The sequence below is a fragment of the Grammomys surdaster genome, unplaced genomic scaffold (assembly GCF_004785775.1).
Source record: "Grammomys surdaster isolate TR1022 unplaced genomic scaffold, NIH_TR_1.0 125977, whole genome shotgun sequence".
In the NCBI taxonomy this organism is placed as follows: domain Eukaryota; kingdom Metazoa; phylum Chordata; class Mammalia; order Rodentia; family Muridae; genus Grammomys; species Grammomys surdaster.
The window spans coordinates 1,948,666-2,018,739 of NW_021620793.1; the positions used below are offsets into that span (position 1 = coordinate 1,948,666).

Consider the following 70,074-nt stretch of genomic DNA (forward strand, 5'->3'; position numbering starts at 1 on the left):
TGGGGTGGGCTCGGGGTGGGAACTCCGTTTCAAGGTGGGACTCATGTTTTCATGTATAAAATGGGAGACGGCTTCTCTCGGGTTTTGGATGATGTCACAGGTTTTGAATGATGCCACAGGTTTTGAATGACGTCACAGGTTTTGGATGACGCAGGCTGGCACAATGCTCCCCTGGTACACAGCTGAGTCGTAATCTCACCTGAGCTCCCCTTTTGCCTTGACGTCTCATTATGAATCTGAGTCTGGGCTTGAACTCGTGAACTTGCAGCCCTGAGCAGCCATACCTGGCTTTGCTTTACTGTTAAAAATACTCCGTTGTAGGCCCGACACTCTGAGCCTTGAGCAAGGCCTGGGGTGGACCGGAAAGTAAGGGATCTCTGATCCAAGCCCAGCTGGAGGGCCAGGAGGATGTGGACAGATGGGAGTGGAAAGGCCCAGCTGAATGAGGGGCAGGGGCTGGAGGAGGGGGGCCGAGAAACCAGACTGGAGGTGAGCGGAAGGCACCCCAGTGACCCTGGGGAATTGAGCGGAGGCCCCGCCCCTCCCGGAGGCCCCGCCCCGGGCCCTGCAGGCAGGATTTTCGAAAAACCCACTTCAAAGGGTCCCAGGAAGCGCTTGCAAGCCCCAGAGGAAGCGGTGCAGCCTCTAATCCAGCTCTGGGGGGGGGGGGTAGGGGAAGTCCCGCAATTACACAAGGGTTTCGTCTTGTGCCACCCCCTTAAAATCTAAGAGCCCACACGCGAGTCTCCGATCCGCACCTCAAACAGCCTTGTTCCTGGTGTGTGTGTTGGGGTTGGGGGGAGAGGCGGGAAGCGGTGCTCAGCAAAGCTGTTCCGTAGATCATCCCAAAGCCTCACGCGAAAAGCTGATCAACCAATTTCATTTTTCCCCCTGGGCTTGGAAAGTGCGATCTTTTGAAAAGGAGGCTCTAGTCAAAGCCTGCATGCGGGCCACAAATATTTGCTGAACACCTACTGTATGCCAGGCACCACTGGGGCCAGAAAGAGGGAGTGAATTAGGCCCCTGCCCCTCAAGGATCTCCCTGCCTAAGGGAGAGAGTGGTATAGTCCACCTGGCCTTGAATTTGTCCTCCAGGGACAGTTAGTTGGCCCGTCAGCCTTCAGAAGAGACCGGATCATAGAGGGAGGAGCAGCTGAGATTGAAGGGTGATTGTAGACCCATTCAAGCTCCCGAGGGCACTCAGTGATCTCATGGAATGCTAGCCGCTGCCCTGCAGGAAGGATACAGACCCTTTATTTTCCTATTTTTACAAACCACACAGCTAAGTCACATACATCCTACGAAGCAGGAAGCAGACCTGCTGAACCACCGTCGTTCCATCTTAGCATCCATTTATCTACCCACCCACCCCTCCCGGAATTCCTCCATGCACTCACCTAACATCCATCCCTCTCTATCCACCCATCCAGTCAACAAACTACATCTGTCTTGGGTCCTCTCTGCCCTTCAGGTCTCCCGTCTCTGGTGTTTCGTTAAGATAGGGCCTGCTGAATAGGCACACCTTGGTCAGTGTGCAGGCAGGCATGTCCTTGGGTGTGTTGACTAACTCCTGTAGCCATCACAAAAATCAAGAGCTAAAGGCTTGCCTGGGGGACTTAGCGAGACACTGTCTTCAAAAGTAAAGAAAGACGCTGGGTAGCGGTGGTTGGGCACCGTCTGTAATCCCAGAACTCAGAAGGCAGAGGCAGGGACCTCTCAGAGTTGGAGGTCAGCCTGGTCTATAGAGAGAGTTCCAGGACATCCTGGGCTACACAGAGATACCTTGTCTTAAAACAAAACCAAGCCATGAGCGTTTATGAAGTGACTCCTGTATACAGGTCACTTTTCCCTTGGATTCAGGGATGCAGATGTGTCATATTTAATTCCTGCCTCAGGGAGGAGTTGGGCTGGCTAGGGAGACCGTTAGAGGTTCAGGAATCTGAGAAAGAGTTCCTTTGGCCCAGTTGAAGATCTTCATTGTTTCAGGAGGACTCAGAGGCTTAGGAAAGGACCTGTTCCCTGAAGCCACTTAGAGTACAGTCATGACAGAGACCTGGACAAGTCCTGGTTTGCAGACTGGAGGTCTGTGGGAGTCAGAGACAGGAGAAGGGTATATACTGGGTCCGAACTGGCTGAGATCCAGTCTCCAACTTCTCTGAGCTCCTTCCTTCTCCCTGCACTCATAAGGTGGACATCAGCGTGACAAAATACTTAGAACTGAGCCTAGCCCGTAGTAAGTAAGCCCTTCAGCCCCAGGTAGTGCCAGTTGGCATCCTTTTTGGTTGCATCTGGCTCTTGACCAAGGGCAGATGCAGATCAAAGCTGGGTAGGGAAACGGAGGCCTCAACATTCTTGTGGGTGGTCTGCTTGTGCCCAGCTGGAAACAGAGCCTAGCAAAGGTGGGGCACCTGAGCCGGCAGGTGAGCTAGCAGGCTCTCTCTCTGGTTCCACCTGCCAGTCCTGGGAAGCCTGGCCCGCTGTAGTAGCACTTAGGCCCCCAGGGCTCCTTGGGGCCTTTACTGGGTAATTCCATCTGCATTACAGCCGATTACACCGCAATAAATACCACATTCCCTGGCCAATTTATGAGACTCGCTAGAGAACTTTCCCCCTTAGCATCAGTCACCAAGAGCCAGTCAGGAGAGGGGAAGGGTGTGCCAGCGAGTGGGTGACTAAAGCGACCGTCTCCTGCCTGCCACCGCACACATCTCTTCTCCACACCAGCTTCAGCTCATGGTCCATGCTGGAGATGGATGAGAACACAGCCTGTGCTCTGCCCAGACTCCAGCACACGTCTCTCAGCATATGGCCCTAACATGGAGGCCTGACGCCATGATGCCTGGCCCACAGTATGTTTTCTAGTACTCAGATACTCAAAATGTCACATGTATATAAGGTCTTACAGACAACAGAGAGAGGCAGGGGGAGGAGGATCAGGAATTAAGGGCTAGCCTCGGCTACATAGTAAGTTCCACATCAGCTTGGGCTCCATGAGACCTTGTCTCAACAGTCAGATCCAGGGGCTGGAGAAAGAGCTCCATGGCTAAGAACATTTCCTGTTCTTCGGAGAACTTGAGTTCAGATCTAAGCACTTACATCCGGTGGCTCACAACTGCCTGTAACTCCAACTCCAGGGCATCCCGTGCAGTCCTCTGGCCTCAGAGGCACCCAAAAAACACACACATACCAAGAAAAAAAATCAAAACAAAACAAAAGGAACTGACAGGAAATCTTAACACAAACCACAGGGTCCCTGGCCTAGCGTGTCCAACAGAACACTTACCCATACCATGTGTACAGTACACACATGTTCATCTCACTCGATACACGTGCACGTGCCTGTCCACAGGACCTTGGCACGCCACAGTCCCTGCCTCCCCAGATGTGATTTCCTCTTGCTGAACCACATGTAACCGTAATAACAGCTGAGATTTGACTCGAGGGTCTGCGTCCCAGTTTGTGCGGTTTCCATGCGTGACCTTATTTGATCTTCTCGGTGACTTCTTCCAAGTAGGTTCCCGGTGTCCCCAGGGAGCACAGGGAGGCTCAGAGGAGCAAAATGACTTGTCCAGACTTTTGACTGCTGCCTCCTCCACTGGGAAGTGTGTGCCACACTCAGGTACACACAGGTCCTCTCACACCCGAGCACACACTTCCATACACTTTGACACTTGCATTGACACACGTGCACGCTCAGTATTATACACAAGGGACTCACAGATTCCCACACACTAACCCTTATGACCAGGCTCCAGTACTTGATTCAAACACGTTCACACACAGGTTCACTCACTCTCATTCTCAGAAGAAATAGCCTCCTCTCCCATCATCCCTGATCAAAGACTTTAATTAACCCCAACACTTGTAATTAACCCTTTCTCTCCCCCTCCAGGGGAAATGTCTGGACCCGTTTCTCAGAAACAGGCGCCAAGGCCAAGCTGGTAGGTAGGACCCCAGGAGGATCTGGTACCAGAGTAGTATAGTGTGGGCCAGGATGACCAGAGACAGGGGAGTTACAGAGAGGAAGGCCAGGGACTAAAAGGTAGGCAGAAAGGTCCGTGGAGAACCACTCCTGTTACAGCCGCTGTTCCTTTTTCACTGGCCAGATGGTAACAGGGCAACAGGCAGTTGTGGGCGGCTGGACTAGCTGCTTAGTTTACTTCACGTCAGTTTGTTTCACTGACTCCAGACGCCAAGCGAAAAGATGAACTCAGATTTGAGGAGCCTTGGCAGAGAAAGGGTGGGTAGGAGGCAAACGTCTCCAGGGTATCAAAATGTAATCTCATTCTGTCATCCAGGGATCAGGGGACAAGGGTGTTCTGTTGGAATTCAGAGGCAGAGGTCAAGAGTTACCCGTGAGGGTGTGTGCTGGGTCCCCAAATGGAACAGTGGTTAAAACAGATCGGGGCCCAGCTTCAAGTCCTGCCACTATCACTATGACTGGGGAGGTGTGCCGCCTTTGGGCATCCTGTGATACCTTGCAACCTTATCTTAACCCCCCCACTCTAAAGTGAAGACATCTGCAAGTCTGACTTGTTCCCAGAGGCACTTGGTACACAGCTTAGAGGAGCTTCCTGGGTGTAGCATATCTTCTGGAGGTCTCAGGAACGAGTGTGTTTGTTTGTGTGTGTGTGTGTGTGTGTGTGTGTGTGTGTGTGTGTGTTATAAGGATTTCTTCTCCAGGCCCTTTGGAAAGGAGGCTTCTACTTCTCAGATTTACAATACATGTCCTGAAGCCCAAGGGCAAAAGGGGAGAGTCGGCGCAGATTCATTCCACACATTTGGGGACTAACCCTTGGTGGCGCTTTGAAGTGAGCAAACTCGTCAAAGTTTGCACAGGCTATGCACAGGCACACGCCGACCCATACACAGGCCCCCACAATCCTCCCCAAATTCCTGCCTTCCCCCCACCCCCACCTTCCCTCCGACTTCCCCGCCCTCTAGTCAGGGTGTCAGTCCGGCCCCTTTAAAGACATTCCTGAGGGCGTGGTTTCGGTGACGTCAGCGCAGGGCATGAATGAACAGGAGCGGGTTCTCACCCAACTTCCATTAAGGACTTGGGGCAGGACCGTAGAAGTTGTGTGCGGCGGCGGGCGGGCAGGAGCGGGACATCGAGACCAGCGTGAGGACAGCAGCGATCGCGGGGAGCGAGGGGGGCGGCATGGAGCTCCGGGCAGCCGGTTTCTGCCTGGCGCTGCTGTGGGGTTGCGCGCTGGCGGCCGCGGCGGCACAGGGAAAAGAAGGTGAGTGTCTACGCGGTGGCCGCAGCTAGCAGGGACTCCGGGACACGGGACCCCGGGCACCCCAGCCTCCTTCTGGGGCGCACTTTGGAAACTGACTTATGGCTGGTGGGTCTCGGCGCTCAGGGTTAGGCAGAGCGCACGGGCTGCGGTCGGGGACGATCTTGGGGACCCTTTCTCTGAGATCCCAGGTTCTCTGGAACTAAGGGATCTCGGCTGGGGCGCGCAGGGCTCGGAGGCCTCGGAAAGGGGGACGCAGCGCCCTCCACGCGGTTGCAGCCCTGTGGCGGCTTCTGGAACGCGACCCCCGCAAGGCGCGCGGGGTCCCTCAGAGAAAAGGAGGCGTCTAAGTCGGATTTTCCGGGCGATCAGCCTCTTAGTAACCCGAGTTCTCTTAACTCATCTGCCCCGATTTCGCGCGGAAGGCATTTGGATGCAGGCCCTGCTTTTTGGGGAGGGGTCTTCTCGGTGCCCTGTATCAGCCAAAAGGGTCTCTCTGCTCCCTATCCGCTTTTTCACTGGGAGTCCTCTGGGCCAGCATTGGGAGCGCCTGGGTTAGCCCCAGCCACTCATACATTCCCTCCTTCCCAAGCCGACCTCCCAGGTTCGGGAGACAGGTTAAGAGCTGGGAGCGAGGACAGGAAGTCCCAAAGTCAAGTGTTCTGAGCAAGGGGTGACTCAGAAGGAGGAAATGCGGCAGGTGGGGTTGCGGCTTCCCGCGGTGTGGAGCCGTCATCTCGGGGCCACGGGGAGACCAGGCACCTGGAGGGGTGTGTGTGTGGGGGTGAATCACCTGCCCCCGCCCCAGCGTCTTGGAACCACGCAAGGTGAGGGGCCTCAGAGGTTGCCTGTGCCCAAGGCGCAGCCGGTGGTGTGTTTAGGGGTGTTATCCCTCAGCTAGGGTCTCCGAGAGGGTGGGGATTCCTTCCCTGCCCTTGGCCGAGGATCTTCCTGTCCACCCTGCCGGAGCTGGCTTCCGTTTCCCACAGCGAAAACTTTTCCCTGCTTTTGGGCATAGGGAGTCTCCTGCCGACTCCCGCTGGGGGTCGGGGGAAGCGTGGAGGGACCCCTTGTGGGTGAGAAGTTTCTTTATTCTTTTCGCCTTCCACGTTGGGAGGGTAAAAGGCCAGGCTGGAGCTCTCGGAGGGTGGAGAGTTAGGGGTAAATGGGGTGTTTGTTTGATCCTGGCCCTATCCCGAGGACAGATAAAGAACTCTCCCCCCAGTTACTTTTGTCAAGGTGTGAACCGGGCGGGATTCTGAGACCCTCACTCCCCTCTCCCTGATTCAACTGGCTCTCTCTTCCTTGGGAACTGGTTGGGGAGAAGGGAAAGACAGCTGGTTTTGCTAGAGGCCTTCCTAGGCTGCCACGGAGTTGAGGATTAGACGCCTGCTTTGCTGTGCGCGGGGCTCCTGACCCCCAGTCCCCAGCAGGGAAGCCTCAAACAATCTTGTACTTGTGCCTCTGGGTGCATCTGTCCTCCTCGCTCCAGCCTTTGTGATTAATCCCGTTCTGCATGGGACGGAGGAGAAAGAGGGTGCATATTGCCCGTGGTTGTGGAAAATTCTAAGCTCCGGACTCCCTAGGAACAGTATGTCTTGGGGTGGGGGGTGGTTGGGAGTGGGGTCATGAGCCAGCTGGTCGCACTTCCCTTGGGGGGAAGTTGAGGGCAGGTATGCTCTGTCTGCTCTCTAGCCTTGGCACAGCTGTGCACACTCCTCCTTTCTGCTGGGTTTAGAAAACCAGGGGAATCGGTTAGGTCCTTGACAGCTGCTGAATCTACCTCCTACAGTGACCTTTAACTTTTTTCTTACACTTGTGTGTGTGTGGTGTGTGTGTGTGTGTGTGTGTGTGTACAAGTGTGGAGCTCAAGAACTTGCAGGAGGAATTGGTTCTCTCTCCCTTCCACCATGTGAGTTCTGGGATGGAACTCGGGTGACAGACAAGTGTTTTTTTACCTTCTGAGCCACCTCACTGCCTGGAATTGGTTCTCTCTCCCTTCCACCATGTGAGTTCTGGGATGGAACTCGGGTGACAGACAAGTGTTTTTTTACCTTCTGAGCCACCTCACTGCCTGGTCCTCCCTTACAGAGAGTGAGGGAGGCCCAATATTGGTCGGCCATGGCCCTCTGCACAGAGGGTCTGCCCACACACCTAGCTGTTTCCTCCAGCCAGAACTTCTTGCCACTGACTCTAGAGCCGCTGGGATGGGTGGTGGTTGGAGCTACAGGAGAAGGCTGGGTTTCTTAGTTCAGCAAGGACCTCATCCACCTCCCAGTCCCTTGCCTGTTGGTATCCGGAGTCTCTGGTCTCTCCCCTACCCCCTTTTTTAGGTGTAAGCTGATCTTGGATAAAGAGGGATGAGGTTAGCAGGGAGGTGACAAGGGGGACATTGCATTCTGGGGAAGCTTGTAAAATGATATAGCCCACAAGGGAGGGTGACATTATGGTAGCAAGATTCCCCGCCCCCAGTGTCTCTTAGGGGACAGAAGACTTAAGGGGTACCCTCATCTAGGTCAGCCTTATGGTGAATTCCTGAGAGGGTCATGAAGAGAGACTCTCAAATCTCCTTGCTTTCAGCAAGGCAGAACCTTTGATTAGCAGAGCCCAGGGCCTCCGTCACAGCAGGGGGATGGCTGGGCTCTCCCCGTTCCTGATGGTTGGTTCTAGGGAATTTCCACGGGAGGGGGCTGTGGTTGGCAAGCCTTGGGGTGCGTGAAGCCGTCTTTTCTCAGATAGTTCTAGATCCAGGCTTGGACTGGCCCTCCTGTCAGGTTTAACCCTTCAAAGCCCCTTCCCCAAGGGGCTTAGCTTGAACTTTGCATACTGCTTGTGTATATGCTCGCTCTCTCTCTCTCTCTCTCTCTCTCCTCTCTCTCTCTCTCTCTCTCTCTCTCTCTCTCTCTCTCTCTCTCTCTCTCTCGTGTGTGTGTGTGTGTGTGTGTGTGTGTGTGTGTCTGTTGTATCTTTCTACCCAGCTGGAGTCAGGAACCCCCAGAACCATTCCTGTAAGGATGGTGAGTTTCTCAGACTCAGGCCCTGGGCATGTCTGAACAAATCCCTGCTGTTGCCCACCGCACCTTCCACTACCTCAAAGGACAGCCTCTGCCATGGCTGTGGTGCAGTGAGTGTCTGAGCCACTTCAGACTTCCTCTTCCTTGTCTGGGCCGCCAGACCCTTGCTAGAGGTGCAACTGAGGCCAGGAACAGGGTGACAGTGCTTCTCACCGGTCTTCAGGGCTTCCTAGGACAGAGACAGTCTAACTTCTTCTTCTTTTTTTTTTTTTTTAAGATTTATTTATTTATTTTATTATGAGTACACTGTAGCTGTCTTTGGACACACCAGAATAGGGTATCCGATCTCATTATGGATGGTTGTGAGCCACCATGTGGTTGCTGGGATTTGAACTCAGGACCTCTGGAAGAGCAGTCAGTGCGCTTAACCGCTGAGCCATCTCACCAGCCCAAAAATGAAGGACAGCTTTTTTTTTTTTTTTTTTTGAGACAGGGTTTCTCTGTGTACTCCTGGCTGTCCTGGAACTCACTCTGTAGACCAGGCTAGCCTCGAACTCAGAAATCCACCTGCCTCTGCCTCCCAAGTGCTGGGATTAAAGGCGTGCACCACCACTGCCCAAGACACAGAGTCTCATTGTGTGGCTCTAGCTAACTTGGAACTTGCTTTTTAAGAACAGGCTGTCCTCGGGGTTGGGGATTTAGCTCAGTGGTAGAGCGCTTGCCTAGCAAGCGCAAGGCCCTGGGTTCGGTCCTCAGCTCTGAAAAAAAAAAAAAGACAAAATAAGAACAGGCTGTCCTCAAACTCACAGAGATCTGCCTGCTTCTGCCTTTGGAGTGCTGGGATGAAGGGCGTGCGTCACCACATCTGGTTTGTGTGGTGCTGGTGTAGAGCTCTGTCCATATTGGGCAAGCACTCGGTTAACTTTATTTTTTGTGGTGTTGGTGGTCCAGGGATTTCCCTCCTAAGCATGTACTCATTGGTTGAGCTACACTGTCCTCAGGGCCATTACCCAAGCCCTGCAGTCTCCTCTTATATCTGGAACCCTAGCCCTGCCTCAGTTGCCCACAGAGACACAGTCTTCTAGCTCTTGGTGTGGAGGAGTGTTGCTTCTGGGGCCACGTCTTCAACCTGGCTTTGATCAAAGTAATTACATTGCGGTTTCTTCTTCAACCATAGGCCTTGGTTTCTGAACCTGGGAACCTTATGTGGGTCCAAAGCCTCAGTTTCCCCAATACTTAACTCTCTGGGCAGGGTGATAGGACTCAGCCTTTACCTGGGAATAGAGGAGAAACAAAATCTTGAGTCTTGGCTGCTGCACCTGGCAGAGAAGTAGGAGTGGCTGGAGGAAGGAGCCCGAGGGCCAGGCCAGGCCCTGGCAGATCCAGATTGATTGATTGGTTAATATTGATTGGTTGATTGATTTATTTTCATGAGCATAGGTGTTTTGCCTGCACTGTCTGTGTGAGGGCATCAGATCTCCTGGAACTGGAGTTACAGGTAGTTATGAGCCACCATGTGGTTGCTGGGAATCGAACCCTGGACCTTTGAAAGAACAGCCAGGGCTCTTAACTGCTGAGCCATCTCTCTAGCACCCTCCAGATGCCTCTTGAGAGGAAATAGTGTGGCCGTGGCACCTGATCCCTCTGATCCCTCTGGGCTGGAAAAGTTCCCTATGAGGGTTTCCTTCTATCATTTTCCACAGGTTCTTCTGCCAGGCTTAAGAATGACTTTCCGGCCGGGCGGTGGTAGGGCATGCCTTTAATCCCAGCACTTGGGAGGCAGAGGCAGGTGGATTTCTGAGTTCGAGGCCAACCTGGTCTACAGAGTGAGTTCCAGGACAGCCAGGGCTATACAGAGAAACCCTGTCTCGAAAAACCAAAAAAAAAAAAAGGCTTTCCCAGGGAGACCTGGCCAGTGATGGCTTTGGGCCCCTCCTAGAGACCTTTATGTCTTCAAAGCTAAGGATCTTCTAATCAGTGACTTTGTTGTGGGAAGATCCCCCAGATCTGTCCCTTCTTGTCAACTGCCCGTTCTTTCTCTTTTATTTTTCTGGGGGCGGGGTGGGGTAAAGAGTCAGCCTGGAACTGACTATATAGACCAGGGTAGGCTTGAACTCCTAGAGATCCACTTGCCTCTGCCTCTCTAGTGCTGGGGTTAACGCTGTGTGCTGCTGCCAGGCCTGGCCAACAACCCATTCTTATGGAGCACGGCAACACCTATGTACCCTCTGCTACTGTGTGTGCTGGGTGGCCTGGTTTGGGTCAGGGTGTTCTATGCCAGGGAGATGAGGGAGAAGCAGACAGTCCCGTCCTCTGTGACCCAGTGAAGAGTTCCCTTGTTCAAGGAAACAGATGGGGCAGTAGGCTATCATTCTATCCTATTCACCCCAGCACACTACCCAGCTGCCGATCTCCCGCTGTGCCCTGCCCCGACCCAGCTGGGGGCTGAGGGAACAGCATAGCTGAAAGCCTGGTGACAGGCAGCTATGTGGGACAGAGTTCCACTTCTTCCCAGGTCAACCCATGTGTAGATCCTGGGGTTGGGGTTGGCGGGGTGTGGGGTGCATATACATCACCCCACGCTGGTTCTGCTGTGTGTCCCCTGGTAAAGCCCCGGCTCACTGGTCCTTCCCCCATCTTTCCCACAGTCGTTTTGTTGGACTTTGCAGCGATGAAGGGGGAGCTCGGCTGGCTCACACACCCCTATGGCAAAGGGGTGAGTAAACCTTCTGGGCTGAGGGTGGGTGGGAAGGAGGGCTGAGAGATGGAGGATGGGAGGCTGGATCCGACTCTGGATCAACCAAGCTTCAAACTGTTTACTGCACTGAGTTAGCGACCCAGACTGGAGCTGGGCGGAAGGAAGGGGCTGTTAAAGGTGGGCCTACCTGGGGAGACAGCTCAGGACCCCAGCAGGGTGGGACGCTCCAGCAGCTCTGTCTGCCTCTGTGTGTGTGTGGGGGGGGGCAGTGTTAAAGGCTGCGCAGGGTGAAGAATGAGAGATACAGGACAGTGCGTCCTGCCTTTGGCCCCTTTCCCTTCCCTACTCTGCCTTACCGCCCCACCCCCCAACTGGGGAATCTCCCTTTCGTCCATGCTTTCTTTTGTTGTTGTGGTTGTTTTTTTGTTTGTTTGTTTGAGACAGGGTTTCTCTGTGTAGTCTTGGCTGTACTGGAACTCACCCTGTAGACCAGGCTGGCCTCGAACTCAGAAATCCGCCTGCCTCTGCCTCCCAAGTGCTGGGATTAAAGGCGTGCGCCACCACTGCCTGGCTCTGCTATGCTTTCTATGGTCCCGCCCTGACCTCAGATTCCTAGTTCTTGGGGTTATGGACTTTGGGGAAGACATTAATTACTGTGCTTTGGGCCTCAGTTTTCCCTGGGTACAATGTACCATGATAAGTTGGTCCTGGGACTCTGAGACAGGGATAGGGGTATGTCTCTAGGGAGCTGTTGGGACAGCTCCTATTGCTGGCCAGATCTGAGTGACATGTATCTCATGTATCTATCCTGAAAAGACTTCTAGGCTCCTGGAATATCCAGCTAGAGGCTGGAGGCAGATAGCCTTATCCAACCCAGCCATTATATACAGTGAAACTGAGCCCCAGGCACGTGGGTCTTGCCTACTGTCACATGGGACAAGTCAGGCCTCAATCTTTGTTTATTTATTTACTTTTTTTTTTTTAAAGATTTATTTATGCCTGGCAGTGGTGGCGCACGCCTTTAATCCTAGCACTTGGGGGGCAAAGGCAGGCGGATTTCTGAGTTCGAGGCCAGCCTGGTCTACAGACTGAGTTCCAGGACAGCCAGGGCTACAGAGAAACCCTGTCTCCAAAACAAAACAAAACAAAAAAAATTATTTATTTTATGTATGTGAGTACACTGTTGCTGTATTCAGACACACCAGAAGAGGGCATCGAATCCTGTTACAAATGGTTGTGAGCCACCGTGTGGTTGCTGGGAACTGAACTGAGGTCCTCTGGAAGAGCAGTCAGTGCTCTTACTCACTGAGCCATCTCTCCAGTCCCTACTTGTTGACTTTTATTCTTTCCTTTATTTACTCTTTCCTTTATTCACACATTTCTTTCATCCGAGACCACCCTCTTTGCCAAAGAGGCCCTGGGGACTCAGAGCTGAGTCACTTGTTGAAGAGTTCAGAACACAGCCCTGAGAGCCAGGCTTGTGTCACCATATGCCAAGTTCTCCGATGATGATAAAGGGGATGTGAAGCTCAGAGGGGCACACGGCCCCACCCGGGCACCCTGGAGGAGCCTGAACTATATTGTCAACACGATCTCCTCCAGGGGCTGGGAGGATCCTCCATTGTCCTCGCTTACCGTATCTGTCAACACCCATGACACACAGCAATGACCCTACACAGTGACACGGTGCTAGCTGCTTCGTGTGGTTGTAGCCCTGAGTGCCCGTGTTCTGTGCTCGGTTTTTTGTCATGTATGCTCACAGCAGTCCCGCTCTGGTTGTAGACATGGGGACGCTGGGTTTAGAGGGCTGACATGATATGCAGGTGCCCCAGACTCTAGCCCAGGCACACAGATGGGGAGATTCAGTCAGTACCCACATTAGGGCCAGAAAGACCCAGTCATCCAGTCTTGGCCTCGGCTGTTTTCTGGTTACCTTCCTCTAGGCCCTAGTTTTCTTCCCTGTAGAATGAAGGCACTAAGAACGGAGAGTCGGGTGTGGTGGTTCATACGTGTCATTTTAACACTTCAAAAAGTAGAGGCTGGAGGATTAGATATTTGGGGTCATCCCCTCATGACACAGTGTTTGAGGCCAGCTTGGGAACGACATGTTATTCTCAACAGAACAACGACAATACCAGAAAGGGAAAAATCTATGAAGCTATGTCTGTGGGATCCAGTCCCTGCCCTCCCCCACTAACCGTTACCTGTTACGCACACACAGTGGGACCTGATGCAGAATATCATGAACGACATGCCTATCTACATGTACTCCGTGTGCAACGTAGTGTCCGGTGACCAGGACAATTGGCTCCGTACCAACTGGGTGTACCGGGAGGAGGCCGAACGCATCTTTATTGAGCTCAAGTTCACCGTGCGAGACTGCAACAGCTTCCCGGGTGGCGCCAGCTCCTGCAAAGAGACCTTCAACCTCTACTATGCAGAGTCAGACGTGGACTATGGCACCAACTTCCAGAAGCGCCAGTTCACCAAGATCGACACCATCGCCCCTGACGAGATCACAGTCAGCAGTGACTTCGAGGCTCGCAACGTCAAGCTGAACGTGGAGGAGCGCATGGTGGGGCCCCTGACCCGGAAGGGCTTCTACCTGGCCTTCCAGGACATTGGCGCCTGCGTGGCGCTGCTCTCCGTTCGGGTCTACTACAAGAAGTGTCCCGAGATGCTGCAGAGCTTGGCTCGCTTCCCCGAGACCATTGCTGTCGCCGTCTCCGATGCACAACCCCTGGCCACGGTGGCCGGTACCTGCGTGGACCATGCCGTGGTGCCTTATGGGGGCGAGGGGCCTCTCATGCACTGCACGGTGGACGGCGAGTGGCTGGTGCCCATCGGACAGTGCCTGTGCCAGGAAGGCTACGAGAAGGTCGAGGACGCCTGCCGAGGTGAGCAGGAGTGGGGGGTTCCTGGGGTGGCAGGGAAGCCCGGCTGGGGTGGGAGGTCACGGGCGCTGGGATTGGAGCATCTTAGTACATTGGGGATGTCTCTGCTCTCGGGTGGTGGTCCCGTGACCGGAAGATGCCTGGGAACAGGATGATGTGGGGGGACTGTGAGCCAGCCAGGGTTAGGGTTCTAGGATGACCAAGCTTGTCTTCCAGTTCCCAGCGCTTCTAGTTTCGCCCATTTCCTTCACTCCCTGACCTGAGTTGCATCATCTGCAAAGTAGGGGGGGGGTGTCATAGTATCTGTCTTGGGGGGAAGTTGTGATAATCACATGACCTCATGCTCGTAAAGTGCTTACGTCAGCGCCTGACACATTAAATACCGGTGAGCGGTTGTTATTTTTTGATTCACCCCGTGAATAGTTGCTGCTCAGCTGAGGTTCTGAAGTCTATTCCCAGGAGCTGCTTCTGATTCTCTTGCTGTGTGGCCTCAAACAGATTGCCCAACTTCTCTGGGCTTCAGTTGATGGTTTCATGAAGTTTAGTTGTGTGCTGATTCAGACCCAGGGTATGCTCGAATCACCTGGTGTGGATTGGGGGAGCTGTTACGTGGGGTGCAGTCAGCTTTCAGTAGAACCACGGACCCAGAGATCCTCTGTTGGGGTTTATGTGGAAACTGCAAAGGGCCCCATTTGGATGACTCTGTGAGAACAGGTCTGGGCATTCGTAAGCTCACACACAGGAAGCTGCGGGAACAGCTAAGGCCTGTGGCAGCAGAAATGAACAACGGGCTTGTAGTGGATATCTCTGGAAGCCACTGGGACAGAGCGCGTGCTCGAGGAATGCTGCTGACCTTGGAAAGGCCCTGGGGATCTGTCTCCCAGTGATAACTGGATATTGAGAAATTGAGGGGTAGGGGCTTCCGTGCCTAGCTGGCTGGATGACCCTAGGCTGAGGGGTTCCCCCCTCACCTCTGCCTTCAGCTTCCCGTTGAGCAAAATGGGATTATTTTTTTTTAAATCACCTACACCTGCAGATCTAGTTTTTCATGAAGGAGGTTGGGAGACCCTGAGGCCTTTCTAATAGGTGGTCTGTGTGCTTCCCGGGGCAGTCCTCAGAACCTTGCTTAACACAGAACATAAGCCCCCTGGGTGAGGGGTTTCCTTTGAGCTTTTCTGCCAACGTGACTGCCCATCACCTCACCCCTCCCAGCTGCCCTCTGCTGAGTGAGACCCCTTCCCTAGGTGGCCCCCTGCTTAGGTGACCTCAGATGCACACTCACAGCTTCAGACAATGACCATGGAAGGGGGGGTACAGGACAGGACAACGAGTGGGCCCAGGAGCTCCTCCCCCATGACATCCTAACACAAGAATGCAGGGGTGGAGGAGGGGCGGTTGAAAACTTTCCACCCTGGTGATTCAGACCCTGCAGAGATAAGTGGGGGTTAAGGGGGGGGGTCTTCATGCAGCGGGCTAACTCCTTTCTCTTGTGGGGAATCAGGGTTCTTGGCAAGCTTTGTTTATAAAGAGCTTATAAAAAGTCAGCCCCCCTTGGGAGGAATCAGGCCAGCTCAGCCTGAGGACCGATCCCCGGGAGGGACACTTGACTTAGCTGGTACAACTCTCTGAGTTCCAGCCACCTACAGCCCTGGCTCTACCTCCCAGCAGCCCCTCCCAGCAGGTAAAGGATCTTGCCGTGCAAGACTGGCAAACTTGAGTTCAGTTCTCAGAGAACCAGCTTCACAGAGTTGACTGGCATGCACGAATGTGAGTGCCCGAGAGTGCATGGGCACGAAATCGTGATAAATACAGTTAATTTCAAAATTCCTGCTTCTCCGTGCTACTCAGCAGGCTGGGATAGTGGTACTGGGGGGGGGGGCGGGTGAACAGCGGTATGCTGTGGAGTTTGTCTGGTCCTTTCTGTGAGTCTGAGACTCTTGGTCGTCCCATTGACTAGATGAATAAACTGAGGCTCCGTTTGCCTGGAATCACACAGCTATGTCAGGGTTTATTAATTCACGGTGCACAACAGTGCCCAGGCTGCCGTGGGTCAGGAAGTGGGACAGGAAATGACCAGATCCTGTGGAATCCCTGACTCAGCTCTTGGCAGTGAGATGGGCTCTCTGGGCAGTTCTGGGATGGCAGGTCTTGGCATCGGAACTGGGGCTTCATCAGAGGGAGGGGCGGGGTGATTTGAGGGCCGTTGCCGGTGAGCAGGGGAGCACAAGAGCTATTTGCTTGCCTCTCCAGCCTGGAGCCTCAGGTGCTTCAGTTACAGCTTTTACTGATGACAGGGGGGCGTGGCACCCTGAGGTCATCCTGCACCCAGTCAAGGTCATTTCCAGAGTCATCAGGTTGTGGATCTGTTTTTCCTGGAGGTTTTCTCCTTGGGAAGAAGAAGACTGGAGCCAGTCAGGAAAGGGTTAAGTGGTCAGCGGGAAGGACATGCCTTCCAGGTGGACAGGTGGGCATGCTGCCCTGCCACACGCTACCCAGAGCGAGCTATGTCAGGAATGAGCCAGCCCACCCCCAGCTCTGTCCAGGGAACTGTGGAGCCACTCAGGCTGGCTGCCTTCTCTCCCTGGGGGCTGCTTTGTTTCTGCTTCCTGCCTGCCTCTGCAGCCCCCCTACCCCCACCCCTCAACTGGCACCTCGCCTCAGCCCAGGGAGACAGAGGCCAGGTGAGCAGGTGGCCAGCAGCCTAGGCCAGAGCCTCAGCCCAGCAGCTGGAAGGCCAGCCTCTGGAGGATGTCCCTGCCTGGCTCTGGTTTCATGGCTACCCTTCACATACAGGGACACTTCATGCCAGGTACCAGAGTAAACATTTCGCAGGTAAGATCTATAGTCTGCAGTGCACTCAGAGAGGGTGAGGACTCTCCCATTTTACAAATGAGGAGATCAAAGCTCAGAGAGGAGATGGCTGTCCACCATCCCCACCTGTCTGTGGAGCCGTGTAACTATGGTAACGCCCCTTTGGGCTTTATTCTTACTGTCTGTCCATGGCTCCGAGGGACCTGGCCACCTTATGATCAGCTCTGTCTGAGCTATTACATGTGATATACTACATGTGATTTACATGGGATATTACATATGATAGTGAGAAGGGACTCCCTGCCCAGGGCCCACAGATCTTGCCCGACAGTAGGACTGGGGGCTCTAAGAGCTGTTGATAGTAGCTCTCAGGCCTCCCTGTCCCGTATAGTCATTCCAGATCTTATTTCTGTGGACTTCAGGGGTAAGGGTCGTGGTGGCAATCCCCCAGCCTCACCCCTGTGCTCTCTGTGCCCTAACAGTCCCGCCAAGCAGGCTCAGCCCCTCCCTAGTTACTGGAGGTAAGTGGGTCCCCTGAGCGGAAGGAAGGAGGCCAACAGAGAAAGCAAATAAGATAAAGGCTGGAGGTGGGGGAGTCGGGTGGGTGGAGGGGAGAGCTTAGCTTATCTTCTAGGTGACGGATGTTCCCACAGATATGCCTGGGGCATATGGGAGAGGAGACGGAGCCTGAGAACTGGGAATGGGGTTCCCCTTTCCTGTACACACCACAGGGCCTGTTGGGGGCACCTTCTACTCCCTGGGTCAGTAACTCTCTGTTGATGTTCACTGTCAGGATACAAAGTTCAGGCTCCACGTGCAAGGCTGAGCTACCGAGGTGATGTTCTGGTTGCCAGCTGCTCCTGGCTTGGGGAGGCCCATTGCCTCCAGGACTGACCTATTGACCTCACGACCTTACCACCTAAAGCCTGGGAGGCAGCTGGACCTGGGGAGGGGCTCCACAAGGAGCTGGATTAGCACCACACAGAGGGCGTCTGTCCCTGAGTCACCCTGCACTGCCACCTGAGGGGCGGGCATAGGGAACTGGAAAAACCAGGGTACAGCCCTAGCTGCAGCGCCTGTGCCCCAGTTCTGCTTGGAGTGGCCCAGGCCTGCCAGGCAATTGGAGCCAGAGATGCACTCCACAGGTGCCCCAGGTGTGCCCAAGCCAGGCTCATGCCAGCCGGGTGGGTGTCCAAGTGGATCGTGTCCCGGGGAGGCGCTTCTGCAGCCTTTGGCGTGTTTCATTGTGCACGGAGAGTTTACCATTCAGTTACTCCTTCATTTCTTCATTCAATCATTTCTTCATTCATTCATTCATTCACTCCCTCCTTGCTTCCTTCACTCCTTCATTTCTTCATTCAATCATTTCCATATTCAAGACTGATTCGTTGAGACCTCCTTCACATCAAGTCCCGTGTGCTGAGACACACTCGGGGCAGATAAACCAACTCCTGCCCTCTCAGAGCTGCCAGTCTCCGGGAGGGAGGGAGGGAGAGGAGGAGGGAGGGAGGGAGGGAGAGGGGAGCAGAAAGGATCCTCATGTGCACAGATAATTTCAAATGAGGCATAAGAGCTAGGCTGTGAACTCCCCTGGAGCTGAAAAGATGCTAATCGCTCAGTCACACCACCACAGCCCAGTTCTCAGCGCTGTGCCAGACACGTAGGTTGGGCTTGTTTCTGTTTGGTAAACTTGAACCTGAGTAATAGATGCCCCATGGCTCACCAGGAGCCCTGACACTGAGCAGTTAGTAAGGTTATAGAGCAGTTGAGCGGGGTGGGCACATGGGGCGGTGAGTGTATCGCGTGAGAGAGACCATGGTTGCTTGTTTTCCCTAGATGCTGGGGAACTTTAGGAGATTCTTAGGGTCCTTGGAGGTCTTCCCGATGTGTTCTGGGACTCCTCAGACACGTGCAAACTCTGGCAGGCAGGGCCTGTGGGTTCCAGAGCTCTGTGGTTGGAGGAGGAGGGGGGCAATGTGTTTTCAGCAGGCAAGAGCATGCCCTGTGGACGCCGCCTCCCCTGCATTATCTGGCATATCCGCAGCGGAAATCTCTCCAAATTCCCTTTTTCCTGCCGTCAGGCAGGCCACCCCCAGGCTCTGGGGCCAAAGAATAGAACCCATCTCTTCCCCAACTTCCTCTCCTGGCGTGAGATGTGGGGAACAGGGGAAGGCTGGCAGGTGGCTCAGGCCTTTGTGACCCCCGTTCTTAGGCTGAGTGCTGGGGCTGGACCCTCCATCTCCCAGTCCCCTGACCTTGGTCCCCAGTGAACCAACACTTACTCTCTTGCAGGTGGGTTTAAGTGAGAGCATTAGGGGAATGAGAAGCCGGGACCGGCAGGGCCTGGTGTTCTGGCGTCTCATTTTGGTGTGAAAGTTAGGCGAAGGAGAGAGCTATTTTTGTATTGTAACAGCTATGTAATGATGTAACGGGAGTGAGGCCAGAGACACAGCTCTCTCAAACCCACCAGGAGGCTCCACAGGCTCGTAGAGCCTGGAGAAGGTGTATGGAGCTAACTCCCTAGCCCCCTGGGGTGGTCCTGGTGATGCGGTCGCTCCGCTCCAGGCTGCTTCCTGGAGTTCCTGGGAACAGGAAGGGGGCGACAGGAGAGGTGCTCAGCCTCAGGCATCCTCAGTTTACCTTTTGGCTTTGAGACCTTGAACAAATTGGCGTGTCAGAGCCTCAGCCTTCTCACCTACAGAATGGAGTAGATGTTACTAGCCACACTCACATGTAAAGGATCACCTTGGGGACTAAATAGATGTGGAGTCCAGGCCCTGCACACAGTAGGCGCTTCATCCTTAGGAACGCAAGCTTTGTGCAGGTTAACTGATTCAGGGTGGGTACCTTTGCCTTGCTATTTGCTTCTGAATAACCCCCCTTCTCACAATAGGTACCCAAGTTCACTCTGTATGTGTCTACTGGGCCAGCCTGGGCTAACTCAAGGGACCACAAAGAGTCAGGATGTTGTCTGACTGACTTCTAGCAAATGCAGGGTGTAGGCTAGCCCTTGGCGGAGCCCTGCCTTACCCTCAATCCCATCTCCCTTACACTTCTATTTCCTAAGGAGAGATAGGATCTCCAGCCTGGCTCGGTCAAAGGCTCGATGAGGGCAGGGGACTTGAAATTGGCTTCCCTGGAGGGGTTGTCCCCAGGCCATTAGGGCCAGACCTGCCTCGTATCCAGAAGCCTTTGTCCAGGGTTTTTTCCTCACAGTGCGTGTGGCTGTCATTTTCTGTTTCAGACATGGAGGGGCACCTGTTGGGCAGCCTGTGGCTCTCAGACTTCTTTGCCTGGCATTCAAGGTTTCTCTCTGCTGCATTATTTGTTGCTACGATTCCTTCTGTCCAGAAGACTGCTCATACCTTTTGTGTGACAAGCTCTTGCTTAACCCTAATTCCCTACTCTAAAGCATTTTCCCTGCTGAACTTCTACACAGCCTTTAAACCCCAGCTGAAATATCCTCTCTGGCTCCGCAGAGGCCTGGCCACCCTCTTTGCCCTCTGCTGGCTACTTTATCCGGACATGTAATATACTCGTTTCCTATCTGTACTCAAGTGTTAGCGTTCACCTCAGCGTCCATGAACCACATGGGACTAGGCCGAGGATTTGGTGCAGAAAGTTAATGGTGCCTCAGTACCCTCCCTGCAGAAAAAGCGAAAGGGGGCATTGCAGGACCTGGGGACAGCCTCTTTCAAAGCTACCCAGGGCCTGGCCAGCCCTGTGAGGTGATCCTCCTGTCTGAGCAGTTTCCTGTCTTTAGGCCAGGAAAGAGCTTGGGACAGGGAGCGGGGTAAGGTGGTAGGAGGAAGAAGCCCCCAGAGTCAGGTGCCTGACCCCCTAGCCAGCTGGCCAGGATGGACCACTAGAGGAGGAAGAGCTACTTCCTGGCGGCCCTCTGAAAGGAGAAATGACCTGGCTTTGGAAATGAGTCCAGGGAAAGAACTGGGCCTGGCCTTTCCTGATTCTTGGAGGCCAGCCCCGGAACAGGAAAGTGATGGAGTCCTAGGGTGGAGGGGCCTTGGCAGGGGGGCATCCTGACTGGGCAAGGCCAGCTGGTTCTTCAGGGGTGGGGGACACAGATAAAATCTCCACCCTCGTCAGTTAGAATCTGTACAACTTGAGATCCCGCTGGGCCAGTCTGCACAAAGCAGGTTACAGGAAGGTGTGTGTGTGTTGGAGGGTGAGCTGGGGCCCTCCAGCGCTATACTTGAAGGTGTGACATTTTCTGCGAGAGGCAGCTGGCATCTGATGTGCCGGGGTTTGGGGAACTTGGGGGCACTTGAGACAGGTTATTTAGTGTCCAGGAGACGCTGGCCACGGATGGGTGTGATTTTCTATCAGCGAGAACACGACTGGGGAACAGCATAAGGAACTGACCTGTCTCTCCTTGTGCCTCTCAGCCTGTTCTCCAGGATTCTTCAAGTCTGAAGCGTCTGAGAGCCCTTGCCTGGAGTGTCCGGAGCATACCCTGCCATCCACCGAGGGTGCCACCTCCTGCCAGTGTGAAGAAGGCTATTTCAGGGCACCTGAGGACCCACTGTCCATGCCTTGCACACGTGAGTCTTGCAGAGATCGAGGATGGGGTGGGGTGTGTGTGGCTGAGGGGGGGCAGTTCTGTTGACTTCCTCTCTTTGAACAGGTCCACCGTCAGCCCCTCACTACCTCACGGCCATCGGCATGGGCGCCAAAGTAGAACTGCGTTGGACAGCCCCTCAGGACACTGGTGGCCGCCAGGACATTGTCTACAGCGTCACTTGCAAGCAGTGCTGGCCAGAGTCTGGCGAGTGTGGACCTTGTGAGGCCAGTGTGCAGTACTCAGAACCTCCTCACGCCCTGACCCGCACAAGCGTGACAGTCAGCGACCTGGAGCCTCATATGAACTATACCTTCGCTGTTGAAGCCCGCAATGGCGTCTCAGGCCTGGTGACTAGCCGAAGCTTCCGGACTGCCAGTGTCAGCATTAACCAAACAGGTGAGCCCTAGTGACTATCCAGGATAGGTACTCGGGACTCAGCTGTGTTCAGAGAGGCAACAGGAAGTGGTTAAGACTTCCATCCTTCCTGGTCTACATAGTGAGGACCAGGCTAGCCAGAGATATATAGTTAAGACTCCTGCCAGGTGTGATAGCACATCCCAATACTCCAAAGGTGGAGGCAGGGAGGTCAGGAGTTCAAGGCCATCCCCAGCTACATAATGAGTTCAAGGCCGGTGTGAGGCAAAGGAAAAAAATGGGTCATGGCTCAGGTGTTACAGTGCTTTCTGCATAGTCTTGAGGGCTGAATTTGGATCCCTGAGACCCATAGAGGCAGAGCTAGAGAATCCCCAGCTGATACAGCCAGGTCTGGGTTCATTAACAGACTCTGCCTCACAATACAAGGTGGAGAACAGTGGAAGAAGACAACCTTTGACCTCCACATGCACGCATGTGCACACATGTGAACACACACACAGTGACGTGTATGGACGACTCACTCAGCCCTGGGACTGCAAGTTACTTCTGGAGATTTTTTTTTTTTTTTGAGACAGGGTTTCTCTGTGTAGCCCTGGCTGTCCTGGAACTCACTCTATAGACCAGGCTGGCCTCGAACTCAGAAATCCGCCTGTCTCTGCCTCCCAAGTGCTGGGATTAAAGGTGTGCGCCACCACCCCCCGGCTGGAGATTTTTTTTTTTTTAAAGTTATTTATTTTATGCATATGAGTACACTGTAGCTGTTTTCAGACACACCAGAAGAGGGCATCAGATCCCATTACAGATGGTTGTGAGCCACCATGTGGTTGCTGGGAATTGAACTCAGGACCTCTGGAAGAGCAGTCAGTGCTCTTTTTTTTTTTTTTGTTTTTTTTTTTAAAGATTTGTTTATTTATTATTTATTTTATTTATGAGTACACTGTAGCTGTCTTCAGATACACCAGAAGAGGGCATCGAATCTCGTTATGGGTGGTTGTGAGCCACCATGTGGTTGCTGGGATTTGAACTCAGGACCTCTGGAAGAGCAGTCAGTGCTCTTAACCGCTGAGCCATCTCTCCAGCCCGCAGTCAGTGCTCTTAACTGCTGAGCCATCTCTCCAGCCCGGCTGGAGATTTTTTTAAAAAAATTTTTTTTTTCGGAAGTAGAGAGATGCTCTTTTTTTTTTTTTTTTGGTTTTTCGAGACAGGGTTTCTCTGTATAGCCCTGGCTGTCCTGGAACTCACTCTGTAGACCAGGCTGGCCTCGAACTCAGAAATCCGCCTGCCTCTGCCTCCCGAGTGCTGGGATTAAAGGCGTGCGCCACCACCGCCCGGGTAGAGAGATGCTCTTAAAAATACTTTTTTTAGCAGGGAATGGAAAGATGCCTCACTCAGTACAGTGCTTGCCACACAAACATGGTGCCTGCTTGGCTCCTCAGGACTGTGGTACCCGGCAAACACCTGCATGTGGTTGTAATTTAAGCGCCGGGGTCGTGGGGACGGGCAGATCCCTGCAGCTCACTGATTACAGAGCCTGACTGAATAAGAACTCCAGGCTCAGTGAATCTCTATCTTTATCACGCATGCCTGCATACCATCATGCACTCACACAAATGGGTTCATGCACGCACCACACAGAAATAGAATATACCATATAAGGCCTTTCAAGCCTTGCTTGATCTCCACAAAAACTCAGTGGCAGTCATCTAGTGTCTGAGTTACTATTTATATGTTCACGAACTTCCCCAGAGCAACTCTGATGGGCTAGCCTCTGCAGTCAGGGCAGCATCCATAACAGGAAATCCAAGAACCCAAGGCAGGGCCTGAAGGGCATGGTACTGTCTCTATCCTTCACCCCTGCATGGCTTCTCACACCCTTCCCCTCCCTCTTCTGCCCAGAGCCCCCCAAGGTGAGGCTGGAGGACCGAAGCACCACCTCCCTTACTGTCACCTGGAGCATCCCGGTGCCACAGCAGAGCCGTGTGTGGAAGTACGAAGTCACCTACCGCAAGAAGGTAACTTGATGAGGGTTGTCACAGGCCATGGAGACATTCAGAGCACAGCAATCTGGAGGGGTTTCCTTCTGTGTCTGGGGAAACTGAGGCCTGAGGTCTCCCAAGGCGGCACTGCAGAAGCCAGGGGTGACTGTTTGGGGTTCTCAGAGCCAGTTAGAATGGGTTTCTTGGGATTAAGATGGTCCTGGGAATGTATTCCCTTTCTGGCCTCTGGTGAGGCTGTACTCCTGTACCTCAGTTTTCCTGTTCCTGAGAGTGTCTGCCTGGTTGGATAACACAGGGAAACCACCTTTCTGGGTGGGATCTTGGTTCTTAGCTTCACTGCCTTCTCCTCTCCCCACCACAGGGGGATGCCAACAGTTATAATGTGCGCCGAACGGAAGGCTTCTCTGTGACCCTCGATGACCTTACTCCTGACACGACGTACCTGGTGCAGGTGCAGGCGCTGACGCAGGAGGGCCAGGGCGCCGGCAGCAAAGAGCACGAGTTCCAGACACTATGTGAGTCAGAGGACCCTGAACTAAAGTCAGACATTGTTGAGGGAGTGGGTCCAGAAGTCTAGAAATGCCCTTCCTTTTAGCCAGGGCACGGAACAGTCAGTACTGAGACTGCCATGTAGGACCAGGGATGTGTGTTCTGGGTAGTGGTAAGAGCTGTGGGAAGCTGCGGTTCTGACATGGGTGTGCATGAGTTCAAAGCTTGCCTAGAAAGCACAAGAGTTGGGCTGGGGTATGGCTCAATTGGTCGGACACTTATCTAGCATCCTCTAGGCCTTGGGTTCAATCCCAATAGTGACTAGAATATATTCTATTAAAAAATTGACTAGAATATATTATATAAAAAAAAGTTCTGAATTTTAAAAAATTCCATGCTGAGCCTTGGGGCACACGAAAGAGGTCACTGTGAGTTCAAGGCCATCCTGATCTACAGAGTGAATTCCAGGACATCCAGGGCTACACAGAGAAGACCTGTCTCAAAAAACAAACAAACCAAATCTTAGGAAACTTGAAGGTAAAGCACCCTGCATGCCGCCGGTCCCCAGGCTTCTCGTGTCCTTTAAGAGAGGTTTGGGTGCGGCAGGGTGTGTCTGTAGCGTTTGGGGAGAACTCTCAAACAGCTGGTCTTCCCTAACAGCCACGGAAGGCTCTGCCAACATGGCGGTGATTGGCGGTGTGGCTGTTGGCGTTGTCTTGCTTCTAGTGCTGGCAGGAGTTGGCTTCTTCATCCATCGAAGGTTTGTCACACCTCCCGGGTTCCACAAGGGTCTGGGTTGGGCACAGAAAGGCAGAGAGGCTCAAGCCGGCTACGGTTAGGTAATCACATCCAATCCAAGCCCGCGGGATCCCTGTGGGAGGGTGGACAGAGTTTTAGTGACCACGGTGGCCATTGCCATTGTGTGTCCTCCTCATTAACGGAGTGTCCATGATTCCCCTGAACATGGGACAGTGTAGATGAATGGGCAGGATGAGCTACCTAGTTCTTGATGGCTTGTTATGTGGCTACTTAGGTGGCCGTTGGGGAGAGTGGACTTGCTGGCCTACTTTGCTTTCCCTCTTACCTTCTGCCCCATACGGAGGCCGAGCAGATTGCTAGGCAGTGAGGCCATAGCATGTTTGGGAGGTCCTTTTGGCCAGTACAGGCTGTATTGACTACGTGTGTCTTGTCCCCGGTTTCTTCCAGGAGGAGGAACCTGCGGGCACGCCAGTCCTCTGAAGATGTCTATTTTTCTAAGTCGGGTAAGATATACCCTACTCAGGAGCGGTCCCAGCTCTGTGGTGGACCAAGAGGCTCCCTTCAGCATCTTTCTGGCTGAACCCCCTTGATCCAAATCTTCCTGAGGTTCCTAGTCTTGTGGCTTCCCCTTCTCCAGGGCCTCACCTCCTAGGTACTCCTCCCTGACCCGGGCCTCAGCTTCCCTTTCCCCTTCCAGAACAACTAAAGCCCCTGAAGACATACGTGGACCCTCACACTTACGAAGACCCTAATCAGGCTGTTCTCAAGTTTACCACGGAGATCCACCCATCCTGTGTCTCAAGGCAGAAGGTCATTGGAGCAGGTGAGGCTGGCCCACCTACTGTGCGCCTAGAACAGATAGACTAGTTCAGATGGGGCCTGCCCAGTGCCCAGGCTTAACTAAAGACGGCTTGTCACACCTTGCTCGCCTGCAGGAGAGTTTGGAGAGGTCTATAAAGGGACACTAAAGTCATCCTCTGGGAAGAAGGAGACACCCGTGGCCATCAAGACACTGAAAGCTGGCTACACTGAGAAGCAGCGGGTGGACTTCCTGAGCGAGGCCAGCATCATGGGCCAGTTCAGCCATCACAATATCATCCGCCTGGAGGGTGTTGTCTCTAAATGTACGGCCTGGAAGGTGCTGGGGGGTTGGGTGGGCCCAGGTAGTGAGGGGAAGGGGCCGCTTCCCGGGACCTCCTGACCCTGGCTGTCCCCCCTCCCCACTTGCTCACTGGCCTCACTCAGTCCTGTGTTCGCGCCCTACAGACAAGCCCATGATGATCATCACAGAGTACATGGAGAACGGGGCACTAGACAAGTTCCTCAGGGTAAGGTCACGGTCTGTGGGGGGGAGGGCGAAGCTAGGCCCCTGGAGCCAGTCAGCACTGAGGGCCTGTCTCTGCAGGAGAAGGATGGCGAGTTCAGCGTCCTGCAGCTGGTGGGTATGCTGCGTGGCATCGCGTCTGGCATGAAGTACCTGGCCAACATGAACTACGTGCACCGAGACCTGGCCGCCCGAAACATCCTTGTCAACAGCAACCTGGTGTGCAAGGTGTCCGACTTTGGCCTGTCTCGCGTGCTGGAGGATGACCCTGAGGCCACCTACACCACTAGTGTGAGTCGGAGACCGGGAGGTCACACCTAGGGTGTGGAGGGAGGGCTCGAAGGTGACGCACCTATTACCCTGGATTCGGGGCCTGAGTAGCCAAGGATGAGTCTGGGCCCAAAGAGAAAGGCTCCTGAGTTCTGGCTGGGACAGGGGTAACTGGGCTGCGTCTCCTGCAGGGCGGCAAGATCCCTATTCGATGGACAGCCCCGGAGGCCATTTCATACCGCAAGTTCACCTCAGCCAGTGACGTGTGGAGCTATGGGATTGTCATGTGGGAAGTGATGACCTACGGCGAGAGGCCATACTGGGAGCTGTCAAACCACGAGGTAAGCCCTCTCTCTCTCTCCCAGACCGATCCACTGTCAGATCCCCTCGCTTCCCAAACCCCGGGGGCCTGGCAGGCAGGCTCTGGGATCAATCTGCGTCCAGTAGAGAGAACACAGGTACTCGTTTTTGTGGCCTGTCCTGGGGAGAACCCAGCCTCTGCTTATAGTGAATACAAAGGCAACCAAAAGGGAGGAGTGTATTACATCGTCACGTGTGGTGTGCACGTGTGTGTATATACATATGTGTGATATGAACATGTGGATATAGCTGCATGTAGGTATATGACTATGTATGTACATATTCATGTGTATGTGTGTATGCGTATATACATATATGTATGCATGTTTACATGTACCTGATGCCTTGCCTAGGCCCGGGCTTTTGCTTGTAGGGGTCACATCCCTGCAGAGACCTAAGAGACAGTAAGGCAGACAGGCTAAGACACGGGGGGAGCCCATCTGTGGGGGTAGACAGAGATAGAAGGAGGCTGAATTGTGGGGTGCATAGGGCTGACCTCTGCGGCCCCGGAGACAGCCCGTCAGCGCTTGCCCCACGGATGGCTTTAAAACTGTGTATGTTGCTGGGCGGTGGTGGCGCACGCCTTTAATCCCAGCACTTGGGAGGCAGAGGCAGGCGGATGGATTTCTGAGTTCGAGGCCAGCCTGGTCTACAGAGGGAGTTCCAGGACAGCCAGGGCTACACAGAGAAACCCTGTCTCGAAAAAACCAAAAAAAAAAGAACTAAAAAAAAAAAAGCAACAAAAACTGTGTATGTACTTAGGAAACGGTGCTTATCAGTTTCTTGGGCTCTCCTCTCTATTCCCATGTTGAGGCCTCCAAGAGAGGTCTCTGTCGCAGTTCCGTGTGGTTTCCCCGCTAAGGCCATCCCAATGCTTGTGTCCTCTAGGTCATGAAAGCCATCAACGACGGCTTCCGGCTCCCCACGCCCATGGACTGCCCGTCTGCCATCTACCAGCTCATGATGCAGTGTTGGCAGCAGGACCGCTCGCGCCGGCCCAAGTTTGCCGACATCGTTAGCATCCTGGACAAGCTCATCCGAGCCCCCGACTCCCTCAAGACCCTGGCTGACTTCGATCCCCGGTGAGTCTTGCGTCCTGGGCCTGTGGTAGCCAGTGTCCATGTTTACTGGTGCGGACTCCTTGGCCTCTTAGGCTGACTGGATAGCTAGGGGGAGTCAGGGCTGCACGGAAACCCTGGGTTTGGTCCCCAGAAACTGAAAAGGGGAGAGGACTCACCAGGCATGGCCCAGTTATCCCAGTAGGGAATCAGCTCAAATGGTGCCTGGGCAGGCACTGGGCTGAGCACTAGCCATAGTCGTAACTTGCTGAAGCATTCTGAGGCCGGCTCTATCTATACAGGTGAGGAAACTGAGACTCCAGCAGTAATGGGGGGTGTGGTGGGGCAGCTTCTAGCGATGGTAGGCATGGAGCAGCGGCCACAGTGCCGGGAACCAGGAATCTTGTGGATCCTCCCCTGTCTGGGCTTCCTCAGTGGCTCAGAGGAGGCAGCTGAGAAGCAGCCAGCTGTATGCCTTGCCCGAGATAGAAGGGTAGGTGCTTGGGGTAGTCATGTCCAGCAGGCCCTCATCTGTGGGTTTCCATCCCAGAGTGTCCATCCGGCTGCCCAGCACCAGTGGCTCAGAGGGAGTCCCCTTCCGCACGGTGTCCGAGTGGCTGGAGAGCATCAAGATGCAACAGTACACAGAACACTTCATGGTGGCTGGCTACACGGCCATCGAGAAGGTGGTGCAGATGTCCAACGAGTGAGTACACGCCTCGGTGACTTCGCCTACCGTTCACTGGGAACAGTCTCTGATCTATGTGTCACTCTCCCTCGACCATGTGTGGGTGTGGTGTGTGTGGGTGTGTGTTTGTGTAGCATATGTGTGTGTGTTTGTGGGGGGGTGTATCTGGTATGTGTGTGGGGTGTGTGTGTATAGTATGTGTATGGGTGTGTGGTGTGTGTGTTTCTGGGGGTGTGTGATTGTGTGGTGGGGGTGTGTGGGATGTGTGTGTGTGGTGTGTATATATGTGGTATGTGTGTGTAGGTGTGTGTTTGTATTTGTAGGGGAGTGTTTGTGGTGTGTGTATGGTATGTTTGTGTGTGTGGTGTGTGTGCATATACCTCTTTCTCTTTTCCTGGGTGCCCTCCCTTCCAGCCTCTCCCTCCACAATGGGAAGACACGATAAGATATAGCCAACCCAAAGCTGTCATGTATGGAGGGCTATTTGCCCACCCTGGGCTACAGTGCAGGGAACCGTTGCTTATATAGACTCAGAAGGTTACCTGTTCACCCGCTCCTACAGCCAACAGGGGCAAAGAGTCTAACCTTGACCAAGCAGGGCCCAGATCCTTGCATCCCTTTCCCAGTGCCAATCCCTCCCAGGCCACTCCCCTTGTATGGCTGACTCTTGGCCTGCCATTCGCTCCCCGCTGTCTCTGGACATCAGTCCTCAGAGCTCGCCTCCCTATCCGCCCCACCCCATCTCCATCACTGACCCTTCTCAGAACAGCCTTGGCAGGGACAGCTCTTTCTGTCCCTGGAGGGATAAAACATTGTCCTTTTAGCCTTTGTGCTTCTAAAAATAGCTGTGGATCCCAACAGCCCAGGATCCAAGCATCCAAGGCCATGGCAGAAACAGGCCCCGGGGAGGAAGGTTTTGGGAACTGCTCAAAGGAGGTGACCTGGGCCTCCCATGTTCCTGGGCTCTAGATGTTCTAGGACTTGGGCCTTTGGCTTTTGGCCTGCTGACCATGAATGTGGCCAACCCGAGAAAATGGAGGGTCATGGGAATCAGACATGGAAAATGGACCAGAGGGAGGTGTAAGAATATTGAAGGAAAACATCAGGTCCTAAGATATATATCTCTTGCTACCAGCCAGTAGCTGAGCTCACACTTGGGCTCTGCAGACAACACCTGAATTTATGTCCCATGTCTGCTGTGCAAGCGATTTGGTCAGACTTAGACCTTGGTACCCAATTCTCCATGTGGGGATCCATGAATGTGATTCACTGATGTGCCTAGGATGTCTTGATCCATATCTTCTGTATTTTGCCATTCCCAGCATCCTGTAAACCATGGTTCTATGCCCTGGTTCCTGAGTCCCTCGAATTTCCTTGGCAACCAGGGTCAGCCCCCTGGGTTCCATCAGGTCCCATATTCCCCTCCCCTGGGACAGCACAGTTTTTCTTCTGATCAGCAGCGAGGGCATGGAGCAGGTTTACAGGAAACACATGGCCGTAGACGTATCCCAAAATAGCCCGGGGCACCCCTCACAAAGTCCTTTCCCACGAGCTGGGACTGGCTCCTGGACAGACAGGCGGGCGGTGTGCATGCTCACGGGTTATTTGGAAAGTATCTGGATAAAGCCCGGAAGTCGTTCGGCAGTCCTTCCTCCTGTGGTCAGACCCACTGGCTCATGGAGCTGCCTCTGATGCCCTGAGGGGATGTGGGGTTGGATCTGAGCATTTTTTAAACCCATAGACTGTGCTGACCATGCCATGGAGCCCAACAAGAGCGGGCAACAGTAGGAATCAGCGCCCTTCCTGCTCCAGTCAGGATGCAGGCTTCAGTACCCTGCCCTCCTCTGCTCCAGCCTCCCTTTAAAAGGACCTGCGCCCCCCCCCACCCCAGCCTCTGCTGTTCTCCCCTCACGGGCCCGTCATGCTGTGTTGGAATTGGCTGGCCTTCTAGCTTGATGGGCTCAAGACGGCTTTTTAAGAACATACAGAAAACGTTTTATTGTACTGTACCTTGAACAGAACAGCAGGCCCAAAGGCCAGCCCTGCCCAATGTCAAGGCTACAGGATGTGTTCTAGCTGTAGGCACACAACTCCAGATGGATCTTAAAAAGCATAATCTAGTTGCTGGATGTGAATGATACAACTCTTGAGTCTCTGGGGATTATTATGCTACCCTGTACCACAGTAGGTGTTCATGGGCACTACTTATACACCCTCCCACACACACAATAGGTGTTCATAGGCACTTACCCCCCCACACACACAGTAGGTGTTCACAGGCACTCACTCCACACACACAGTAAGTGTTCATAGGCACTCACCACACACACACACACACACACACACACAGAGTAGGTGTTCACAGGCACTCACCCCCCCCCACACACACACACTGTAGGTGTTCACAGGCACTCACCACACACACACATACACACACACACACAAAGTGTTCATAGGCACTCACCCCCCCACACACACACACTGTAGGTGTTCACAGGCACTTACATTAATGGATTTCATGAATGTACTCAGAGGAGAGACAGGATACAGAGTGGTTTGTGTCTCTTCCTTCCTGCACAAGAGTTAATGGGATGCATGTTCGGTGTCCCTCTTGGGACAGGAACCAGCTTGGACCCTGGCTTGTCTGTGACTCCCACCCCAGCGCATTGTTCTGTCTGTTGGTCACGAAAGGGTGGACTTTAATCACAGTGCTGGGAGGGTAGGTGGAGACGAGTGGGTCTCTGAGTTGGGGGACTGTGAGTTCAAGCCAGCTAGGACTAGCCAGTGAGACCCTGCCTCAAGGGAGGGAGGTTGACTCACTGGCTGGTTGGTTGGTTGGTTGGTTGGTTGGTTGGTTGGTTGGTTGGTTGGTTGGTTGGTTGGTTGTTTGGTTGGCTGGCTGGCTGGCTGGCTGGCTGGCTGGCTGGTTGGTTGGTTGGTTGGTTGGTTGGGGGAAGGAGTTCACTGCTTAGGAATACATCACCCAAGCCTCTTGTCTTCGTAAAAAAAGGAACAGACACAGAGGCATGACCAGACTGTGAAAGGAACCTCTCCACTGGGAGAGGGCCTCAAGGTGGAGCGATGCTAAGCCCTACAGTGGTGTTCCTATACATACCCATTTACTCAGCTTGCAGGGTGGGGTCAGGCCCAGTGAGTCTGGGGTTACCCAGCACCCTGTCTTTTCTGGTTACTCAGCGTTACCCAGGCCCCCACACTGTGATCCCTTCAGGGACATGCAAAACATCCCACCCCACCAGGTGGTAGGCTCGGAGGCTCTCCCCCATATCTTCCAGCCTTCTTGCTGCAACAGGAGCAGTCTGTCCCTCCCTCCCTCCCTCCCCACCTGGGTCTGCCCATCCCTGCTCAATGCTCGGCTCTTTCCAAGCCTGTGGGAAAGCCGTGTCTCCAGCATTGCGAACTCCTGGAGCTTGTACCATATAATTAGCTCCAATTACAGCCAAGAGCTGGCCCGTAAAAACCTGGGTGTTTTCATGAGCTAGGGCTGGTGGGTGAGGGCAGTGGAAGAGAAAAACTCCTGAAGTTAGCAACAGACATTGTGCTGACAGCTCCTGACAGCTGACATGGTTCTACCTAGAATAGGGGGTGGGGTGGGGAAGCCAGGACAGTCTATCCTGGCCCTGTGGGGCCTCTGGGGACCTATCATCAGTCTGGCACTGAATCCTAACCCCTCGGTAGGACACTCTTGTCCCGCAGTTTCCCACAAGGAAAGGCAACCTTCCTGTGGTGACCTGTGCGAGCCTCATCCACTGGAGTCTAGCAGAGCCTTAGACTGGAAGGCTCATTAGCAACTGAAGATGCCTCCTGCTGCTTAGAGGGGGGGGGTTCCCCAGCAAGGGAAGGAGACAGGGCGACATTTCTTTACTGCTGGTGTAGTTAGTGACCAGTTCTGGCACCTCCCATCAGCATGGCCTCAGAATCTAAGACTCTATAACTCTCTTGAGTTTCACTTCCCTTATCTGCAAGATGGGTAAGAACAACTAAAGCGGGGCAAAGTTTAGCCATACAGTGCTTGCTTGCCAAGCGTGAGGAACTGAGTTCAAATCCCCAAAACCCCACATCAAAAAGAAGCTGGCCGCAGTGGCTGCCCTTTGGAATCCCAGTGCTGAGACAGGCAGATTCTCGGAGCTTGCCGCCGAGAGACCCTGTCTCGAAATAAAGTGGGCAGCTCCTAAGTTAAGATTGTGCTTTGGCCTCCCTGTGCATGTACACACATGTGTACAGCCATACACATGTGAATACATGCACACACACAAAGAGCACCTATCCCAGACCCCCTGTAAAGATTTTATTGAGGGAGTGTATCATGTTCTCAACTCTGGGTGGCAGACCATGTTAGAATATGAACCCTCCAGCCTCCATAACTGGAACCCCCTTACCACAGGTCTGCAAAGCCCCCTCTCTGGCCTTCCTCTCTGCCTCCCTCTCCCTGACCCTTCCTCTCTTCCTCTTCACCCACAGTGACATCAAACGGATCGGTGTGCGTCTTCCCGGCCACCAGAAGCGCATTGCCTACAGCCTGCTGGGACTCAAGGACCAGGTCAACACAGTGGGGATTCCCATCTGAGTCCGACAGGGCCCCGTGCCCACCTTGACCAACAATACTTGAAGAGCCACAGTGGTTTCCCTGCCGACCTGGTGCTGGGCCACTGGAACTTTATTTATTTCTGTCTTCCTCCTCTATGCCTCCCTGAGGACTCTGCAGGGGGGCTCTTGAATGACACCCTGCCATGAGCTAGGAAACGCCTGGATCCTGATCAAGGTTCTCTTCCCTTACAAAGGACCCAGCTAAGCACTTAGCAGTTTGCTGTGGCATTCCCAGCGTCCCAGGAGGCTAGAGTTCCGCCAAGACCATCGGTATCCACGAGGGAGATTTCCACTTCATCATCTTTTGTCCCCAAGAGGCCACCTCAGGAGCCGAGGCTAAGGACTAAGCCCAGGACCATATGACTAGGGCACTGTAAGCCCCACCCCTAGTTAGAGGGTAGGTTTTGGACTTGGCTGGGTGGGGCCACAGCAATCTCCCAGTGCCTTCTACAGACCCATGGCTCTGCCCTCCGCCCTCGAGGGCCAGTTTCTTGCTTTCCTAGGGCCGTCTCAGGATGCTTGGCTGTGTTGAGGTTTTTTTTTAAATATATATTTTATACTTGTGGAAAGAATGAGTGTGTGGCAGGGACCTTGCCAGGGCTGGGGACAGAGGAGACTCTGCAACAGACGTTCCCGGGGCTGGGGCTGGCCGGACCTGCAGGAGACTTCCCACCCAGCCACCCCGTCTCCAGCCCCTCTGGACAACTGTCGCTGTCAGTGTTACAGATTTGTTTTATTGGGTTGTTTTTGTTGTTTTTTTTTTTTTTCGAACCTTAACTTATTATTATTTTTTTATATTTATTGTTAGAAAATGACTTATTTCTGCTCTGGAATAAAGTTGCAGATGGTTCAAAGTGATTTTGGCTTTCATTCCCGGGGTCTGTTGCTGTCTTTGGAGTAAAGGGGACCTTTGGAATCCAAGTGTTTAAATAGAGCGGCTTCTACAACAAGGGAGGGTGTTGTATCACCCTTGGAGAAAGTGGGCAGGGGCCCCAGGAGCGTGCCCCCAGCCTCCACACTAGCAGGCCTGATCACCTTTGATCTCGAGGCTTCTGTAGGGTTGGGAGGCAGTAAGAGCAGCTATCAGCCTCCTCACCCCGGTGTGTGTAGCTGGCTGTTGTGGAGAGGAGGGGGACTGGCTACAAAGCCTTTCACAAGTTTTGTAACGTTGGAGTTTTAGCATTCATGAATTTCTGTGGGCATCCCCATTTTATGGACGAGGAAAACTGAGGCTGAATCCAATGACCAAACTTGCCTGAGGCCACATAGGATAAAGAGAGCAAAACTGAAAGGGGTTGGGAATGCCCCGTTTTCTCATGAAGAAACTGAAGCTCAGAGACGGTCAGTGACTTGCTCAAAGTCACACAGCAAAAGCCTTGAAGGAAGTCAGAAGCTCCGTTTCAAATCCCAAGCATTTAAACTCTCCTGGATCTCCGTGTCAGGTTGTTCATAGTGGGGACTTCAGAAGATGTTGCGCACAGGGGGAATGATCAAGTTAGTAGAGCTTCCAAAGGAAGGCTTCCCCGGAGGAGGCCCCTGGGGCTGCCTCTCGGTGCTAGGCAGAACCAGCGAGGCAGTTGGAGGGAGCAGGGCAGGCAGAGCCGGCACGGGGGCGTGAAACCACAGTTGTGCAAAGGAGCCACAGGCAATTTGATGTTATTAAGGCATGACGTGGTATGTCTGAGAGATCTCCCGGGCCTCGTAAGACGGGTCCCGCAGTGAGGACTTAAGTCGAAGGCCAGAGGGAGCCATTGAAGGTTTTAAGCAGGGTGCGGCACGATTAGAGTCAGGTAAGCTCAGAGCTCAGGCTGCCTGACTCTCAGCCTGGAGTTGTGGGGAGACAGGAGAGACTAACACGGATGAGGAAGCACCCCGCTTGCTCTGGGGTGTTGTCCTTGCTCCGTCTGGCACCTCTCTGGGTTCCAATCCACTCAACACTGGTGAGATGTGCCTGTGTCGGGTGTGGCTGGACTTGGGTCACACACCGACACTCAGGCAGCTGCGTCCCTGCCCGTTAGGGCCAGGCTAGACCACCTGAGTGTCCTAGGCACAGTGGCTGAGTCAGGCTCTCTATGCCTGACCCTTATCTGACCTCGCCAGGGTGACTAGTGTCACTTTGGAAGAGGAGCCAGGGTCCCCACTGACAGTCTAGGTTCTTGAGTTTGAAGAATCATTGAAGGTCCTGTCCCCAAGGAACTATTGATGTCCCACCATGAGCAGCCATGAGGACAGGATGTGGTTCAGCGTTAAGAGTGTCAGCCTCTTGTGCTTTCTCCCTTCCACCGGATGTACGTAAGGCTTACCTAAGGACCTGGAAGATGCTGGCACCAACTGGGGGATGCAAGATGGCCCAGGGCTCAAGAGGCCAAGGGATGGTACCGGTCGGCGGCTACCTGTACATCCCAAAGGATGCTTTAATCAGCAAAAGTTAACTCGTCATTGGATTGTATCATTATTCTTCGGTGTATAGCATGTGTGTGTGTGTGTGTGTGTGTGTGTGTACACGTGTGCACACCACAGTCCGTGTGTGAAGATCCAAGGGAAGTTTTGGTAGATTCTCCTTCAGCCTTGGGGATTCTGAGATCCGCATACGCACTTCTGCAAACTGAGCCATTTTGTCCTCCCCAAACTTCTTTAAATGAAACACCCCCGAGGGTGTTCCCTTGGCAGCCTGGGGGCAATGACATCCCCTATAGCCAGCCTTAGGAAACTCCAGGGTGAGCTGGGAGCATCTACAGAGACTGAGAAAGGACTCCAGAGAAGACAACCATGTTGACACACAGGGACAAGGTGACAAAGCCTCCAGTGGGCGGACCTAGGGCAAGGTGAGCAAATACGGTGACATCACTGCAGGGCCCAAAGTACGAAAGAAACACACATGAGATCACGCTAGCACAAATAAACAGCAGAGTTAACAAATAAGTGGGGGGAAGAGTCAAGCATGGTGATACACCTTGGAATCACAGCACCAGGGAGGCTGAAATAGGAGGAGGAGGATGAGTTTGGGGCTAGCCTGAGCTACACAGAGAGACCTTGTTTCAAAAATAGATGATGGGTGGATAGACAGATTGATCTTACAGATTTCCAAATAATTCATTTAGATTCTCTCTACCCTAGGTAGAGTTCACGTCCCCGCTCCTTTGCTAATGGACTGTTGGCTCGTCCAAAGAAAGGAAGTGTTGGCTCTGGAGAGATGGCTCAGTGGTATTGCCTTTGCAGGGAACCTGAGTTCAATTCCCAGCACCTACATGGCAGCTCACCTGTCACCTCAGCTACAGGGGGATCCAACACCCTCTTCTGGTCTCCACAGACAACTGCCCTTATGTGCACAGATACACACAACATATAATTAAGAACAAAATCTTTTTTTTTTTCCCAGCTGGGTTTCTCTGTGTAGTCTTGGCTGTCCTAAAACTCACTTCAGACTGGGCTGGCCTTGAACTCAGAGATCAGCCTGCCTCTGTCTCCTGAGTGCCGATATGAAAGGTGTGCACCACCGACCCCCAGGTTAGAAACAAACTCTTAAGGAAGTATGGAAGAATAGTAAGGCTCACGAGAGAAAGAGTAAGCTCCGGTGGGGGAAGGCTGGCTAGTGTCGATGTAACCAAGGATCAAAGTCAACATCGCCAGTTAAAAGCAAACAGATGTTGCCAGAGTGCTGTGGGTAAAAGGGAGACAGCGCACAGCAGGGAACCCCTGGCCGCCAGCCACCACCTACAACTCCGTGTACCTGCTCTGTGCCACTGCCACTGTCCAGCAACCCTTCCAGATGAGCATTGCTGATGGCCCATTTAAAATGTTTGAATGCTGAGGCCAGGGCAGTGTGGAACCTGCCAGAGCCACTCAGCTCTCTAGGGAGAAAAGTCAAGACCAACTTCCCAGGTGCCATCTTCAACCGCCGTAACAGGAAGCTGCCCGCTCTGCCAACCGTGAGCTCCATAAACAAGGTCTCAGCGGCTGGACTTGGTGACAAGCACCTATCGACTCGGCGAGAGGACCAGGTGTTTGAAGATCTCTGCTATATTGGGAGCTGGAGGCTAGCCTGGGCTACATGAGACCCTGTCTCAGATCAAGGGAAAAGGGGGGTGGGGAGACAGAGACAAAGATCTGGGGAGCTCTGGACCATTCTGGAGCACTGTCCACTCCCAGGCACCCAAATGCCTTGCTATTTGGTTCTTTCCTAAAACTGCTGTTCTGTGAGGCCAGCACAGAGACCAGGCTTGATCCAGAACCCTCTGAGGACACTTGCTGTCTCCACCAGGACCAGCAGCAGAAGTGGTGACCATGACAACGGGAGTGAGGCTTAGGAAAAGAAACCAGAGAGGGCCATCTGGCCCAGCCTGGAATGTCTAGAGACAGACCCACTATCTGAGGCTAAATAAGGTAGGAAGAGCCAGGAAGGTGAGGGGAGAAGAGTGTACTCCAGAAGAGCCCCGTGCTGCCTCGACACCCATCGTCTGTGGGTGTGGCTAACCCTTTTCCACCTGGGCTTCATTTGGCTAGGATAAGCCTCCTCCGCGCCATTACCATACTGACTCTTCGGTGACCCTGCTGTCAACAGCCCTACAACACCGCCTGCTCATTCCCACCCTAAGAAGAGCCAGTATCTCCGACCTCAGTCTTCTCGGCTGCCCTTCCTGGGCTCCAGGCTGCAGGGACGGCGGCAGCCCTTTGATGGGCTCAGCAAAGTCCAGATAGAGGCCAAGGTTGCAATTAGAGGATGCCGGGTGGGGAGCCCCTTCCCCCAAGGCTCCAGGTCTGGAAGCAAGTTAAAACAGTCTCACCAGGCACCACCCGCCTGAGATTTTCCCAGTTAATTAGTAAATCCAGGCCCAGCAGGCTCTCTGCCCCTCCTTCCTACTTCCCACCCTTCAGCTATGGCTGCGGCTTCCGCCTGGGACAAGCAGGCCTGGGGAATAGCAATGCGGCTGGAACCAAACAAGCCAAGAGAGTGGGTGCATGAAGTTCTGGGGTTTGCAGCGCCCCTCCCCCATCTCAGGCACACCCATGCTATGTGCAATGTCTGGGGTACCAGCATCCAGAACAATGCCTAGCACCCACCAGCCTCTCCATACCCATTTGCTCAGTGAGCAACAAAATGAGAGGGGAAAGAGGAGGAAGCTTGGGGACCCGGGGTTCAGTGGCATTGTATATCGTACGGAGGACAGTCTTTGAAGACGTGGATTTAGGGAGTGGGTGTAAATACTGTGTAGGTACTCCCACCTATCCAGCTCCCATTGGCTGGTTGGAGCCGTAGTCAACTATTGAGTCTTTCCGTGCCTGTCAATAGACAGAGACCCAAGCAGGGCAGTGGTGGCGCACACCTTTAAACACAGCACTTGGGAGGCAGAGGCAGGCGGATTTCTGAGTTCGAGGCCAGCCTGGTCTACAGAGTGAGTTCCAGGACAGCCAGAGCTACACAGAGAAACCCTGTCTTGAAAAAAACTAAAAAAAAAAAAAAAAAAAAAAGACAGAGACTGAGGAGACACACGCTCTCCTCTGACCAGGAACAATGCTGTCCTTATGATCTCCTTCCGTCCCCCAGATCTGAGTGCTGGATGACAGATGGCATCTCTCCCACTCTGTCCTGGTTTAGGCAGTAACGGGGATTGAACCCAGGTTTCCTGTATGTGAGACAAGTACTCTACGTATCAACTTACACCCTCCTTACACCCTCAGACCCCCTCCACCCTCAGCCCCCCTCCACCCCCTGCCTTACTGAAAGGGTTACAGTCCCCTGAGAGACACTCATTTACTCCATTTTACAGATGGAAACATCAAGGTTTGGTGAGGTTACAGAAGTCAGAGCAAAATGCCTCAGCTACAAGATGACCAATACTTCGGAATATGACAAGTTCAACCCCGTTGCTTGCTCTGACATTCGGAGCCTGTGTGGTTTCTCTTGGAATAGGGTGGAAACAACCACAGGCCGAGGATGAGCATCCCTGTAAGAGTTTCCTTGTCAGCCTCCACACCAAGGGGCCCTTGAGTCTTTGGTGTCTGTGTTGTCGCGTGAGGAAGTGCAGGGTGACCCCCCCGCCACACACATAGACTTGTATCCCTAGCCTCAGCACCCAGGCAGCAGGTCCCACTCTGGGTTCATTCTGAAACTGTTGGCCATGGGTGAGGCAGGCCCTGGTTCTGGGAAGCGGTAGGCACCCTGCTAAGGACGGGGCCCCTGCCTCCCCCTGGGCCCAGGCCCCGATTCTGCAGCCTCATCACATTCCCAGGCTGCAGCTCAGGCCAAGCCATGAAGTTTCCACATTGGTCTGGCAGAGCCTGGCAGCTCAGGACCAGGTCTCCTGCTGGATGGTCAGGCCCTTCTCCATCAGGGACGAGGTCCAGGGGCTCCTGGCCAATCCCAATGTCTGCATCAAGTTACTGCTCCTCGACTCAGGGCTCTGGCTCTCCGCTGTCCCCTGATTCACACTAATTCCCCAGGCCCACCTTCTCCCTGCAAAGCCCCACCCCCACCCCATAGGCCTGGAAACTGTCCCCATACCATAATACATCTACCCTGCTTCTCCAAGAACCCTTTGTGAAGCCTTCTATTGCCCGCCATGTTTATATGACAGCAGCTTAGTGGCCTGCAGAACTGTATGTCACCCCTTTTGGACAACTGACTTCTGAACAACTGTGTGTGCATGTGTGTGTGTGTGTGTGCGTACTGTTCTTTGTACCATCCAGCCTAGGCCTAATGCTAAGGTGCAGGTGTCCCATTCCGCCCCCATGGCCCAGTCCCCAGCCCTCTGCCCCACCCCTAGTCTGGGAAGGGCTCTTATCACAGTCCCTAACATCACAGCAGGGGGCAGTATGACGTCACAGGGCCCCCATTGTGACTATGCAGGGGGAGTCCTGCCCCACCAGAGGCCCACTGTCTACCCTGCCCAATCCTATTAAGCAGAGGTCTGGACAAAGGAAGGGACTTTGTATTATAACCATGTCTGAAGAAGGGGTGGGCACAAGAGTTATGCATTCCAAAGCCTGCTCTCCCTACCCCCAGCTGGGCCTCCAGGTCAGGACAAGGCCTAGCCACCACCACTGCGGGCTGTCATAAGCTTCCCAACACACACACACACACACACACACACACATCACCCACAAAGCTAGGCTCAATAGAAGAGGCTGCAGGCAGAGTCTAGAAGCCCAGCGCCAGCTCTCCAGTACTCTGCTTGTGGAATGAAGAGAGAAGCCCCAAGGAACCCCAGCGGTTGGGTCAAGAAAAAGGACAGTCAAGAGCCAGAGAGCGGAAGTCTTTGATAGGCCTGGGCGAGGCAGGCTTAAGACACAGAGGAGGGGAGCCGAGCAAGGGAGCATATCAGAGACCTGCTACCCAGACATCAACAAACACTTTTAGACACAGACCAAGAGCTAACTTCATAAGCATACAGGGTACTGGCCAGCACCCTTGCCAGACATGGCCATTCTGACAGTTCAGAGAAGGACAAACCTCATGTCCTGTATTCCCAGAAATCTTTATGCTCCCCGTGGCTGGAAGGAAGAGCCAGTGGGAATTCAGAGTCTCACGCTTGGCCTTATGGATTTTTTTTCTCAGTATGTAGTGTTTCTCTGAGCCTCAGTTTACCATTTGTGAACTGAGGGTAGTATGGAATTGGCCAAGGCAGGCCAGCACTCCTTACCCCACCCCTGGCTGATGCCAGGTGCCTTTATGGTTCACAATAAGAACAACTCCATCTCTCTCGGGCTCCTGGCCGGCACCTGCGCCCTGTGTTGCACTGTTCCAAAGCCTTAGATCTGAGGAGGCGCAGCTGATGGGAGATACCCAGGCTCGAGCAGACTGTGGCTCCAGCAGGGACCTCAGCTTCCCCACCGCCACAGTGTGGGCTTCTCTGTCATTGGCAGAGTGCCTGGGCATTCAAGGAGGCTGGGGGTGGCTCAATTTCAGGGAACAAAGCCCCCTTTCTCCCCAGCCTGTGGAATGCCTAACACCCCCTCCCTTCAGCCTCCATTTCAGGCCTCAGACCCCAGGGTTCGCTCCATGGGGTTTAGGCCGAGCTGCCCACCAGGCAGCCCCATAGGATGTCAACCGTCCACAGTAGCAGACCCAGCCCACTGTGACACACAGACACATCCTCCCAAGACAGCTCAGGTCAGACCCCAAACCCCATGGTAAAGACTAAGTAATTGAGGTAAAAAATGACCCCTGGCAAGTTGGGAGCTGAGCAAGTCCCATGTGCTCTGTGCTTTCCCTCGCCTCAGCTGTTCTGTGACTTGATGCTTGATAATGTATTCTGGGGTTGGGACCAGATTATGAAATTAGAAAACCTACGTCGCCGGGCACTTGGGAGGCAGAGGCAGGCGGATTTTTGAGTTCGAAGCCAGCCTGGTCTGTAGAGTGAGTTCCAGGACAGCCAGGGCTACACAGAGAAACCCTGTCTCAAAAAACGGAAAAAAAAAAAAAAGAAACCCTAAGTCTGTCCATGCCCCTCTTTGCAGTCCTGGGGATCGAACCTAGAACCTTGTGTATACTAACCTGTCTTTACAATCTTCTTTCTATAAAATTGCATTTACTTTTGTGTGTGTGTGTGTGTGTGTGTGTGTGTGTGTGTGTACACACATGTATGCTGCAATACATATGTGAAGACCAGAGGACAATCTGGGGAAGTCAGTTCTCTCCTTTCACCATGAGGGTTCTGAGATTCGAACTCAGGTCGTCAGACTTGGCAGCAAGCTTCTTTACCTGCTGGGTCATCTCGCCAGCTACTCAGCCCTCTTCTTTTCTTTTTTAAACCTTTTATTTTTGGGCAGCATCTCTATTATATTATAGCCCAGGCAGGACTTGAACTTTCAACCTTCAACCTTCCAGGTAGCTGGGATTCTAGGCCCGAGCCACTGGTCAAGCCCAGACCACTAATTCTTACCTCAGAGGTCCACAGAGGGCACGGGTTGCTGAAAGGCACAGAGCCTGGGAGGCCAAGGAAGGAAGAGGGGATGAGGGGTCGGGAGGTAAAAGCCCTGTGTATGTACTGTGAGAGAGAACACTCTTCCTGAAGACAATTGCTCCCTTCTGATGGATCTTACATGAAGGAAGCAGGAGAGCCCGTAAGGACCAGAGACATGCAGACAATCTGAGCTCCAGCTCTTGGGCCCACGAGTGGAAGAAGCTCTAGGAGATGCTGAGTCCCCAGGTCTTCCGACAGCACTGCCCCAGGCGTTGGCTGCCAGGCTTCTGCAGCAGGCCGGGCACTCAGCCCTAAGCTCCTGCCCTGCTCTTGACCCTGGGTGGGATCTGCTCCTCCCACAGTATCCCTGACCAGACTCTGCCCAGACTCCTCAGGAATGCAGACTGGGGGGTTGGGTGTGCTCAGTGAAGACAGACCCTTTAGTTTCAGAGTCTGAACCCTCCCTGCACTCCTGGGATAGATGGCTGCAGGTGTCGGGAGGAGATGCACGCATGTGCAGTGAGACCTTTGGTGTGCAGTCACCCAGCGCGGCTTCTCCGGGATGCAGAATGGTGTCCGTGCTGTAGCGCTGAGGCAGGGGTGCCTGCTGAAGCTCTGAGGTTGGGACTTGGGCTGGAGAGTGAGATGTGGGAATCAGCCTTCTATTGAGCTCCACTCTCTGCCTGCTCTGGCTTCAGGATTTGCCTTAATTACAGCGTCAGTCAGTCCGTGCTTCCTGCCATAAACCCAGGAATCTAAATTAAAAGGCAGAAGGCCGGTTACCCCTTCCCTCCGACCCCCCAAGTCTGCTGGGAAGCTCTCCTGGACACAGGCCACTAGTGGATGGCTAGCTAGAGAGGTGTCCAGGACCCAGAACTGGGGGCTTGAAGGAGGGAGTCTGCGAATCACTGCCCAGGGCTTGTAGCTTGCCAGCAACACCACCAGACTGGCACCCGGACTCTGGTTTCCAGAGGAAGAAACTGAGGCACATGCCAGAGTCTCCCTACTTTGCAGAAAGCAGAGGGCTGACTGTCAGTTCCTCGGGGGTGGGAAGATCTTGCCCTACATACTCAGGTCCCCAGCAGACGGGAGGCTACTGGAAGAGGGGTTTTGCAGAGTATGGCCAGGCTGCACCCTGAGCAGAGCTGGTTCTCTGCGAGCCCAGCTTGCCGGGCCTCTTGTGAGTTTAGTCTCTGTTCCCTCCCCTCCCCCAACCTGATGAGGTAGGCAGGCTCCTGACCGCGGTCCATGGGAGGAGCCAATGCTGCCTCAGATCTAGTAAGACACACCCAGAAGGGATGTGTATGTGTGTGTGTGTGTACTTCAGTGTGTGCATGTTTGTATGTGTGTTGTGTGTGTTCTTGTGTGTTTGTATGAACTCACTGTGAATTTGTGTGTGTGTTGTGTGTTGTGTGTGTGGTGGGAAAAGTGAGGTCATGCGGGCAGCTGGAGCTAAGGGTATCCAAACCACTGGAGCCACCAGAGGAGAGACAGACTTCAGGGGAGGGGGGCTGAGGGTAGGAGGCTGGGGAGGATGGGGTATGTCTTAGGGGAGGTCCCAGAGAGGATGGGTTAGGGATGGAGTGACCAGAGACCCCATAGCACAGCAGTGTCGTGTCTGAGGGGAGGAGCTGCACAGAAGCAGAAGATCCAGAGAAGACACTGTGGTTTCATTTTCTTCTGGTCGGTGGCTCTCACCCAGGGGCCTGCTCCAAATCCCAAAAGATGACCCAGCCCAGAAGAGAAGGCTCTATAGAGAAGACACTAGAGAGGCACTGGTCCCTGCTTCCCGTCCCGTGCAGCATGACCACCATCCATCATGACCACGGATCCTGAGAGAACAGACTCTTGGGAGACAGGCTTCAGTGAGACAGCTCATTTAATTGGGGGGGGGGACAAAGGCTATTTAAACTTTTGGGGGGTGAGAGGGGGCTATCGGGGTGAGTGTACATCACTGACCAGGGTAATGAAGCCAGCTCATTTGTATGAGGAGGAATTCCAGCTGCTGATGGACATGACCTTATAAGAGAAAGGAAATTGGCCACCTGTTACGTAACCTCCTCCTGTGTGGCAAAGTGGGGGTGCGTGCTCAGGGCTACCAGCACCAGGACACGCAGACCCAGATAAGAGGAGGTCCTGCCCTTGCCCATCTCCGGGTGAGGTTTCTGGGATTTGGTTACACCTCAGACCCACTCTAGCTCCAGGCCTGCTCCTCTGGGTCCCATGGCTCCCTGGACCCACACCCCCTTTTTTGTTTTATAAAGGGGAAAACATCAGCACAGCCATCAGCCTCTAGGTTGGGAATGGTTTGGTGTCTAACCAGAGCCTGATTGGCACTGATTCTTATAATCTTACTTATCTGTCGGTTTCAAAATTTGATGAGGCAGTGTCAGGAGGAAAGTCCCAAAGGCCAGTACAGAGACCAGGATGGGGAGGAGCCAATCCATGGGGAGGAGCCAATCCATGGGGGAGAAGCCAATCCATGGGGGTGGAGGAAAGCGGGGATCTGGGTACCACGAGGTAAGGGTGCCTCCCTGGAGTTCTCAATGCAGATCTTTGAGCTTCTGCAGAGTTTGTCCCACCAGTCCAGATTCACTGACAGAGAAGCAAAAATTAAAAGCAAAAATTAAAATTTATTTTTTCATTTAATTTAAATTAATTAAAAGCATTCCTCCCCAAGAAAACGCACGTCCCTCCCAGTTCAGCAGCCACTAAGTCCCAATGTCTCTGGTTTTGTAGAACACCCTGCCCCCCAGCCAAGCCTGAGAGGTGATCTGTTGCTCGAAAGACCGTTCTCTATGGTGGGAGCCATGGCCTGGTCAAACTTATCCCGGAAGTCTCCGGCCAGAGTATGTTCGGACAAAGGCTGCTCCAGTGGCTCCCGGAGAGACATTGAGACCCAGTCGGATGAGCAGAGGGATGAAGACCTCCCTTTTCTCTCAGCCCCTTCAGATGTGAGGTGAGTTCCTCGGACTCAGAGAGATAAACTTGGGGAACAATTAATAGGGGAGTGGAGAAACCTTGGAAAAGGATGATTAACGCGGGAACTGATAACTTTGTCATTGCACCGGACAGGAGCAGGAGGGTTAACGCTCGCTGGCTTGGGGACAGTGATGTCACAGGAACGTGTAGAATGGGACCTTGAAGAGGGCTCTACAAGACAAAGGGGGGTAGGGTAGATTTAAAAGAGGAATGTTTAGTAACTCACTAATAGGAACAGCTGTTGTCTTAGTCAGGGTTTACTGCTGTGAACAGACACCATGACCAAGGCAACTCTTATAGGACAACATTTAATTGGGGCTGACTTACAGGTTCAGAGGGTCAGTTATCATCAAGGCAGGAGCATGGGGCAGGAGGAGGTGAGACTTCTACATCTTTATTTGGAGGCTGCTAGCAGAGTACTGACTTCCAAGGTAGCTAGGACGAGGGTTTTAAAAGCCCACATTCACAGTGACACACCTACTCCAACAAGGCCACACAAACTCCAACAGGGTCACACCTTCTAATAGTGCCTGGGCCGAGATTATGCAAACGGTAACAGTTGGCAATGGAGGCTGGGAGAGGGAGGCGCAGGGAAAGTATTGAGAGGAGGGACGGTGGGCTGTTAGGGAAAGGAGATTGGCTGGATACTGGATGTGTCATAGCCAGGGAAGGGTGGCTTGAACCTCCTTTCGGTTCTTCTGTTGAAGGATGTTAACAAGTTGGTCAGTGGAGTCAGGGACGAGCTGGCGGGAGATGTGTTCATTAGCCACTGGGTATTTGGCGTTGCTGTTAGGGTAGGGCTTGCCTATAACTCCCGTTCCCTACGGGTCATCTGAGGGATGGCCAATGGAAAGCTAAAAACGAGTGAGCATTGAGGTTGGCGAGCATCGTGCCATCGTGGCTGGTGGATTCACTTCCTGAATCTCAGATGTCTGCGACCTCCATATAGGGAGGCTTCACGGAGGTCGTCAACCCTGTTGTGTTAAGGAAAGCGGAGCAAAGGCTGGGAGCGGTGGAGATCGAGTTGGGTGTAAGGCAATCTCAGTCCTGGTCTGGCATCCTTCAAGTGGGCAATCCTGGGCTCCCATGACTTCATTCTGTCCCTTGTGGGACACAGCGAGTCTCCAGTGGTGGATACTGGAATGATGAGGAAGAGGCTGGGTGGCAGCCCAGTTAAAATGAAGAGTAACAAAAACAGAATAGAGGAGAGGGAGACTGGAGGACACGTGGCCTGGGCAGTGCACTCGAGGTCATGGCGGCCCCTCCAGGAGGATCTGGTTGTCCCATGGGGCCTCCTTTGTCTTCTCAGTCCTTGAGCCGCCTGAGAGAAGCCGGCCATCTTCTTGGTCGGAGGAGTGGTATCAGACATTTCTGGTGGGACCCAAATAAGTCTGGGCTGGTCCTTCGGAAAGACACAAACAACGCCTTCTGGTCGCAAAGGAGGTGACTGGGCCCTTCAGCTGTAGGCCTGCCTGTACCTGGTTAGTCAGGTGGAATCCTAGGCAGAGCAAGGCAGGAAGGAGTCCCAAGGGGATGGAGACCTCAAACAGCATACCCAGGGAAGGGGTCTGGTCCCATCAGCTGTCGCTCCTTTTTTCCACCCTCCCCCCACCCTCCCAAACTCCCATCCCCCACCAAACTCTCACCCTCTCCCCCCATTCCCACCTCAGGCAGCCCACCTAAGGAACAGGCTTGGCTGGTCCCCTCAGCTGTCGTTCCCACCACCCCCAACATCTCTGCCCCCACCACATGCCCCTCTGTCTCCCACTTCCCCACCCGGATCAGGAAGCTGGAAGGCTGGAAGGCTACAGGGAGTGGAGACCTCAAACAGCAAGTGCGACAGGTTTAACTGAGATAGCTGGCTAATGTGGAGTTAGGGGTGGCCAAGGGCTAGTTAAAGCTTTCAGAGGTGAGTAGCATCTGTCGGGTGAGTGTACGTCATTGGCCACGGCAGGTGCTGCTGGACAGGACATTTTAAGTGGAGAGAAAGTTTAACCTGGCTACTGGTTACATGACCTCCTCCTGCGGGACAAAGGTAGGGGGCACGGGACTTTATGCAGGCTTGGGCAGGGCCGGGGACAGTGATCCTACCCCTGCCAATCTTAGGATGAGATTTCCAGAGTTTGGAGACTTCTTGACCCTACTCCTGCCTTAGTCCTGTTCCTTTCTGCACTGTGACTCCCGGCCCCCATAAGACAAGGGTTGGGGGTCGGGAGAGGTGGGGTGTGGGGTGGTGCAGGGTTGGGGGAGGGCGAGGGAGTGGAGAGCAGAAAGAGATGTCAGATGCAGCTGTAAGAAACCAAGAGGGCTGGTGAGATGGCTAAGTAGGGGGCATTGACTGCTGCCAAGCCTCAGGACCTGCCTGAGAGGGAACTCTCAAAACGTGTCCTCTGACCTCCACACGTGCCTGCATGCACGTACATCACACAGACGCGCACAAACACGGACACAAATAAAATAAATAAATGTACTTTTAAAAAAATATAAAAACAAAACACAACACGTAAATAAACAAATAAGTAAATAAATAAAGAAAGAAAGTCTCTGGAGCCAGGCTTAGCTGGTCTGACACAGGCAGAACTGGGCCAGGGACAGGCTGTCCACTACTCTTTGGCCATATCCCAGACACTGCCCCTCCCTCCCTCCCTCTGTTCCTCCTTCCCTTCTTTCTTCCTTCCTTCCTTCCTTCCTCCCTCCCTCCCTTCCTTCCTTCATTCAGACAAGGGGAATGAATCCCAGGTTTGCCTTGAACTTGCTATATAGCCCAAGATGACTTTCAGCTCCTGGAGATCTGAAGCCGCCAAAACTCAACCAGTAAAGACTAACTCAGTAAGCCAGGCAGAGGTGGTGCACACCTTTAATCAAGCAAAGGCAGAGGCAGAGGCAGGCAGATCTCTGAGTTCCAGGCCAGCCTGGTCTACAGAGCGCGTTGCAGGACAGGCAAGACTATACAGAGAAACAAGGTCTTAAAAAAACAAAAATAATTTACACAGGCACACACGCACACACACACACTATAACACACATACACAACACACATACCATAACACACACACAGATAACACACACACCAAACCACACATATATACACGGACACATACACAGCACACATACACACACCACACACACATACCACTGCAATGCTGCAGCTCAGGGAGAGGGTGTAGAACACCTGTCTAGCCCATGTGAGACCCCGAGTCTACTTTCTTTCTGTAGGATTTTTCTAGTCTAGCCTGTTCCTCCCTCCCGTGAAGGGTCTATGGTGTTTCTTTCTCCCTCAGAGGTTCTATGTGGCCAACCAGGAAGCCTAAAACCAAAGTGCCTGCTCGGAGCAGTGGCATCTGTGAGCCAGGCAGGTTCTTTGACAGGACAGGAACTCCATGATGATTGGGTACTTGGCCCCATGCGTTGTGAGACAGTGAACAAGAGAAAACACCTTGTGCCACTCTGGTGTGTTAGAGGCTCAGTGAATGGAACTTTTAACTCCAGCAAATGTGTGAAGAACTGTGGGATGGGCGGAAATGAGGCCTACAGCCTGTGACATTCACGTGCCCCGAGCTATCCAAGGCCACTCGTAGTGTCTCAGAACCTGCTTTGGTGTGCTGCTTTCAGTGTTGTTTGCTTTGGGTCCTGGGAATTGTACCTGGGGCCTAGCTCAGGCTAGACTGCAGCTACATCCCCAGCCTCCTTTTCACTTTTTGTTTAGGCAAGTGTCTTATCAAGTTGCCCAGGCTAGCCTTGAACTCTATAGCCATGGAAGGTTTGAAGTGTCAAAGTTCCAGACTCCTCAGTATCTGTGCTTAGAGACTAGTGTCACCAAGCCAGGCTGTTCTTGTTCAGTGGTTTAGTGTGTGTGTATGTGTGTGTGTGTGTGTATGTGTGTGTTTGGGTCTCTCTGTGTGTGTGTGAGTATGTGTGTGTATGTAAGTTTGGGTTTGTGTGTATGTGAGTGTGGGTCTGTCTCTGTGTGTGTGTGAGTGTGGGTCTCTGTGTGTGTTTGAGTGTGTGTGTAAGTGTGTTTGTCTCTCTGTGTAACTGTGGGTCTGTGTATGTGTGTGTTTGTCTCTGTGTGAGTGTGAGTGTGTGAGTGTGAGTCTGTGTGTGTCTGAATAAGTGATATATGTTTGTGGTGTCTGTGTGTGAGTTATGATGTGTGTGTGCCTGTGTGTGTTATATATACATGTAGTGTCTGTGTGTTATGTTATGTGTGTAAGTGTGTGTATGAGTTAGTGTTTGTATTTGTGTATGAGTGTGTATGAGTGTGTATGAGAGAGAGAGAGAGAGAGAGAGAGAGAGAGAGAAATAGTTGTATCATACATGTGGTATATGTGGGTGGAAAGCAGAGGACAGTCCTCACAGGTTGGCTCTGTGCCTCTACCAGGCAGGTTCTGGGAATCCAGCTCAGTTCCTCAGGCCTGTGCAGCAAGCCCCCTTACTCACCTGGGCCAACATCCTCGGGCCTGGATTTTGTTATTGAGACAGGGTCTCACTCCATCACCTGGAGCAGCCTAAAACTTTCTGTCCTCCTGCCTCAGCTTCCCCAGTGCTGCATCACCCTGTGACCCACCTGCAGGTGTCTAAGCTTTACCTGAACACGTTTCTATTTTCTGAGGGACTTCAGGGGGTGGAGCTGCTTGACCCTGTGGGACCACATGTCGGTTTCCAAAATGGTGGCCCATTTTCCATCCTATCCTGATAGAGAGGGCTTCTGTCCCCGCAGCCTCAGCGACTCTTGTTACTGCCTGTCGCTTTGGTTGCCGCCATTTTAATGGGTGTGAAATGGAATGTCACTGTGGTTTACCGTCCCTCGTGACTAATGACATTGTCTTCACTCAGACTGTGGTAACAAAAAATACCACAGATTGGGTGACTCAGATGGCAGAAGCAGATTTCTCACACTTAGGACAGCAAGATGGCTCTTCGGGGAAATACGTCGAATGACAAGCTAATGGCCTGAGTATGATCCCCAGGACTCACATGGAGGAAGGAGAGGAGTCCCCAAAGTTGTCATCCATCTTCCGCATGTACATAATAAACAAACAAACAGATGTGTTTTATGAATATCCTCAGACTCTGGAAAGCTGTAAATCCAAGCTGAGGTGGGATTAGAGCTAGCTCTGTGAGGGACCTCCCCCTGGTGTGCATTGAACTCTCTTCTTGCTGGATGCTCCAACCTCCAACGGTGCTGGAAGGAGGGGCTCATACACCTTCTTTTGATGTCTATATAGTTTGGAGACTTTTTCCCCCCTGTTTGGGCTTTTCGAAACAGGGTTTCTCTCTGCAGCTCTGGGTGTCCTGGACTTGCTTTGTAGATTAAGCTGGCTTTGAATTCACAGGGATCTGCCTGCCTCTGCCTCATGAGTGATGGGACTGACAGCATGTCGCACCAAGCCCGGCTTGGAAACAAATTTTCCTGTAGTTGAGAGTGACCTTGAGTTTCCAGACCTCCACCTCCCAAGTGCTAGGATTATGGACCAGAGCAGTGACACCCTGCTCTCACACGCCTGAGATATGGGTAGTAATTGTGGCCCTGAGGGCCTCGATCTCCTTGTGAGTGGTGACTAGTGTGCAAGTGTACAGTAGAGAGCTTTGTTGTTGTGTGTGTGAGGTATATCCAGTTGCCCTAGCACAATCTGTTACCCCCACCACACACACACACACACACACACACACACACACACACACACAGAATTTTCCTAATGTCTTGCTAGACAGGGTTGGAGAGCTGGCTCATAGGTTCAAAGCACTTGCTGTTCTCACAGAGAGAGAGGACTCACAGTTCCGTTCCCAGCACCCACATGGCTGTTCTCAACCTTCTGTAACTCCAGTCCCAGGGGATTCAGTAGCCTTTTCTGGCGTCCAAGGACACCAGACACACACGTGGTACACAGCATGTGGTACACAGACATCAATGCAGGCAAAGCATGAACAGTGTTTTTAAAACCTTGAGTCTTGGGCAGGCAGGAGAGCTGGCTTGGGAGTTTGGAGCCTGTATTGCTCTTTCAGAGGACCTGGGTTGGGTTCCCAGCTTCTACTTGGTAGTTCATAACTATCCACGACTTCAGTACTAGGAGATCTGATACCTTCTTCTGTCCACCATGGGTACCAGGCATGCAAGTGGTACACATATATACCTAGAGACAAGATATTCATATACGTAAAATAAAATTTAGTAAAATTTTAAAAAAATTATTCGATCTTGGGATTTAGGTTTTCCTCAGCAGCGATGTGGAGCCTAGAGACAGTTTTGTTACTCGAAATCCCTATTCAAAATGATTACCTCACACTAGTTTGTTCTTACCTTTGCCCAGGTTATGCCTCAGCCAGCATGTGGCTTCTGTATAACTACTTCTGACACCTTAGTCTCAAAACCCTTACACATGACTACGCCAACGATGGACTGAAGGCCCCTTGCTCTCGGTTCCCTGAGGAGCTCTCCGGTCTACAGTCTACAGTCTCACTCAATGTCAGGTTCTCACATGGTGCCACTGTAAACCAGGCTCCTCACAGGCACCGAGAATTCAGTGGTGAATGACGCAGGCTGCCCCTGACCCCACACACATACCAGGGAGATAAGAGACAGGAGGCTACAAGCCATCGCGCGGCCAAGGTTGAGGAATCTTGCAACCAGGATCCTATCAGGGAAAGCTTCCTGGAGGAAGCAAGTTAAGCTGAGATTGCAAGAATGAGGAACAATCACCAGGCAAACAGGGTTGTAGGAGGGAGAGGCAGTCCAGGCAAAGGAACCAGCATTTCTCAATGCACCAGAGAGAAGGTGGCTGGGTGGAGGGAAGGCGCGGGAGAGGGTCTGTACCCTGTCAAACTTTAGGACTCCTGCTTTCTTCCTCTTGACAGGGTTGGGTGGAGAATCTGGGCTCCAAGGAACTCCAGTTCCCTTGATCTCTACACTGGGCCCTTCCTTTCTGGAAAGGTCACAGTCCTTGGCACACACGTGGGCCCCATAGCTAAACTCCTTCCTTCCCTCTTGCCCAGGGCAAAGCGGAGGACGCCACATCCCCCTGCAGGATTTAGAGCTGAAAGAGCTTACAGAAAGGTTTCTTCCTTCAACACCCCCGCCACAGAGTCCTCATCCTGCAACGAGCCCCGAGGCTCTGCCTGGCTTTCCTGTGGCACCTCTGCTCCGTCCTGTTTGCCTTGGACATGGGCCCTGATCTAGGGACAAGGAGGAACATGGAGGAAGGACATAGCCCTGAACCCTGATCTCGTAGCAAAGATCTCCGCCATACTGCTTCCCCAGTCAGGAGTCTGGTGACTGAAGACATATGAGACCCACCTGAACCTTTGTCTGCTCTTCAGTTCAGCCCAGGGTCAACTTGGGCTAACCTTCTCAGGGGCATTGTCAAGAAGGGGAGGCCAGATTCCTACCTGCCTACTCCAGGGTATAAAGCAAAGACTCAAGAGGCAGAGCCAGGTGGGGAGCCAGCTAGGAATCATTTATCTCACTTAACCCCACCCTGCCCATTGTGTGGATGGAAAAACTAAGGTGCAGATTGTGAGACAAAAGAGGCAGAAGCAAAACACAGCCAGATCGCCAGACTCTGAGCCTTCTGCTCTGTCCTTTCTTCTGGCCTCTGACGTCTGCAGGGGACAGGGTCTGCCGAGGGAACCAGGGGCCCAGCAGGAGTGTCTCACCTCATATTTAGTCTTAGGTGGCCAGGGACTGGCAGGTGGTGTAGGGACAGCCCTCTTGTCTCAGATCCTGGAAATGGGCCTCCTGGCAGGGGTAGAGATTAAGGTTCCTCCCAGACTCTGTCACGCTTCACCGGAGGCTGACACTTCGCTGGCTCCCAGCTCCAAAAACATCAACGAAATGGGACCCAACAAAACAGGTCCTGTTTGGTCGTAGGACCATGTCTGTGCCTTGTTGCTTGAAACTCAGGGAACGCACACATGGAAAACTCGGGGTGTCTGAACCCCCTTTGAAAGGACTTAGACAAGCTTGGCTTGACGGGATGCTTTGTGGGGTGTAAGGAAGTGGAGATTTGCTCTGGGTCAGGGGTCATCGCAGAGCAGAGGTGACTCTGACTGGGGATCTTAGAGATCTTTTTTATCTAAAAGGAAGAGCCATAAAGTGACACTAAAACTGCTGCCGTCACCCATTCAGCCAGGAGAAGGGATGTTGGCACCTCCCGGGCGTTAGAATACATTCTTTAATTTATTTGTGTTCAGATGTGACAGGGCAGAGTCTTGGTGCATTATGGTCCTGCCGTGGCTTTGTTTGGTGTGCCAGTATGCAGCACTGCTTCTGTGTCCGGGGATGGCATCCAGGAAGGGATCTCAGGGGACCCTTCTGACATTTTCCATTCAAAAAGAAAGCCACTGGCTGCTGGCGAGGAACAGGTCCCAGCCAGGTAGACAGGCTTGCACTGTGGCTGCAAAGGAAGTTGGACCTGAATTCAAATCCTAAGGCTTTCCCTTGGATGAGGCTTGGGCCCCGACATGCCCTGCAGGTTTATTCTTTCATCAGCATCGAAGGAACACTCATTTTATGCCAAGACCCAAGTGTCAGTGCCTTAATTCTCGGTGCTCAGTTTATCTGTCTGGGAAATGGGAACACTGTTGGTACCTGAGATAGATGAGGGCCTAGTGCATTGCTCTGAATTGCTGTGGTTAAACACTGGGTGTCAAGTGTGGAACCATGCTGGTCTGTGCCATCACAGACCTTATTATAGAGAGGCAAGGAGGGGCGACTCAGGAGAACAAGTCTTGTTCCTCCTTGTCCTGGTCTAGAAACCTGAGACCCCGGTGGTTCCCCACATAGGCCTGGGCTGCATAGACCAGGACCTGGGGGTCCCAGGGTCCTGCCCTTCCCCCGGTCTATACCTCCCTTTAACTCCCCAAAGACTGTACCAGGGACAGAGCTAGGAGGGGAGGGCATATCTTGAGATTGCCCTGTAAGCAGCCAGCCCCTGACACCACTCAGGCCCAGGACTGACTAACCCAGAAGGGAGGCTGCTGTTTCTAACCTGCACCTATCTTCTGCACACCACAGGGCCCTGCAGAACTGCTGTCTTGTGGTTCTGCAGTTTCTCTAAACACAGCCCAGGGAGCTACTGGGGCCCAGAGGCAGAGAGGGCACAGGCTGTGGGGGCGGAGGAGGGCATGTGTTATCCTGCCTTCTGCATGCATAAAGGAGGGGGTGGTTACAGGGCAGCGTGAGACCGGCGTCGAAGGAAGTTTGTGTATCTGTTGGAGATGGCAGAGGCAGCGCCCAGGACAGGGGCCTGGATGATGTGGGCAGTGAGGGTAGATACTCACTGTGTCCCTGAATGGGTAGGTCTGGAAGTGTGTGTGGGTGGCACTCTGGCAGGAGGGTGGGGGCCTGTACTTAGTGCATATGTGGGGCTCCAGCCTTGGTAGCTGGGCCTGGGTTCAGAAGTTAAATTGGCCTGGGTCAGTTTTTAATTTGAGCTATTTTCTGGCTGTGTGACCTCGGCCAGTTCATTTACCCTCTCTGAGCTTTATTCATCTGCTCCAGGATTGTACCTTGACTGGGGCTAGGCAGACGTCTCAGCACCTGCTGCTATTTCAGGGGACCTAAGTTTCATTCCCAGAACCCACATCAGGAGGCTCACAACTGTCGACAACCCCTGCTTCAGGGATTCAATTGCTACTGGCCCCTGTGTACAAATGTGGCAACACACACACACACACACACACATGCACGCTTGCACACATGCGCTCACACACATATTTTAAAAAATATTTAATAAAAAACCAAAGTATTCTATTTGTTTCTGTGTGGTGGCGCACGCCTTTAATCCCAGCACTTGGGAGGCAGAGGCAGGTGGATTTCTGAGTTCGAGGCCAGCCTGGTCTACAGAGTGAGTTCCAGGACAGCCAGGGCTACACAGAGAAACCCTGTCTCAAAAAACCATAAATAAATAAATAAATAAATAAATAAATAAATGGAACTAGGAACCGGAAGGCCCTGCCCAAGGCATGCTCCAGCTCCCATAATGCCCTTGTTCTATCTGGGGATGGGACATGGAGCAAGTGGCCCAGGCTTCCAGGCTTTTGGGGGAATGGGGGCCACGCCAGCATGTCAATCGGGGGTCTAGAAGACGAAGATGATCTACCCTGCCCCACGCCATCCATGACCTCCCTACACGTCCACTGTGGGTACAGGTGTGGGATGCAAACTCCTCTAACAAGTTAGGACATCCTCTGTCCCAGGGGTGGGGCCCCAGGGAGGGGGCCGGGGAAAGGGTAGAGGAGGCAGCTGCCAGCTTCCCACTTCCCTGGTGTTTACACCCAAGCGATGAGCTGGCTCCTGGCTTCAGTGTCTTCTCACCTGGCCAGGTGTGCCAGCGCTGACTGACTGGCTTCTGCCCGGTTCCAGTTGGAATTCAAGGCCCTGTTCTGCTGAGTGTAGACACCAGAGGGGACCGGAGTGTGTCCATTGAAGACCCACTGGGTGTGGCAGGGAGCATGCTGCCGTTGCCATGCAGGGCAGGCAGGCAGAGCTGGGCACCCCTGAGGCCTAAGGCATGAGGCATGTGGAAATGCGGCTGGTAGGTTTTCATCCACATCAGTGGGGCAGACGAGTTATCACTGGACAGGAAAAACCCAGGTTAGACCCTGGAGGGTCATTGCGCCAAGGATGGTTGCTGGGGTTAAGAGAGGGGGCCTGATACCTCTTGGTGTCTGCCCCTGGTGAGGCTGTGAAGGAAAAAGATGTCAGAAGAGACAAGAGGAAAGGGCTCAAGCCACGAGGTGGCCATACCCTGTTCCCACCTACTGGCCATTCCTCTCACAGTGCCGACACTCCAGGTGTGCTGGCTAGTTTGATGTCAAGTTGACGTAAGCTAGGGTTGTCTGAAGGAGGGAACAAACCTCAAAATGCTTCCATGAGATCTGACTGTAGGGCATTGTCTTATCAGCGATTGGAGGAGAGCCCAGCCCGTTGTGGGAGGTGCCATCCCCGGGCTGGTGGTCTCTAGGAAAGCAGACTGAGCGAGCCAGTAAGCAGAGTCCATGGCCTCTGCATCAGCCCCTGACACCAGGCTCCTCCCCTGCTTGAGTTTCTGTCCAGGCTGCTTTTGATGATGCTTTTTTGGAACTGTGAGGGAAATTAACCCTCTCCTCCCCAAGTTTGCTTTTGGAAATGGTGTTTGACCACAGCAATAGTACCCCTGACTAAGACACCGGACTTGGTGCCTTAAAATCATAGGGCAATCCTAAATCCCTTTAACCCAGTGGTCCTCAGCCTTCCTAATGCTCTGACCCTTCAATAAAGTTCCTCATGTTGTGGTGACCCCCAACCATAAGATTATTTTTGTTGCTACTTCACAACTGTAGTTTTGCTACTGGTATGAATCATAATATAAATATCGGATACGCAGGATATCTGACAGGTGACCCCTGTGCAAGGGTCATTCGACCCCAAGGGGTCGCGACCCACAGATTGAGAACCACTGCCTTAACCCACCAGAGACTAATTTCCTCCTTCTGTATATGCCTCTTGGGGCTGCTCAAGGCAAGCAATATCTGCTTGCTGTCAAACATACAAAATGCCATGCCCCTGCCTCAGACTCACTAATTCCTGCCATTAGTCCCTTGAGGCACCATCAACCAACCAAGGCCTATTTTACAGACAAATAACTGGAGAGCCAGAGAGATCCAGGTAAAGCAGGATATGTTGGTGCTGGTGTCTTCCCGTGGGCACGGTAACACAGTGTGGCTGCAGATATGGGGTTGTGGCACCCTCGTCTTGGGCAGTTCTAGTAACCGGGCTGAGACTCTCTCCTGGTCACCCTTCCTGGATTTCATTTCCTCAAAACATGGATCTCCACAGCAGAGTCGGTCCCTACTGCCAAGGACATAGAAGCCCTGATGTCCTGGCTCATGCCTGGTGCCCACCATGACCAACTCCCAGGGCTGCCTCAGGCCCCTGGGCCTTCCCCAGAGTCCAGCTTCTTTGCTGGTCTTCTCATGTCCAGGAAGGCAGGCGCTTTGACATTAGCCCTGTAACTGTGCCGTGTGCCAGGTTCAGGGTGCTCCTTGCCTAGAGCAATTAGCGCTGGAGTGTTCAGGGAAGGAGGTGGGAGGTCCCTTAGGTTTTGAGCCAGTTCCTCCAGTTCCACCCTTCCCATGTCTTCATGCATAAAATGATCGGCAAGTCACCAGGGACGAAGTGTGCTTAGCAGCCACAAAGAGGAGCGATCCTTAGGGAGCCCGAAAAAGGACGCCCCCATGCCTGCACTTCAAACCTGACTTTGTCTTCCCCCAGTTCCACATAGATGCCTAAATAGGCTCTCTTTTCTTGTCTGGGTCTTTCCCGCTGCATCGGGCTTCTGGCCTCTAGTCTGTGCCCTTTCCCCAAGCCTCACCTGTCACCTCCCCCTGGGTTGTACCATCCATGGCTTCCCTTTGCCCCCTGGTAGTTTTGGCAATCTATCTCCTCTCTGCGGTTCCTGGCTTCCTTGGGCCTGCGGGCCCTTTTCACGGCCGGTTTTCCAGCTCTGAGTCAGGCCCCGGTGATAGCAGTGAGGCCCTAGGGGGCTTCCACATGGCTCTGAGTTCCAGGGCAAGGAAATCCCAGCCCCTGTGCCTTGAGCCTCTGTAGCCAAAGTCACCAAGGTACCCAGCAGCCCTCAGGCAGAGCTGAGACTTCCCCCCACAAACCAGGGCCTAAGAAAGCCAGGATGCTACATAGGTCATGCCAGGGTTATGTGTGCCCACTGGCTTCATTGCTCACCCACGTTCCCCACAGCTCCCCAAAGCCCTGCAGCTTGGGCCTACAGTGAGCCTTCCAGCCACCCCCACACAGGCAGGGAACAAGCCCTGAGCCTCCCAGCCTTGTCTGGGGAAAAGCAGCCCTCAGCCGCTCCTTTCTCCACCCAAGCCCCACTACAGGTTGTTTTCCAGGCTCAGGCCTGGTTCAGCCTCTAGGGCCTGCCAGTCACGTAGCCAAACTCGTTCCTCCTCTCTGCTGCCCAGGGTGCTGAGCACAGCAGTTTCCTGCTTAAGAGTGCACAATGGAGGCTGCCCCACGGGACCCACCCTGGGGTGGCGCCAGCCCAGAAGTCTCTGGCAGGAGGCCACTGCTGTGTGACCTCGGACAGGGCCACACCTTCTCTGGGCTTGGTTGTCCCTCATGAGAAGTGAGGGGGTGAGAATTGGTCCGATCAATAACAGCACCTGCAAACTTTCCCTGAGTGCTAAGGATGTGTCAGATCCTTCAGGAGCAGAGACAGGAGGACAGGAGGGCACCTGGCTGCCACCAACCTCTCTCTTAGTCAATTGTCATCATGAATATGATGGGGGGGCACAAGCTGCAGCATAGGTGTGGGGAGCAGAGGACCACTTGGTGGGGTCTGTTCTCTTCTAACCCCTTTGTCCCAGTACCTTTTCCCACTAAGCCATTCCAGCTGTCTGTCTGTCTGTCTGTCTGTCTGCCTATCTATCTATCTATCTATCTATCCATCTATCCATTCATCTATCATCTATCGCTCTGTCTGTCTGTCTCTCTATCTGCTTTTTATCCTTTGATATGTATGCTTCATTGGAGACTATTCACATTCTGTGTCAAAGCTGAGATAGACTTCGAGCCTCGTCCCCAGACTAAGCAGATATGAGATATGTTTATCACCTACAACGTTACGAAAGAGATTCCAGTTCAAGCTGACAGAACGTAAGCTAGATTTAAAGCACTGCATTAAAAATACCACAAATAACCCATCTGGGTAACTACGATGGACGCTGTAGTTGGAAGACTTAACACTACAGAGAACGGAGAATGTACGACGCTTACACTCTCATCGTTCTATTTGCTGCTTTCCATTCGAAGATAGTCTTCGTCATAGGACGGCAGCTGTATCTTTGTGACTAAGCCCAACTCTTAGGCTAATTAAAGGGATACAGAGTTTTGTTTAAAATATTTTAGACACCTGTAATAAACTACAGAATTTGCCAAGAATAGAGGTACTCTGGTTAGCAAGCCAAAGGGTTTAAATAGGAACACAATCCATAAGAACAGTAGCAACAACAAAAATAGAATATTTTTTTCTCAATAAAAATAGGCCAGTTGTTGCCGGGCGGTGGTGGCGCACGCCTTTAATCCCAGCACTTGGGAGGCAGAGGCAGGCGGATTTCTGAGTTCAAGAGTTCGAGGCCAGCCTGGTCTACCGAGTGAGTTCCAGGACAGCCAGGGCTACACAGAGAAATCCTGTCTCGAAAAACCAAAAAAAAAAAAAAAAAAAGCCTAGAAAAAAAATAGGCCAGTTGCTAGAAGATATCATTCAGTGAAGACATTATTCTGAAGCCCTAGTCAAAGGAGCCTGTGAAATTTGCCACTAGGTTTCTATTTTGTGCCTGGAGAACCTTAGGAAAAGCAGTCCTGACAGAACAGAATGACATTTGCAGAGTGTAATATTGGAGTGAGAGAACCGAGCTTGATGGCTACAATCACATTCCTGGATATTAAACTGTTACATCTTCATTATTCGTACAGCTCATAGTCCAATAGCATAAAGATAGAGAACAGCATCTCGAAATTTATCTCATTCCATGTTCAGAGACAAATGGCTTAACCGTTCTTCCTTCTGGAAGCAAGTCCTTGTTTACAGTCTGATGGCAATCACATGCTGGTAGTTCCCACAGCTACTGTATGCCGAGGATGCTGAAGGCTGTCATCATACAGCATATGGCGACGCAAGGACTCTCGAGTTCACCAATTTGGGCACACTTCCAAAATATTCCCAATAGTCCAGTTTTATTTCTGTCCAGGACATTGGGTTCCAGGGTTAGGACATAAGCAGCAAGATTACAGTCAACAGACTCTGAAAACTGGAAACAGCAGCCACAATGAGGCCAGTGCTGGTCCAGCCACATCATCCTTTTGGGCCAGGGTGGAAAAGGATGCACCCCCCACTGCGTATCTATCTGTTTTTGAGATAAGGTCTCAAGTATTCCAGGCAAAATTCAAATTGGCTATGTTGTCAAGGATAACCTTACACTTCTGATTTTTTGTTTGTTTGTTTGTTTGTTTTTCAAGACAAGGTTTCTCTGTATAGCCCTAGCTGTCCTGGAACTCACTCTGTAGACCAGGCTAGCCTCAAACTCTCGAACTCAGAAATCCGCCTGCCTCTGCCTCCCAAGTGCTGGGATTAAAGGCATGCGCCACCACAGCCCGGCCTTTTTTTTTTTTTTAAAGATTTATTGATTTATGTGTACCAGTGTGTTGTCTGCATGCACATTTGCACACCAGAAGAGGATATCAAATTTCATGGAATTACAGCTACTAGACAGTTGTGAGCTGCCCTATGGTTGCTGGGAATTGAACTCAGGACCTCTGGAAGAACAGTGAGTGAGTGCTCTTAACCTCTGAGCCATCTCTCCAGCCCCAACTTCTGGTCTTTTTACCTCCACTTCCTAAGCACTGGGATTATAGAGGTTTGCACCACTAGGTCTGGCTTGTATCTGCTGGGGATTGAACCCAGGGCCTTCTACATGCTAAGCAATCCCTCTACCAACTGAGCTATATCCCTAACCTGACTCTCCCTTTTAGTTCAACTTCTCTGAGCTTCTTGTGTCTTTTACACAGAAAGGTTTCCTCAGCTCTGCACTGCCTCCACCTGGGCTGGGACCACACAAGAGGAAGTGGTGGGAGGTACAGTTGGATCAGAGGGCACCTGTCCCCATTGGCGGCACAGAGCAGTGGGGCTGACAATGAAGGGTGGTGGAGGAAGGAAAGGGTCCAAGAGTTGAAACTGGCTCGGGAGCTGTAGAGATGGTTCAGTGATTAAGAACACCAACTGTGAAGGGGTCAGTATCTCAGTATCGGCTCAGAACCTCAAGACCAAGTTCTTAGCAAAGGAGATTTATTTGTCCCAGAGGAACAGAGAGTGAATGTGGTGGTTTGAATATGCTTGACCCAGGAAGGCTCCCCAGAGTCTTACAAAACATTCCATCTTGCAGGAAACCCTTTAAACAAGAAGGTAAACAACTCGAAATAGCTTCAGGAAGTCCCTGAAACTGATAAAGTTCACTAGGCCCCTGCCCTGTCAGAGCAAGCAATAAAAACTCAGCTGAGCTGAGAAGACCCCAAGGCCTGAAAAGCTACCCAGAAGAGTAATTTAGACCAACTGAAACAGCTGGAAAGGACACTCCAAATGTAAGACTCTGGAGAGCCTTAGCTTACCGGGTCCCCCCTGAGCAAACCATGGGGAGCTGAGATTCGATGCAAAAGCAAGAGGAATTTATTGTTCCAATGCGTTGGGGTCATCCTGCACCTGAAGGAGAGGCAGCGAGCCCACACAGCTCGTTCAGTGAGCCATAATAGTTTTTAGAGAAACAGCAGCTAGGCACAATATGATTAGCAGAAGACTGTGATTGGTCTTTAGGGAATGAGGTGGCAAGGACCTCCCTTGTCTGTGGGTGGGGTGGCCAACGGTCCATCCTGTGGAATGTGTCCACGTGCTCTGGGTCTCTCCCACCCACAGGTCAGTCCTCATCCCCTGTGGTCTGAGGAATGTTAATTAGCCTCTCCCTTCTGGAGGGGAGGGGTGCCTAGGTGTTCTATGACCTTTCTCTTCCAGGAGGGGAGGGGTCTGGTGGAATTTTCCAAAGTTCCTGAGCTGACCGCTTCACAACCTGTTGAGCTGCTTGCAGACCGTGCAGTGTGTTCCAGGTTCCTAGTTTGTGAGCTGTCACTCATACTGGGGTGGGCTTTGGTGACTGAGCTGTCTTTAAGTCATTTCTGCTCCTCTCTGTAACCCCTCATCGATATCCCTGTAGGAAATCCCAATAAAACTCACTGGTTCACCAAGCTGGCCTTTGGTGGTATCTGTACTTTTATCTGTCATGAGTTCCCTATCTGGGTGAGCAGATGTGCAGAAAGTTTTGACAAACACCAGAACAGGAACTCCAAAACAGGGCTTTCTCTGAGCCCTATGGGTCTTCCAGCTACAGCTCAGGAGGTGCTGAGAGGCTAGCCTTCCTGAGGCTCGCCAGGATAGAGAAAGAGAACATGACTATCCCCAGAGATGCAGCTCCTTCCTCTTCAGCCATGTTGTTATGAGTCTGACCTGTCACCCAAGCCTTCCAGGACCCTCCCTTACCCCAGCTCAGTTCCTGCCCCGACTCAGCAAGGCCCTGCAATGTCTGTGAAACTCTAGGTCCCAAGAGGAACCCGACCCAGGCAGGGGCCCCAGCAGACTTCCTCTTCCTACACGTCTCCTGACATAGAACTCTACTTAGAATTCCAGCCCCACTCTCCGAGTCTCAGTTTATCCATCTGCACAGTCCTCTTCAAAAGACTCATCCCTCCCGGCCTGAGTCTGAGCTCTCGGGTTGCTCTTACTCTGTGTGTACAGAGTCCTGTGGTTTTTCCTTCAAGAATGAAGATGAAAACCAGATCCTGGCAAATGCTTGGCAGCACGTGGACTCCTAGCCACACCCCAACTGCCACCAGAGCGGTTGTCTGTTTGCTTACTTATTTATTTATAGAGCCAGGGTCTCACTATGAAGCCCTGACTGGCCTAGAATGCTCTGTGTGCAGCAGGACTGGCCTTGGCTTTGCAGTAACCCTTCCTCTGAAGCACTGGGATTGCTGATATATGCCACCACACCCTGCAAGAATTGTAATTAAAATTTTTTTATTAATTAATTTATTTTATGTGCATGAGCATTTTGCTTGCATGTGCACCATGTGTGTGCCTGGCATCCAAGCAGGCCAGAAGAGGGTGTCAGGTCCTCTGGACCTGGAGTTACAGATTGTTGGAAGCTGGCAAGTGAGTGCTAGGAACCAAGGGTCCTCTGCTCGAGCAAGCTGGTGCTCCTAACTGCAGAGCAGTCTCTCTGGGCCCCAGGATACTGATTTTAAAAGAAGAAAGTTATTTAGTTATGCATATGAGTGCTGTGTTTGGATGTATACCTGCATAACAGAGAAGACCATCAGATCCCACTACAGATGGGTGTGAGCTGCTATGTAGTTGCTGGGAATTGAACTCAGGACCTCTAGGGAGAGAAGTCAGTGCTCTTAACCACTGAGCCATCTCTCCAGCCCAGGGTTTTCTCTTACCAGCTCTGCTGCACTTCTGGCTTCCTTAGTTCCATTGTTAGATCCTGTAAGAATCTCCAACCTCAGATAGAGTGAGCGGCCCCTCCCCAAGCTGGCTCCTATCTTTCCCAGGGGGACCTTGTGGGTCACCTCCCAGGTCATTCTCCCAGAGGGACTCATGCCTTTCTTTAGACATAGGGAAATTTCTGGAATTGGTTTATTTAACCTGTCTCCCAATGCCCACTGTCTCAGCTTCTTGGACAAGCTATCATTCTCTTCCATGTCTGGGGCCCCCACAAGGCCCACCCTGACCTCTTACTACCCCCCTCCACACCTGTGCTGGGAAAACAGGTTCCCAGGGCTCTGGGTCTCCTCCCTACCCTCCCTATCCAGGGCTGGAAAGGCGAGAGTGGGTAGGGCTGGGCAAGGCAAGGCTGGGGAGGGGCAGCCAGCTGAGCTCTGTTTGTTTTGGGAGTTTTCTTCATAAACTGGTCTTCTATACAAAAAGGTTTGGTGGCTGCAGGCACAGAGCCAGCTCCGGGCTTTTGTGAGCTGAGGGGTCTCACCCTAGATGTTAGGGGTCATTTGAACTCTTTGGAGGCCCAGACCATCTTAGGGGGTCTTGGAAGCCCTGTAACCTAAAAGGCTACTTCTCCATTTCAGAGGAACAGACTGTGGCTGAGAGAGGGTCTCAGACAGGAGAATGCTGGCTGGTTGGCTGGTTAGGACTGGCTGTTACCTGTCTTCCTTCAAATCCCTTTCATCCCCCATTGTTCGTCCTCCTCTCTGAACCTCAGTCCCCGCCTCTCTCTATTCTATCTTTGACGTGGTCCCTGCCACTTCAGACCACCCCGGGTAGGGAATGAGATCAGAAGGAAAGATCTTCCTAGTACATGATCCTGATAACCACAGTCTCAACCCCTGGGAACAGCCGTCAGCTCTCACCCAGGTCTGACAAGGCTCACCTGGGTCCCTTTGCTGCCCCTCCCACACCTGTGCTGCCCATTTCCCAGGGGCTCTGGCTCTCTCCAGGGCTGGAAAGCAGAATGGCCAGGGCCTACTGCCAGTATTTAGACTGTTAAGTAACCCATGATGACAGCAGGGGGGCGGTTTGCACAGTCCAGCCCTGTTTTAAGAGCTGTCGCTCAGGGATTGGTCAGTCAATCTATAGCGGCTCTGGAAGCAGAGGCAATGATGCCTCTCCTTTTATGGGGAGGACTAGATACCTTGAGAACCAAGGAACTTGCCCCCAGGTGACACAGTCTGATCCTGGACTTGGATGCTCTTGGATGGGCAGTCTGGAGCCTGAAGCTCTGACCGAGGCTTCAGTCTTGACATCGACGCTCCTCAGTTTTCTGTAGACTCCCAGGCAAGAGAGTCCTTATGCCTGTCTAGTGCCTATCCTCGCCCCCAACTCACTGGGTGAAGGCAAGTTTGCTTCATGTCCTTACCCTGCCAGACCCCACCACCATACCGAAGGATTCTCCTACGTTCATAGCCGTGTCCCCAAATCCCTCACAGCAGGCTTGATGTCTAGACTGATCTCTCATGGATCAAATGGATTCCAGTTCAAGGCCCACCTAGCTTCTCCATAGAGCCCTCTACTGGCCAGACTAAACTTCCTGTAGGCCTCTGGGTGCGAGCCCATGCTTGCTTCCAGATCTTCAGCATAATAACCCCCTAGGTTTATAGAATTCCTTTCTTCCATGGAGCTCAAAGCGCTTTCCCATCTGTGATCTCCCTGGACTGGGACCAGCTGGAAGAGTGTGGGAGGGCCATCATTCATGTCCCCATTTTACAGAGACAAACTGAGGCCTGAAAGGAGAAAAGGCGAGCCATAGCATGTGCAGCCGGAGGATCTTCCAGGTGCATTTACCCAGCCCCCTCCTGGTTCCTGACGACCACACTGATGCCCAGCAGGGACGGACTTGCCTGAATAAGTCTTGAGCTAGAAACCATTGTCCTAAATACCATCGGGGGCTTTCCAAGGACAATTGGAGCTTTGCCTGCAGACATGGACCAAGGACTTGGCTAGTTCATCAAACATCATAGGTCTCTGTTAACCTGTATAGACAAGGTGTATTCCCTGCTCCCGGATGACTGGGGGATGTTTCAGGAGTGGCTGGAAGGCACATGAAGATGAGAAGAAGAACAGATTTCATTGGCTCTGACTTCTGATCTGGACTTCAGCTTGGACATCTCTTCACAGTTTCCTGTGAGCTCCCAGAAAAGAGAGTCACCGTCTATCTGTCTAGTTCCCATTCAGCTCCCAAAGGGCAGATGCCAGCAGGACTTTCCACTAGCCTGGTATGAATAGCAGCTGGAGAAGAGAATCCAGACCCAGCCAGCCTGACTTTCAGAGAAGCCAAGCCATGTGTTTTGGCCACCATCTTCCCAGGCCAACCTGCTCAGGCACCTGAGGGCGGGAGTAAGAAAGAAAAGTCAGCCTGTCTGACCCACAGTCTCAACTCCCACCCCTCTGTTCTGCTCCTCCTGGTGCTTCTGAGCCTGGTATCCCCTCAGCCAGATACTGGCTTCCATTCTGAGTTTTGGGGGCCAGGCCATGTCCGCCACACTTCCATTATTAAAAAGCGCAACATCTATCGAAAACAGGTGGATGAATAGTCGTGAATGTGTTGAAATAAAACGTCACTTATAGAAACAGTCTATGGGCTGGAGATTGCTAACACCAGCTTTCTATCTCCCAGATGGAAAAGGCTGTCTTCCTGCCTGTACCCTCTCCTCCGCATCCCATTGTGTGGGTGGTGAGCATCTTACAGGAAGTTTGGAGAAGGAAGATGAAGGTGAAGGGGCAGGATTCAAAGCACCGACATGTATGGTGTGGCCTGACCAGGGCCAGGGGGTGTACGTATGACTTATTCAAATATCCAGAGCTAGGAATAGAGAGCACTGCTGGTTCCAGAGGTTCCAGGAGTGTCCGGGTTTGGAATCATCTCACAGACTATGACAAAAGGGAACTGGGCTGAGGTGTAGCTGAGTGGTGCGGTGTTTCTTTTTTCTTTCTTTCTTTCTTTTTTCTTTTTTTCCAGAACTGAGGACCAAACCCAGGGCCTTGCACTTACTAGGCAAGCACTCTACCACTGAGCTAAATCCCCAACCCCTGGTGCGGTGTTTCTAAGAGCTGCCACATGTGACTCACCTCCCGGGCTACTGGAGGGTTAAATGAACTCATGCCATCCAGTGCGCCATGCTGTTATTATCAGAACACCTGAATTGCCTTCCCCTCCCCACTAAGTCCCACCAAGGTCCCATCTGGCTCACCAGGGCGCCTTAATGGTAAGGGCCAACCTCATGACCAGGTGTCATGACACTTATGTAAGCTTCTAGGCTGGCTAGCCTCATATCAACGTCCCCAGTGATCAGGACAGGGTACAGCGGTTATCTGTGTCTCTCCTGTCAGACTTGGGACTCCCTGAGGGGTCTATCAGCCCCCTGACATATTGGGAACCTCTTGTTCTGCTTAGCCCACCTGGATGTGTGAAGATTCTGACATCCGGCTCTCTCCGGAAGTCCCCCGCCCCTGAGTAGCTGAGTGTGGCTTTCTTAGGTCATGACTTTCCCAGGCTCCTAGAGCTCCTCCTCTGGCCCCTGGGACTTCCAGCCAGGTAGATCTCTAAAAGTATCACCTAGCCACATGCAGCAACCGCAACCCCACCCCCACCCCCACCCCCATCCCACCCTGTGCGTGCACTGGATCCTGCGGTCTCTTGGCTCTCAGTCTCCACGTCTGCATAGTGGGCTCAGTACTACACAGATGTCAGGCCAAGGGGATGTATTCTATGTAGAGATGTTCTGTTAGAACAAGGCCCCCCTTCTGTGTGTCGGGATGCAGCCTTGTAGTCTCGGCTCAGGAGAGGTGACACATGCAGACATTCATGGTAAATCTCAGGGCCCAGTGACCAGAGCTGGGACAGTGTTACAGTCCCTCCCACTCACCGGGTACCAAGTTCAGATCACAGTGTGCACAACCTTGAGCCCTGGCTGGGCCAGTGTTGCCAGCGTGGTACTTTCTGTGTCAGTTGGCCAAGGGCAAAAAGGAACAGAAAAACGAATTAGAACGATGCTGTCTCAGGCTGCCCCCTGGTGGTCACTTGCTGCATGACATGTACAACTCAAGACAACTTAGTCCTTGGTTCTAGCAGGGACTCCTGTCTGCAGAGATCTTCAGAATCAGAGTTACAGCACCCATCCTGAACTCTGAGGAAGGACCCTGCTGTGACGAAGCCACCATTGTCCAAGACTACACTAGGTATTTGAGAAATGAACTTAATATCCCTCTTTACTCCACAGTACTCTTGACTCCAAGGCTTCTCTGTCTCTCCCTGGCACGGACAGTGGCTGTCACTGCCTCGATCAAACTGAACTCTCTCAGGACTCTGCCTCCCCCACAGACTGAGGGTGTGCATGCACCCCACCCTAGTTCACCTCATGTTGGGGGTCAGGGAGACTTATGCCCTATGAGTCCAGTTGGAAGCCCCAGTCTGGGTGAGGATGGACACATTTCAAGTCGGCCCGTAGCCTTATTTCTAGATCATTCTGGAAAGTCTTCAAGCTCTGATTGCTGGAACCTACCCAAGATTTTTGCCTTCTTTTCAGTCTCCTGTGTCCCTCCTCCCACCCCCAGACCACTGACAGACTCTCTCTCTCTCTCTCTCTCTCTGTCTGTCTCTGTGTCTCTCTTTCTTCTTCCTCCTCTTCTCCCTCCTCCTCCTTTTCTTCTTCTTCTTCTTCTTCTTCTTCTTCTTCTTCTTCTTCTTCTTCTTCCTCTTCCTCTTCCTCTTCCTCCTCCTCCTCCTCCTCCTCCTCTTCTTCTTCTTCTTCTTCTTCTTCACCTCCTCCTCTTCTTCTCCCTCCTCTTCCTCCTCCTCTTCCTCCTCCTCCTCTTCCTCCTCAATCTCATATACTCTTGGGCAGCTGGCTCCATCCTCACTGCTCCCAGGATATGCCTCCCAAGCCCCAGACTAGGCCAAGTCCTTTCTCCATTTCAAGGGCTCTACCTGCCCATGTTGCCAGGACTGTAGTTCCAAGTGGACCCTGGTCATAGCAGGAGAAACCCCAACATTGAATTCCTGCACAGACACTGCAGGCCCAAGTGTGTAGGAACCTCTGCACCATACAGATTTGTCTGACACATCAGGGCTCAGCAAGTACCTGCTGATGAGGGGCGGGGTGATGGTGTCTCGACCATGATCCATCCTCTCCTCTGAGACAGTATCTGAGGTCAGCAAGCCAACAGCCTCTTGCAAGCAGGCGCATATGAGCTGATGAAGATGGCTGCTGTTGTGTTCAATAGAGATTCCTCTAGAATGTCCGGGGGAGGGGTACAGCCTTGCCGTTTCCCACTGCTCTCTGGGGGTGGGGGGGTCACATGTGCCCAGAGTGCCTCCAAGTGTGTCCCTGTTTTCAAGCCTCTGTGTACAGAGAGCCACCCACCAGTTCTAGCTACCAGCACTCTACCCAACCTTCAATGTCGGGCTTTGGGGTCACCATAGACTTGAAGTTGTCCCCATGTCCACTTGGCCCTTGACAGGAGATGTCACCTCACAGGGTTTATTGGCTATGGAGGCAGCACTCTCCATCCTACCCTGAGCTCAGCTCACGCATGGCTCTCTCCACTGTGTCCCCACTGACCCTGGGACAACCAGGCAGGCACTGGTCTGATTCACCACTGGAGTGACTCCTGCTGATTAATCGTCCTCCCATTCAGCCTTGCAGTGTCCCCTCTCCATGCTTCAATGCCCACAGCAGGGCAGACTCTCAGAGATGCAGATGTCTGCCCATTGATGGACAGCCATGGGACGGGGCTCTGGGTCCTCAAACTCATGCCAGGAGAACAGAACATGTGGGCTGATGGGCACCGCCTGGCACGGTCCTCCCAGGTTTCTTCCCCTCTCTCCCATGAGTGTGTCAGGAGGGCACCCGAGGAGGTCAGGGAAAGGTCACAGGGCAGATGGGCTGTGGGGTGAACTGCGAAAGGACAGACCATCCTGGAGAGGGCAGCCACACATCTTGGACCTGTCTGGACATTGTCTGCTTCAGCAGAATTCCAAGGACTGGGGAGGTGAATGTGGACTTGCAAAGAAAAGCCACAACGTGCCTTCCCCCAGTAGGGCCCGGTCTCAGGACGGTTCCAGTGCCGTTCAGTGACAAGATTGAATCAGCAGGAAGCTAAGCAGTATAAATCCATGGGAGAGACAGAAGCATCCATCCCTGCCCCAGACACCTGTGTCCCTGAGCTGGCCACGCAGGCAGTCCAGATGATGCTTCTGCTTATCCTGTCCACCGTTCTCCATCCCAGGCACCCCCCTATCCTGGGAACTACCCTGTCTCTCCTCTCCTCATGGGTCTTCTCACATCACCCCCTCCCCCAGTCCCTAGGCTGCTATGCTGCCAGCAGGAACATCAGCAGCCGTGACCAGTCCCTGCCCTTACATCATGGTGAGTCAGAGAGCCCTGCTTCCAAGTCACATCCAGTCAGAAGGGCAGACACATCTGCCTGCTCTGTACCAGGTCGCATGCACTGGACAGGACCAGAGCTTGGCCATAGGCAGATCTGTCTTTCCTTCTCCACAAAGAGGCAGGAGCACCCCCGACATCAAGTGAGCCATCTGGGTGTCCTTATGATCAAGGAAGGGCCCTTCACAGGCACCTCAGAGAGGCCAGGCTTGGAGAGCAGAGTACCTAGGCCCGGAGCAGCCGGAACAGAACACCGGAGGATGGACGTTCAAGTGTGGTTCATACTTACATGTATTCGGTGCTTCGGTTCCCTCTGTGAATAGAGGAGGCTGCTGTCATTTATGTTGTCATAACAGCCAACCCTTGGGGTCCTTGAGGGATTGTCCACCAGGGGTTCCAGCGCTTTGATGGTATTTCCTCATAATCTGTTCACAACCTTACATATACTTTATTTTCTTCCCCCTTTTCTCTTTTGAGGCAGGGTCCCATGTAGCCAGGCTGACCTTGAATTCACTAGGTAACGAAG

General features: G+C 52.9%; 1 protein-coding gene and 1 pseudogene across 1 annotated transcript; one reads left to right on the forward strand and one right to left on the reverse strand.

Moving 5' to 3' along the window:
- Positions 1-5,029: 5,029 nt before the first annotated feature.
- Positions 5,030-34,019, forward strand: Epha2 (EPH receptor A2). The gene is made up of 17 exons (XM_028753958.1): positions 5,030-5,243; positions 10,903-10,970; positions 13,174-13,849; positions 21,061-21,216; positions 21,300-21,632; positions 23,508-23,623; positions 23,970-24,123; positions 24,758-24,857; positions 25,304-25,359; positions 25,554-25,679; positions 25,792-25,980; positions 26,123-26,184; positions 26,262-26,471; positions 26,642-26,791; positions 27,699-27,892; positions 28,419-28,574; positions 33,036-34,019. Exons 1-17 carry the CDS (start codon positions 5,162-5,164, stop codon positions 33,139-33,141), a joined length of 2,934 nt encoding a protein of 977 aa, XP_028609791.1. The 5' UTR covers positions 5,030-5,161; the 3' UTR covers positions 33,142-34,019.
- Positions 34,020-59,671: 25,652 nt separating this feature from the next.
- The window catches only part of LOC114609623, an 11,456-nt pseudogene continuing 1,053 nt past the window's right edge, over positions 59,672-70,074 (reverse strand).

Bases quoted from the DNA above. Each gene is read 5' to 3' on its own strand.
- Epha2 (XM_028753958.1), top strand. From the start codon at position 5,162: ATGGAGCTCCGGGCAGCCGGTTTCTGCCTGGCGCTGCTGTGGGGTTGC. The intron at 25,981-26,122 runs GTACGGCCTGGA...CGCGCCCTACAG, and splicing joins GGAGGGTGTTGTCTCTAAAT to ACAAGCCCATGATGATCATC. The intron at 26,472-26,641 runs GTGAGTCGGAGA...CGTCTCCTGCAG, and splicing joins AGGCCACCTACACCACTAGT to GGCGGCAAGATCCCTATTCG.